The 72,089-nt window shown below is 39.0% G+C and overlaps 1 protein-coding gene and 4 long non-coding RNA genes across 7 annotated transcripts; all 5 read right to left on the bottom strand.

The window, feature by feature from the left end:
- Nucleotides 1-31,611: 31,611 nt before the first annotated feature.
- On the bottom strand, nucleotides 31,612-33,190 carry LOC120295268. Of its 2 annotated transcripts, none has more exons than XR_005552624.1 (4): nucleotides 33,108-33,190; nucleotides 32,206-32,420; nucleotides 31,809-32,114; nucleotides 31,612-31,702 (listed from the first exon to the last, which is right to left on the bottom strand). It is a non-coding gene; the product is annotated as an uncharacterized LOC120295268 (long non-coding RNA). The 2 variants fall into 2 exon arrangements; XR_005552625.1 differs by lacking the exon at nucleotides 33,108-33,190 and adding an exon at nucleotides 32,581-32,631.
- Nucleotides 33,191-33,435: 245 nt separating this feature from the next.
- LOC120295518 lies at nucleotides 33,436-34,085 on the bottom strand. 2 transcript variants are annotated; one of them, XR_005552914.1, is made up of 3 exons: nucleotides 34,041-34,085; nucleotides 33,903-33,962; nucleotides 33,436-33,471 (listed from the first exon to the last, which is right to left on the bottom strand). It is a non-coding gene; the product is annotated as an uncharacterized LOC120295518 (long non-coding RNA). The 2 variants fall into 2 exon arrangements; XR_005552913.1 differs by lacking the exon at nucleotides 33,436-33,471 and adding an exon at nucleotides 33,770-33,827.
- A 94-nt stretch (nucleotides 34,086-34,179) lies between these two features.
- On the bottom strand, nucleotides 34,180-34,865 carry LOC120295406. Its single transcript, XR_005552764.1, has 3 exons — nucleotides 34,814-34,865; nucleotides 34,438-34,701; nucleotides 34,180-34,239 (listed from the first exon to the last, which is right to left on the bottom strand). It is a non-coding gene; the product is annotated as an uncharacterized LOC120295406 (long non-coding RNA).
- A 1-nt stretch (nucleotide 34,866) lies between these two features.
- Nucleotides 34,867-35,662, bottom strand: LOC120295405. Its single transcript, XR_005552763.1, has 4 exons — nucleotides 35,610-35,662; nucleotides 35,444-35,518; nucleotides 35,303-35,368; nucleotides 34,867-34,940 (listed from the first exon to the last, which is right to left on the bottom strand). It is a non-coding gene; the product is annotated as an uncharacterized LOC120295405 (long non-coding RNA).
- A 42-nt stretch (nucleotides 35,663-35,704) lies between these two features.
- LOC104428541 (calcium-dependent protein kinase 1) lies at nucleotides 35,705-37,786 on the bottom strand. The gene is made up of 6 exons (XM_018866247.2): nucleotides 37,705-37,786; nucleotides 37,450-37,602; nucleotides 36,587-36,702; nucleotides 36,198-36,365; nucleotides 35,895-36,119; nucleotides 35,705-35,731 (listed from the first exon to the last, which is right to left on the bottom strand). Exons 1-6 carry the CDS (start codon nucleotides 37,784-37,786, stop codon nucleotides 35,705-35,707), a joined length of 771 nt encoding a protein of 256 aa, XP_018721792.2.
- Nucleotides 37,787-72,089: the final 34,303 nt, after the last annotated feature.

The raw sequence follows: 72,089 nt of genomic DNA, 5'->3' as shown, positions 1-72,089 counted from the left end.
CTAAGAGATGTGCCTCGTATTTTTGTTCAAGGGCTTTAAGGTCTTCAAGTGTGAGGATTTGATTCAGCCTTCTTGATGAGGATGCTAGTTCATGAGCCCAATGGGATGCTTCTTCTTCTACCTAGTTTGTATTGTCACTTGTAGTGTTGGCAGGAATGTTTGGCTGAGGCCAATTGGATGGGTGTGCATAAAAGGATGTGTCCATATCTTGAAATAAGGATGAAGGTCCCTGTTCGTAGGGATTCTGGGACAGAGGACCTCCAAAGCGTGCATAGGGGTCTTGGGTAGACTGGACAATGTCATCTTTGAGATAGCTAGTATAAGCACCTAAAGGGGGGGTGAATAGATGTAAAAATAATTTCTCGAGATAAGAGAGCAATACTAAGCAGACAATAGAAATGAAGTTCTCATTTGGTTAACAAAACGAATTATGATCAAAGTAAAAAGCAGTAGGAAGAGAAAATTGAACACAAGGTTTATAGTGGTTCGGCTTATTCCAAGCCTACGTCCACTCTTCATGATAACAGCCCACCGGCTGGATTTTACTATGAACAAAAGAGATGTTACAGCAAAAAGCTCTCCTTGATTCCAAAGTGTAGATATTCTACTACACTTCGTCAAGGTTTCTCACGAATATAGACTCTTTTTTGCGTACAAGATTTCGCTCAGCAAATGAATTGACTAAGAACAAGGAGCTTCAGACTTTGGAATTCTTCTATCGTGCACATACTCAAACAACTGGAACGTCTTCCTTATATACTCCTTTATACCATCATACCCGTTGGCACTTACCAAAGGAATTCCTCCAATCTACCCGTTGTACGAAATCAATTAGAAAGATCATTCAAGCTATTAAAGGAACATGTTGATAGCCCATCAATCCTGTTCGCCCATACAATCAGGATCTCGGTTTCCATAAGTAGAACCTTCCAAGTATACTTCGTCAATCATCGGATCTTTAATCAATCTTGATTCGAATAAAGGAATCCGTTATGTCATATCCAGCCAAGAGATCTTCTCCAGTCGATAAGGTCAAATCCTTAATGAAACACTTAGTTCTGGATAGCCCTTCTTCAACAGATTAGAAACTGTCAATGAGAATAGACTTTGAGTCTTGAGTTTGGCGATCCGGAGGTCTTCGGACTTTAAATAGTAGAGTCTGTAAATCTTCGACTGACGATGGAAACGTTTTGTCGGCTTCAAAATACTTCGCGAAGATTTCTCCAACAATCTCTCTTTTTGATGGTGACAAAACTTTCTGCAAATTTGGATAACTTTTGACAAAAAAAATTACTCAGCGAATATGGATATCTCATAAAGATAAATGGCTTAATGATGACACTAGAATGCAACCACAGAAAATAGGTTAGTCTTTCATGTGAGTAAAACCATTCATAAGATATCAATAGCACTTAATATAAGCAGTCAAACCTAAATCCCAAATTCAGTCTACATCCAGACACAAAAGTCAAGTCAAACAAAACAAACATCAAAATAAATCAAAAGTTCAAGTTCAAAGTTTTCAAATCTTGCATCTCTCCCTCTTTTTGTCATTATAAAAAGGTTGAGATGGAAAGAGAATGGATTCAGGAATGCTTGGGAATACGAACAAGCTGGAAATCTCCCATTGACTGGACAATGCCTTCCAGCTTTTTCAACTCTTCCTTCAATTGAGCCACATCTTTACTCTTAGCATGTGCTTGAATCTGAAGAGAAAGGGCTTGGATCTGATCATTCAAAGAAACTGAAGAAGCTTGACCTTCAGTCTGCAAATTTTGAACTTCGCATCCCATAGCATATATCTGACCCCGCATTTCCAAGAGAACATCAAGAATTATGCGAAAATCTACTGAATTATCAGTCTGTGTACTGGCTTTTGCACGATCAGATAGAGTAAAGGTAGATGATGGCAAATTAGCATAGTCGTGCAGATTGGGCAATGAAACATCATGTCCCTCATCAGGAAATTGAGAGGTATAAATGTCCTCTAGATCTCTTTGGAGAGCGGCCACTCCCTCACAGTAGCGAGGATATGAGGACATTCCTCTTTTCTCACGGTCTCCTCCTGTTTCCATGCCTCCAGGTGGAGAAGAGTGTTCCTCATGCTCTCCTTTCTCTTGATTTCCTCTTTCCTCCTCTCCGCATCTCTTTTTCAGCTTCTCTCTCTCTGCTTCTTTCTCTTCATCTTCTCTTTCTCCGAGTCCTCTGTTTTGAGTCTTTCTCTTGCCGTTACGTTGATTAAGAGCGAGCGACTCGAGGTTCTTCAATGCCATTGCGAAATGGTGATGTCTTCCTCATCATCTTCATCCTCAACGATGAGAGCTCTTCTTTTCTTGGATGGAGCAATCATGGGCTCCTTCCTTTTCTCTTTGCTGTGCGAAGATGTTTGATGAGTTTTGACGGGGTTTTCTCCTTGAATTTCTCCAACGCCTTGTTGAGTTCCTTCGGACGCATTTTAGATACCATTTTCAGTCCTACCACCATTTGATCACAAGATCGAACACAGAGAATTTGTGGAGGCTGAATATTTAGATGTTTGAATAACTTTGTCACAAGAGCTGGATAAGGAAGTTGACCCTTGTCCTTCACCACTGCTCTATACATATGGAACATAATAGTGTGAGGAAGAGTAAACTTTTTCCCAGCAATGATGGCATACATCAGCTTTGCCTCTGAGTTTGAAACATTAGTCTTTAAAGTAGATTTTGGTCTGAGGCAATTAATGACAATCTTGTGAAGCAGAATGTTAACTACACTCATCCTCAAGTAGGAAATCTTTTCCTCTGTTCTTCTACCCTTAACAAGTTCTAATGTAGCACGAGCAATAGAGATATTGATAGGTTGATATCTCCCTCTCTCAACCCCAATGACATCAGCCAACATATCTACATCCACTACATAGTCCCATCCACTACATAGTCCTGATCTCGGACACTAAAAGAGAATCTATTCGCATCCAAGAAACTGAGATTCGAATAGAAATATGCAGTGAGTTCAGCATAGGCTTCTGTAGAATCAGAACAAAACTACTCAAGTTGAAGAAGACTGAATTTTTCCCTTAAATTGACATTCACTACATCAAGGAAATCAAAATTCACACTTCTAGGGTTTATCACCCCACGCTTCAACAACTTAGAGTATAAAAGCTTTTGTTCCTCTCGATCAAACAAGTTTGTCATTTTCCCCGAATTTTTGCCGCAAAGACCCATTCTCGATTGAAACGACCGTACATCTTATCATCATCATTCCCATCTGGCTGATTCAGTCCTCCAACACGCAGATCACTTGGGATATTAGGAAGGGTTTCTTCTGCCAATCCCGCAGGTGCAATTCCCAAACACTCCATATTTCGTAAAAAGATGTACTCATTTCCATACCCTTTGTCCTTAAGAAACTCATCGATGTAGTTCAATGGAGTACTGGTTCTCTTTAAAGCACGATAAAGCTTATAAATAAAAGAGGGCTTTTGAATTCTTACAGGATTTGCGCCTTCGATGATTTCTTCATTTTCTCGATGAGCATCATCATGTGGACTAGATGGAGCAGAATGGTGCTGCTGAGAATGTTGTGGGCTTTGCTGCTGACTGGGAGACTCTTCTTCCTTGATGAGATCAAAGTGCGTAGGCCCCTCACGCATTTGCGGTCCCCTACTTGCAATCCTCGAAGACTTCCTTTGAGATGACATCTTTCACAGTCTTTGAAAGATTCCAAGCTTGACTTTTCCAAGAAAGATGACAACTTTTTCGAAGATTAAACAAGAGAAGAAAACAGGAGTGGAAGATCGATGCTTTTTAGGGTTTTTGGAGTAAAACGAAGAAGAAACAACAGTATATAAAATAGTCGAAGAGAGGCATACGAAGCGTCGTAATGGAAAGTAAAAAGATGCCTTTTAAAAATAACTGCATTTTTAAAAAGGAATAGATAACTACCATTTTAAAAATTAACTCCTTTTTGAAAAAGAAAGATTGCACTTATCACGGAAATTTGAAAGTAGCAAAAATCAATTATAGATAGATGATCGTACCTTTCCGAGATTTAATATGAGAGAGAATAACTTACAATCAAAATCTTGTTTGTCTGAGTCGAGAGTTTCTAGACTTTAACTTCTTCAAACCTCAAAATGTTGAGTCTGGAACGGATGATTTCAAATTAATTTTTCTCCAAAGGCTTTGTGAATATATCTGCCGGTTGGTTTTTTGAGTCAACAAACTGAATCGAAACTTCTCCATTTTGAACATAATCTTTAATGAAGTGATGTCGAATCTCTATATGCTTTGCTCTTGAGTGAAGAATTGGATTTTTAGTGAGATTGATTGCGTTGGTGTTGTCACAGTTAATCTCCGTGCATGAATCTTCAATTCCAAAGTCTCTTAGCTGTTGTTTTATCCACAGAATATGTGAACAACAACTTCCAAGAGCTACATACTCTACTTCTGCTGTAGAAAGAGCTATTGTATTTTGCTTCCTTGAAAACCAAGACACTGTCCTGCTTCCAAGTAGTTGATAGGTACCCAAAGTGCTCTTTCTATTAACTCTGCAACCAGCTAGATCTGCGTCTGAGTATCCAAGAAGAGTAAAGTCTCCCTTTTGAGGATACCAAAGACCAAGACTTGAAGTTGAAGTAATGTATGTGATAATACGCTTTGCAGCACTTAGATGAGATTCTTTAGGGTCTGCTTGAAATCTAGCACAAATGCAAACACTAAACAAAATGTCAGGTCTAGAAGCAATAAGATAAAGAAGTGAACCAATGATACTCCTGTATAACTTCTGGTCAACTTTCTTTCCTCCTTCATCTTTGTCTATCTTCAAAGAACTTGACATTGGCATGTCAGTCTTTTTGCAATTTTCCAGTCCAAACTTTTTGACAAGATCATTAGCATATTTTTCTTGATGAATAAAAGTCCATTCCTTTAATTTTCACTTGTAGTCCAAGAAAGAAGGTTAGTTCACCCATCATGCTCATTTCAAATTCATCCTGCATAGACTTAGAGAATTTCTTGCACAAACTTTCATTAGAGGATCCAAAAATAATATCATCTACATATATTTGAACAAGCAGAAAACTTTTGTTTTCTCTTTTAATAAATAGAGTAGTGTCTACTTTACCTTTAATAAAGCCATTTTGAATTAAAAACTTACTTAACCTATCGTACCAAGCTCGAGGTGGTTGCTTTAAACCATATAAGGCCTTTTTTTAGTCTGAATATTGAGTCTGGTTTTCTTGGGTCTTCAAACCTAGGTGGTTGTTCCATATATACTTCCTTATAGATAAATCCATTCAGGAATGCACTTTTGACGTCCATTTGGAATAACCTAAAATTCTTATAACAAGCAAAAGTAAGTAATAATCGAATTGTTTCTAACCTTGCTACTGGTGCGTAAGTCTCGTCATAGTCTATCCCTTCTTCTTGCGTATATCCCTTGGCCACGAGTTTTGCTTTGTTTCTTACGACCTTTCCTTTCTCGTCCATCTTGTTCCTAAAAACCCATTTAGCTCCAATAATAGATTTACCTTATGGTTTAGGAGTCAACTTCCAGACATCATTAATGCTGAATTGCTGAGTTCTTCTTGCATAGCTTCAATCCGGCTTTCATCGAGATAAAGCTTCTTCTATGCTTTTGGTTCTATTTCTAAATAAGAGCCACGGCACTAGACTCTTCGCGCCTTTTGGATCTTGTACGAATTCCTTCATTAATGTTGCCAATAATGAGATCTTTGGGATGATTGGACTTATGTTTCTAGTTACTGGTTGATTTGTCAGGTTGATGATCACTTTCTTCATTTGAATCTTCAATAATCACTTGTTGCTAATCTTTCAAAGTCTGAGCTGCTTCTCGAGATTTAGACTTTGTAGAGTCTGGAGCAGGCTCAGATTCTTCAAGATGAGTCTGAATAGATTCATTTTGCATAGAATCTTGGAATTTGACATTCATTGATTCCTCCATAGATTGAGTCTTCTTGTTGTAGACTCTGTAGGCTTTTTTGCTTAGGTTGAATATCCAAGAAAGATGCCTTCATCGACTTTTCTTCAAACTTGCCAACTCGATCATTTTCATTTTTCAATATAAAGCATTTGCATCCAAACACATGAAAATATGAAACAATAGGCTTCTTTTCTTTGAATAACTCATAGGAGTTTTTTCCAGAATAGACCTTAGAAAAACTCTATTAATAATATAACATGCTGTAGAAACCTTCAGCTAAAAACGTGAAAGAGATGTTACTTTCAATTAAAGAGTTCTAGCCATTTCTTGAAGCGACCTATTCTTTCTTTCCACAACTCCGTTTTGCTCAGGAGTATATGGAGAGGAGAACAAGTGCTGAAAACCAAATTCATCACAAAATTTTGTAAAATCTTGATTTTCAAATTCACCTCCATGGTCTGTTTTTATACTTGAAATAACATACACTTTTTCATTTTGAACCTTTTTAGCAAACTTTTCAAAGTAAGAAAATGTTTCGGACTTACTTGCTAGGAAATATACCCAGGTAAATCGTGAGTAGTCATCCACAATTATTAGGCAATATTTCTTATCTCCAATGCTTTGAGTTCTGGTTGGTCCAAAGAGATCTATATGCAGAAGCTGCAGTACACGATTAGTGGAAATTTGATTTATTGGTTTAAAGGAATTTCTTACCTGCTTTCCTAATATTCATGGTGTACATAGATCAGACTTTTGGTATGATAGATTGGGTAAACCACGAACAAGCTTCTTTGCTGAAATTTTGGATGTCTGCTTTATATTGATGTGCCCAAGCTTTCTGTGCCATAAGTTCAATTCGTTTTGAATTGAGATTAGACATTGCGATTCATCTAGTTTCACATCCAAGAGGTAGATATTTCCATGTCTTCGACCCATGAATGACTGAGTAGAATCTTTACTGGTTCCTGAACATATTTCCTCTTGAAAGTTGATTTTGAAACCGGTATCACACAACTGACTGATATTGAGCAGATTATAGTTGAGTCCTTCCACAAAGGAAACATTGCTTATTGTGAGGTTTCCAATCTTTACAGTTCCAAATCCCACAATTCTTCCTTTGTTGTTTCCTCCAAATGAGACTTTTCTACTATTTACTTGAACGAGCTTTATGAAGCAATTTGAATCTCCTGTCATATGCCTTGAGCATACACTATCCAAATACTATTTTACCTTTTTCTTGATAGTGACCTGCAATTAAAAAGAGACTCAAATTTTCTTTGGTACCAATATTTTCTTGGGTCCATTGGTGGTAGTATAATATGCGATTTTTGCCCATACTTTCTTAACAGGTTTCCAAACCATAGGACATTCTTTTTCAAATGATATGCACTATTGCACTTTGAACATTTGAGAGCATTGCGACCTCTGGTTTACAAAGATCTTTTAAAATGATTTTTGTAAGCATCTCTTGTGGGTCTTTGCTTAATTTTTTCCTTCACTTTAGGGAAATCAATTAAAGGAATGGTTCCCTTGATCATTCCCAAACCAGATTTATTGAAATAAGGTCTTTGAACGAAAGAATTTTTCGAGTTTCTCGGATCCTATAGAAAATCTTTTAGAAATATTTGAGATATCATTTTTTCAAGAATACATTTTCTTTTGAAAGATTGCCTTCATTTTCTTTCAAGGTAGAAACATTTTTGTCTAAAACTTTGACCTTTTCTTTTAAAACATTTTCTTGTTGTTTTAGTGCAGAATTTTCTCTTTTGAGTTCGGAAATCCTTTTAAGAGAAGTCTTAAGACTAAAACACAACTCATCAATGTATTTAGAAACTTTAATAGGGATTTTAAAGTTACTTACCTCAAATTCACTCTCTGAATCTGAATTTGTCTCAGAGTTTGAATCTGAATCCGATTGTGCCATCAAACATATATTGGCACAATCATCATCACTTTCTTCACACTCTATATCACTCCAGTTTGCTTTAAGAGCCTTTCGATACTTTTCAGCCTTTCCTTTCTTCTTCCTTAGAAGAGGACAGGTTAGATGATGTGTCCCTTTTCTTACATTCAAAGTGGACTACATCTTTGTTTGATTCATCATCCTCAACAGACTTAGTCTGTTGCTTTTGAAAACTTCTGTTTCTTTGGATTGAATCTTCTTCATTTTCTATTCAGCTTTACGAATCTTCTTATCATGAGCAAGCTCTTCATCATCCATATCGTCTTCAGAATCTGTAATATCAGAATCATCATTGGATTTTAATGCAATGGATTTCTTACTTTTAGGATCTTCATCTTCATTGATTCGTTTCACTTCATAAGACTGAAGAGTCCCAACCAACTCATCAACAGATAGTGGCATGATTATTTGTTTCTCTCTTATTGAGGTCTTTATGTGATTCAAATCCTTGGAGAGTCCACACAGAAGCTTGTTTACCTTCATGGGATCAGAAATTGGTTGACCTTGATTTTCAAGACCATTCACGATTTCTGTAAAACGACTAAACATGTTAGTTATAGATTCTCCTGATTTCAATTTGAAGGCTTCGTATTGACCGAGAAGAATGTTGATTCTAGTCTCTTTTACTCGATCAGTTCCTTCATAGGTAATATGTAGTCTATCCCAGACTTTTTTCGCTGTAACACAAGAAGATATTCTGTTATATTCAATAGGTGACAAAGCACAATATAAAGAATAAATTGCTTTTGCATCAAGAGATTATCTCTTGATTATCTCTTCCTGAGTTATTTCACTAGACTCAACAGCTTCTTTTCTTCTCTCTAAGATAGATGTAGCTTTAGGAATGATTCCTTTTTCTACAACGTCCCATTCTAGAGGATCCTTTGATCGTAGGAACGCCTTCATCTTGTTTTTCCATATGTTGTAATCATTTCCATCAAAGTAAGGTGGTCTAGTATTGCTTTGCCCTTCTACCAACCCTGGAGCTAACATACTAGTCATGGATCTTTAACTTTGAAGTAAAACACTTCAAACAAAGTGAGTACACATGCTCTGATACCAATTGAGATAGCTAGTATAAACACCTAGAGGGGGTGAATAGGTGCAAAAATAATTTCTAGAGATAAGAGAGCAATACTAAGCAGACAATAGAAAAGAAGTTCTCATTTGGTTAACAAAATGAATTATGATCAAAGTAAAATAGAATGTAGGGAAGAGAAAATTGAACATAAGGTTTATAGTGATTCGGCTTATTCCAAGCCTATGTCCACTCTTCCGCACTGATAGCCCACCGGCTGAATTTCACTATGAACAAAGGAGATGTCACAGCAAAGCTCTCCCTTGATTCCACAGTGTAGATATTCTACTACACTTCCTCAAGGTTTCTCACGAATATAGACTCTCTTTGGTGTACAAGATTTCTCTCAACAATTGAATTGACTAAAAACAAAGAGCTTCAGAATTTGGAATTCTTCTATCGCGCACACACTTGAACAACTAGAACTTCTTCCTTATATACTCCTTTATACCATCATACCCGTTGGCACTTACCAAATGAATTCCTACAATCTACCCGTTGGACGGAATCAATTAGAAAGATCATTCGAGCTATTAAAGGAACATGTCGATAGCCCATCAATCCTGCTCGCCCATACAATCAGGATCTCGGTTTCCATAAGTAGAACCTTCCAAGTATACTTCACCAATCATCGGATCCTTAATCAATCTTGATTCGAATAAAGGAATCTATTATGTCATATCCAGCCAAGAGATCTTCTCCAATCGATAAGGTCAAATCCTTAATGAAACACTAAGTTCTGGATAGCCCTTCTTCAATGGATTAGAAACTGTCAATGAGAATAGACTTTGAGTCTTGAGTCTGGTAGTCCGGAGGTCTTCAGACTTTAAATAGTAGAGTCTGCAAATCTTCAGACTAGACTAATGGAAACATTTTGTTAGCTTCAAAATACTTCGCGAAGATTTCTCCAACAATCTTCGCTTGTCATTTCATGCTCTTGGGATGATGCAGCTTGTCTGTATTGCCTGAGTGCTTCCTTTACTTCTAGTGCTAGGTCATAATGATCCAACGTAGTGGGTACATTATTCCGAATATCTTCAGGAATAGTTTTGTTTTCCTGGCACAAAATTCTCTAGAGTTCTCGGTATTCATGTTCACTAGATCTAACAGATCTTGGATAAGATTTGTGAATCCGAGCTTCTCGGCTGTCCAAGTGAGGTTTATAAGATGTGGTTCCTATTTTCTGGGGGGCATTAATGATACTTCCATTATTTCTAAAAAAATGCCATGGACGGCTGAAAAACAGGATGGTATGGACTTCATGATTTGGTGTCGTGGTTCTTAATCCTTTCTCCAAGAGTTGTTTCCAAAGTAAGAGAATACAACCAATTAAGAAAGTCTAAGAGGTTCTTGTCGCTTTCCTTTTCAACATTTCTTCCGAGTAAGAATATCCTAGTGAGGTTGGCGATGAATCTTCTGGTTGGAATTTCAATGGCTATTAAGTACTTATTTGTTAAGTACCATAATAACGTCTTGAGCTGATCAAGAAAATCATCTTCCTTCTAGATAAGAGGATGAATGAATGGATAATCTGAATTTAACCCAAAAGGATAAAGAATTGAACCTCCATTGAATCTGGACAGATCTGAGTGACTTTGCCACATGAGGTTTTCCAGGTTCTCGGCGGGACTGTCATTCTGGATTTGCTGAATAATCTCTTGAGGGCATTTCCAACTTTGCAAATCTTTGATCTTCTCAATCTTGTATTTTACTCCATGATTGAGCATATAGAAAGCATGCCTCTTTGTACATGCTGATTTCGATTGGTGCATTGGGTTTTGACAAAAAGTCAACAAGCACATTCTTCTTCCTAAGGATATGTTTGGTTTCAAAAGAGTATTTTGAGAACCATTCAGCCCATCGAAGCAGTTGGGAATTTGGAATTTGCTTCTGTTTGAACTTGGTCATCTGAGGGAAAGATGTCATGTCTAATTCTACCAGGAAGTGATGGTGATGAGATGAAACTCAAACTTTTTATTCCATTTTTTTTGCTAGGATTTCTTTGAAAGTGGAATGGTAATGCATTTTAGCTTGAGAAAACTTTCCACTTTTGTGAGCACAAAGGTGTCTCTTACCATCAATTTCTTCAAAAAGGATGGCTGCACAGTATTCATTACTGGCGTCAGTTTGAAGAATTCTTTTTCCTGTTGATGGCATTTGCAATGGTGGGAGATTCTGCATAATCTCCTTAAATTCAGTGACTGCTTTGGTCTGAGTTTTTCCCCAAGGTAGGGGATTCTTTTTTAGCATTGATTGCAAATGAATCAAGAGTTTTGCAATATTTGGGACAAAATCCCTGAGATAATTGATTACCCCAAGGAATTGCTGAACTTGTTTTGTTGTGAAGTTATCTTCGGGAAACTTCAATAATTTTTGAGCAATATGTGGCCCTGGATAATATGTACCTTTGTTAAGGTGCATGCCAAGAAATTCGATTTCTGTCTGGGCGATATTCATCTTTCTTTGAGAAAGCATGATGCCATGCTTCTTCACAATTTTTGCAAATTGCTCAAGGAGTTGACAGTGTAGGATTTCTCATTAGATCAGAGTATAATGTCGTCGATGTATACGGCTACACTTGACAATATTGGTTGGAAAGTACGACACATGGCCTTTTGGAAAAGGGATGGTGCTACCTTTAGACCAAAGGAAGAACTTTCCACTGGAAGTGCTGGTTCGGGATAAAGACTCCCGTTTTTTATCTATCTTCATGATGGATGCCCAGTTGCCAAAATCTGGCTTTGAGATCGAATTTAGAATAGATATGGGCCTTGGTTAGACCAGTAAAGAGAGAATTTCTGGATGGTAGAGGGAATTTGTCATCCTGGAGAAAAAGGTTGAGAGGTTGGTAATTGATTACCAGTCTCATTTTTCCCCTATTTTTCTCAGCTCGCTTATTGACATAAAAGGCTTTGCAAGCCCATTGAGAATTGGAGATTTCAATAAGACCTTGTTACAATAGTTCTGAGCATTCCCTTTGGGCTAAGGCCAGATGTTCTGGCTTCATTCCCATATGACTCGCCTTGGTTGGATTTATATCTTCATTCTTTTCGAAAGGAAGGCGAACAAAGAATTATGGATTTTCCCATAAATGATGGGAACACTTTTGAGCGAATTCCGAATGGGATTCTGAACAAGATTCTAACAACTTTTGCATGATTGGATCTAATAGACTCATCTGAATGGAAAAGAGTCTTTGAATGTTAACAAACTCAGAGAATTGGTCTTTATATCTAAGACCTTTTCTAGGAATGATGTGAAGTTATGAGATTTGAGTCATGATGTCCCACCTAATTATCAGGTCTTTATTTGGGAGACTTGATCCAAAGTTTTTTGTGGTTATGGAATACTGAGGAAAAAACTGGACAGTTACTGGAGTGGTCTTGACATTTGTGGAGAAAGTATCTCCAGAAGCAAAGTTGAAATATCAGATGTAGGGAGTCCAATATTCTTCAGGTAGGGCTTTCGTATCTAGAATGGAACAACTTGCTCCTGTATTGGTTTGGCAAACTTCGAGGTGATAATTTTTATAGGGAAATGAGGACAGTGAGTTTGACTCGAAAATATGTCAAGGTTTGGTTACGAAGAGGTGGGGGATATGTGAAAAATGTCTTCAGATTTTGAGTCGACTCAATCTCACTTTGGGAGTTTGGTAAAAAGGGATGACACAAAAGTTTGTTCGTAGATGGTTCTTCATCGCGAGAATAAGGATTCAATATCATCATTTTCAAGAGAAATACCTGTTTCATTCTTAATGTGATGAATTAGACGATTCTGACCTTTTCTTGCTTGAGGACAATTTTTGGCAAAATGTCCTTTCTGGTTGCAAATGTAGCAACGGTTTGATTTCTTATGGCCTGTGCGATCCTTCCTTTTGTGTAGGTATTGCCATTTCTTCTTTTTCCGGAAATGCTTGGAGCCATGTTTGGATTTCTTTATCCAGAACTTCTTATAGTGCTTCTTTTTCCGGGAAAACTTGCCACAAGTACTATCACAGTCTTGCTTGGAACATTTAATTTTTAACTTCTAGCGAGAACAAGCCGATTCAAGGCGCTTGTCATCTGTGATGTAGGTACGGACCATCTAGCGCTTTAAGCATAATTCTTCAAGGTATAAATGAACTTCTTGCTGTATTTCTCCCAAGGAAATATCTTGTATTCTCCTTTGTTTTAACCATCTGGGATAGTTCTTTAGGAATGGAAGTAAGGAAAAACGTGCTTCAGGTTTGGATCTGCTCCAATCTAATAAAAAAGCTGAAGCATCACTAGATAATGCTTATCAAGATGCTTCTTCTGGAGGGAGCAGCATTTTCTTTCGAAAAATTCTTTTCTTTTTAACTCTATGAGATCAGTAGGTTTTCCCACAAAGACATGATATAAGAGAGTGATGGCATGGCCGAAATTAGGTGACATCAGAAAATGAATCTGGTCTTGTTCTGAAATTGATTGCCACCAGAGTTTGAGGCTTCCTATAAACCTCGTAACAAAGTTGTATATGACATCATTCATAACATGGTTGGTGATGGACTGAGTATTCAACCAAGTATGAAAGTCTTCAAGTCTTTCTAGCCATTTATGTTAAGGAATATCATCGATGGTGAAGAACTGTTTTGATGCAATTGATACATGTTGTGTGGGGTTGCTTGTCTGACCATTTTCTGAATCAGAATAGTTTGATTCCATCTCATCATCTGGAGGATCAGCGATGAATACTAATGAAGTTACAGGTGCAATAGGAAGAGAATCAACTGTGGGAATGAGAAGGATGAAGAGTAAGAAAGAGATACTGAGTCATATTCAGTATTAGGAAAAGTTTGCTCAGGTAAGAATAGAATCTATTTTTTTGGAATGGCAAGATCAAGTTGTTGGCTGATAGGGTCGGGTTCTTGAGTTCCCAAATCCTTTAGAAAATATTTTAGTGGATTGGATAACATCATCTAATCTGGCCTTTCTCTTATGACAATTGAACTTGATTCTATAGGCGGCATTTTTTCTTTTCCTTTGTCCTCCTACAAGTTTTTGAGGCGGTTCCGTATTTCTGCCATATCTGGTTCTTTTCTAAGGGAATCTTTTGGAATGGCAGCAAAACTGGACCTCTCCGGTTGTGGAGGCAAATACCCGCTTTTGACGGAGGTGCCGGTGGATCGAAAGTTCTAAACCTTCCTTCTTCAAGAAGTTGAATCTGCCTCTTGAGCTTTTCTATCTCTGGTTTTGGACTTTCAAGATAATGATACCCAAGATGTTGTCCTGATTCCAAGGCGTGAAGCCTTTTCTAGAACTCAGAAAGTATCTTTTTGGTACTTTCATCATACCTTCGGAGATCTTGTTGCACATTTCTAATCTTAGAATCAATTGCCTTGAAGGATTTGTTTTGTGCTAACAGAGTCTCTGATTGCCAATTTAGAACTACTTCAGCAGCAAGAGTCTTTCTTTGTCTCCCATGTTCATCCACATCAGTGGGGGTTGGTATCTTTGGAACATGACAATATCTGTTTTGTGGATCAATGAATTCCTCGGGAGCAGGAAACGATAGTTTGGAATTTTCTCTGACAAGAGGGGAAAATCAGCTTCTTGGAACATGGCAATGGAAGAAGTGGATGATGTTTCTGCTGGAGTTTCGAGAGGATAAGAATGCTTTTTAGCCCATTTTAGGATTGGCTTATAGAAAGGAGAGAGAGCTTGTTTTTTCTGAGAAGGAGATGGTGGAGGTGATTTCGGTGGATCTGGTGGGGCTTGGGATGTAGTACTGAACTCAGGTAGAGGAGGTGGTGCATAAGAAACCATGAACTGGTATTTATCACTCTCACCAAGAGTATCAACGGAGGGATCTCCGTTCAAGTACCTTTGGTACACCTTATCCTTTGGCCTTTTTCGTCGAGGTGGAGGTCTTGTAAGAGGGTCTACCTCGTCAGGGGAGTTTGTACAGTAGGAACATTGGCAAAAAGGATCCCAGAAACAATGACCATAGTTGTCTTTATAGTAATGGATAGGATGTCCATCACCATTAAAGTGTCGAACAGGCTTTTTTGGATCTGGCTCGGAAATTGATTCAGGAACGCATGGTTCAATCATGAAGAGGGTCTGGAAGATAGAAGGACTTTCTTCTTTTTCCTTGCCAAATTTGATGGAAACAATTCCATCTTTTTTCCGTACGAACTCTGAGTTCGTAGACTGGAAAGGCTTGTTATGCTGGTGTAGCTTTTCGTAGTTGGTGATCCAAGTCTCTGGAAGGAGCTTGGCCAACATATCTTTCGGGATTTTTCTAGGAACATGGATGTAGGACGCCTGATCATTCTGCATGGAGATGAACAAGGCATCTTCATTACCATTGTTAACATTTAGATCAAGGGCATGGTTTTGCAGTCGATAAACCATCTGGTAATGTAGGGTTGTAGCTACAGAGTCAGCAGTTTGGGGAGCTCCAGTGAGCTGGACTTGGACTTTTAAGAAAGAAAGTAGCTAGGGGTCTGAAAGAGCGATGTTGAAGTTTGGATACAAAGTCACAAAGACTGTTCCAGCATTGAAAGTAGTTTGAACAGTACCAATGCAAGCATGCTGGTATTGTAAAAACCTAGTATCTAACAATGCTATTCTTGCCACAACTGGCAAACCTCTACGACCATGAAAAGTGAGAGCAAGACGAACAGCGCCATAATGAACATGGGTGTATCCCTGTTGAGCCCATTATCTGGGAAACTCTGGAGGAATCTGGAGAGTAACAAAGTACTCTTTTTCAAAGGGGCGGAATGGGGTGCTGGTCGAATTTGGAGGACCGAACGTACTCCTTTACTTGCTTTGGGGTTTGGTGAATAAGCTGGCGGATGGAGCATATGGGTGAGAATGATGAGTTAGGTTTGGCAAAAGCAAAGTAAGGATTCATAAGAGGAAGTTGGGTTTCAGAAGTCTTGGTTTCATCGCTAAGAGAGACTTCATAGAGATAATCTATCTTAGAAGCATTGGAAACACGAAATTCTGGAGGAGCTGAGGATGAAGGAGAAGGAGCAAGAGAAACGGGTGCTTCGAGGATTTCTAGTTCTGTAGACATGATGCAAAGAGATCTTCTCAGCACTGGATTAACCTACCAAGCGCATGGAATGGATAACCTTAAAAACGGAACCATGGCTCTGATACCATGAATGGACCTAGACTTAGAACCAAGGAAGGAGAGTAAATTTCCTACAGGTATGGTCGATTATTTTCGAGCCACATTGTACATCTTCGACTCATTGGCGACTGATTGTCGTGAAAATCTTGAGGTTTCAAATTGTGACACATCGAACCCTTCGCGGTCGTCACCAGCGCCGTTGTTACACTTTATTTCCTTTTCCTATCTTGTACTTAAAACAAGCGTCGTTAATCACAAAGATTTTTTTTTAAACGATTGGTCCCAACGCAACTCATAGCGGAAGCAAATTAAACATCACCATCTATCCCCCTACCAATCCATGATACAAATACACACCAGCTAAACATCAGGATTTTTATAAACAACTTCGACACTTTGCTTACATATATATATGGCAAGATGGGATTCCATTCGGGTTGATACAAAACAAGAAAGGCTAGGACTCTGCCATGTCCTACCTAAAATCTCAAAAAGAAACCTCGACCCCTAACATCATACGAGCACAAAAACCCCCCATCGAAAGTGTCGATTATCTACATCAAAAAGATATCCAGCTCTTACTCATCGCGCGCAGATCTCACACCCAACCTGGTGCATCAGGCGGTGGCGGCGGCAACATCCCTCGCATCGCTCCATCCCGACGAATGTGCACAGAAATGAACTCCTGAATGACAGGGGCCCCAGCCAGGCCTATATCGTACATCACTAGACAGCGCACTCGAATAAAAGTCAGTCCGGGAACAAAGGGACAATCTATCTCCGCACACTCGACCTCTACATCGGACGGTAGACCATAAAATGTACCACGTGTGACGGCAGGTAGCGGCATACTTGCTAATCTGAAATGTTATCCCCAAAAGGGGTGAGTACAACCACTCAGCAGATAGGGAAATCCAATAACAACTCAATGCATCATGCAATTTCACATACATTGCAGGCGTTACTTACCTTGAAGCCAAGCACACACTATCATGCATCATCATATCACATCACATATCATCATCATCATCATCATCATCATCATGCATATCATATATCATATCATGGGTGATCATCATATCACATCACATATCATCATCATCATCATCATCATCATAATGCATATCATCATGCATATCATATATCATATCATAGGTGATCATCATATCACATCACATATCATCATCATCATCATCATCATAATGCATATCATCATGCATATCATATATCATTAGGTGATCATCATGCATATCATCATGCATATCATGTATCATGGGTTCATTTTTCATCTTTTATCTTTAAGTTTGATCACCACATCACCCACTTCTCATATCATCAATTTCATCATCCCTTCGGGCAAAGACCTCCGACAGGGTTCCCAGCATTCCAGCCATCCCATGGCCACCGGGCTTTCGGCCCCCCACATTCCGGGCATCTCGCATCTCAACTAGCATCACAAGGCATTCCCTTCGGGCGAAATCTCCGACGGGGCTTCCGGCCTTTACCCTTCTAGCCAGGCATCCCGCACCCACATCCTAGCATCGCGAGGCATTCCCTTCGGGCAGAAACCTCCGACAGGGCTTCCGGCCCCCCACATTCCGGGCATCCTGAATCTCCCAGGGAACCTCTGGAATTACGCCACCAGGCCACCAGACATCATCCTCCACCACATCCTCTTACTCACATATCGTTTTCCACATTCACCATCCTTTTAAATCTTATTATTACATGGCATATGATTCACGCATGCTTCACAATTCATGATCATACATACACCAATGTCATATATCAATGCATAACAAATTCAATGAAATTCATGGCCAATAAAATAATCCCTTATTATTTTATTATTATTTTATTATTTTATTATTATTATATTATTATATTATTATATTTATTTATTTTCATAAATAAATATTAGATTTAATATCTATGATTTTCCCAAAATCATAATATTCAAACAATCATTAAACGAATCAATAAGATCACAATTTCATACAAAATTCATGGCCAAATTGAAATTTCTCACAAATTCACAATTTCCACAAAATAGCACATGATATTCGGATAATGACCAAAATTGCACAGTTTCCAAATAAATTCGATTAAAATACGCATATGGCCTTCAAAAATTACGAAATTTTTCAGGGGGATAGCCAACATATTTTCGTGCACTTTTCATGCAGAACTCCAAGCCAAATTATTTTTAGATTAATTTATACAACCCCACGAAACTTCTGGAACCACTACCGCGTCGTCCAGAACACACTTCTCCGAAATTTTTAGATATCACCCATCTATTCTCTTTCGTTTCCTCTGAAATTTGAGTATGTTATGTATCAAGGTTTCCTTTACAAGTTTCATGAAGAGATCTAGGTCAAATAACCAAAGTATGGTCACCATTTAAGTCCATGAAGTCTCGGGTGTCTCGAAATATTTCACCAGAACCATTGTTTCCAAGATCTAGCCGATTCACCAAGCTATACTTGTTCTTTTTGCTTCAAATTCGAGTATGTTGTATTTTAAGGTGTTACCTACAACTTTCATGAAGACATCGAAGTCAAATATTCAACATAAATCAACATGCAAACAAGAATATAGCAAGAGGTCAGTGAAAACTTCACAGATCTAGGGTCTCCGTATAATAGAACTTTAACCCCTCATATCTCCATAATTTTCCACGAAATTTCAGTATGTTATAATAAAAGACTTTAGCTACAACTTCCATGAAGACTTTCGAAGCCAAAATCGAACTCCAAACACCCATGCAAACTCGAACAAGCTACTGACTCCAACAAACCGAACAAGAACAGTCACACGGTTTGTAAATAACCAACTCTTACCTCGGTTTTTTGCACAAATCACACCTAAAACCGAACATGCAACCACCACAACAAACATGCAAGAGAAGTTACGGACTCCACTTGCCTCTAAGATGAACAAACCACGACGAACGGCGGTGGGACACAGCGATCGGACGGCGAACGAACGGCGGCACCCCTCGGCTCCGCCTCCTTCCCCTCTCGGTCTCTCCCTTTCTCTCGAACTCTCTCTCTCTCACACACTCTCTCGGCCGAATGAAGCAAAGAACCGGCCATCTCTCTCTCCTCATCCCTTTTATATCCCTTTAATCCCATGATTAGCAATCATTGCTTTGCCTAAAGATTAACCAATGCATGCTCTTGCCATTTGCCACTTGTCTCCTTGGGTTTTTAATTTGAATTTGATTGGGCTTGGGCTTAGGCCCATCCGGCCACTCCCCTTGGGCTGGTCGAATTCTCTCCTTGGGCTCTAATGGGCCGACTAGCTTGGCCCACCAAGCTTTAGGCCAATGGGTCCAAGGCCCATTCGAATTTTAACCCTCTTTTTCCCCTTTTTTTTTTTTTGAAATTCCTTCTATAAATATTTCTAAATTTCAATTTTTCATCTTGGCCAAAGTCTTGGGATATTTTTGCTCATTGAAATTTAATTTATAATTCTTATGGCCAAGCATAGATTATTAATCTATTAAATTTAAATTTCCACAATCACAAGCACAAATCATCAAATTTAAAAGACTAATGGCTAAAACATAAGCCATGGAAATTCTATCACCTAATTAAAGACTTTAACACACCTTATGGCTTGGCTTCGAATTTCTGGGATGCCACACAAATATGGACATAGGATACGAAAAAAAAAAGGACAGAAAAATCTGTCTAATATCATTCGACGATAATTTTGCAATTAGGTGGAATCACTCACACTTAATCAAATACTTTTGTCGAATCGACCTATCTCCGGTCTTTGATCGATTTTGACAGTGCCGTATTGACCCTTGTAGATTAGCATGGTCGAGCGCGTTTTTGGTCAAATTCTCGAGTCTATTGCGTTAAAATCCTTTAACGGCTTCACCGAGATAGACTAGTTATCTCTTGAATGATCGGCTCCGAGAAAAAGAACTATAGGCGTGTCGATGAAAAGCTCGACTTATGAAATTGGAAAAAGAATTAGAAAATTAGGATGTCACATAATTTATTCAAAAATTATCTAAACGTGCAATCTAAAAATGCAATCCTAATTTAAGAAACTAACATACTATGATTTAAGATTTTTTTTTAATATTTTCCAAACAACAAGCAATTTCCTAATAAACGTGATAACTAACCCACTCAAGATATTTATCAAATAAATGATTAAAACAATCGAAAAAATAATCCGTACTCTCACGGATTAAATTAACGATTATTTTAACTCTAAACATCACAACTTATAAGAAAGTTCAAAATAATTAAAAATTTGATCTAAAATCTTACGGATGAAATTAATAATTATAATGATTTAAGAGTTAAAATATTATCAAAATGCCCAAAAATCAATATAATTAAAAAAAAAAAGTTCCGACGTCTTACAAACAAATTAATAATTACAATAATTCTAGGAAAAACCCTACGGATAATGCCTAAAATATTCATAAGATGAGCATCAACATCCAATGTTCCAACATGAGCAATAATAATGAAACTTGATTACAAAAAAGACTACCTTGACTTTTTTTCTAAATTATACCGGCATGCAGGATTTGCGACCAACGATTTGTGCCGGGGTTGGGGACGGTGGTGCGGGTGATGGGCAATGGGAGGCACGGTGATTCGTGGACGGACCAGCAGTAATGATGGGCAAGCAAGTCGCGGGCGGAGGTGCTGCCGGTATTCGCGGTTGCTGAAGTGCTGGTGGTGGTGGTGCGACAACAGAAGCGTGATAATCAAAGGCTCGAGGGCGAAGGCTACTGGTGTAATGGCAAGGGCGAGCTGCATAGTGACGAAGACGAGTGGGTGTGGCAACTACGTAAGTGCTACTGGGCGAAGGTGACGTGGGTTGCCGTGGCGGTGGTTTGCTACAATCATCGCTAGTGGCAGTGGTTTGCTGCAATTGTCACTAGTGGCAGTGGTTTGCTGTAGTCATCATTGGTGGTGGTGGTTTGCTACAAGTGCGTGCTACTGGGTGTCGGGGACAGGCAGAGGTGTGGTTGTCAGACGCTGGGTGGAGTTGTTGTGGTGGCAGGTGAGCCGGGACGTCGAGCGTCAAGCAGAGGGAGGAGTCGGCAGCAAGCACCAGTGACGAGCACGACAGCAGGGGTGAGCGTCAGCACCGGGAGCGGCAGCAGGGGCAATGATGAATTGTCGAACGAAGATATGGACATTGGCAGCAGCAGAGGCAAGTTGCAGGTTGCTGCTGGTGCTCGCGGCTGCTGCTTGTAGAAACAACGGTGGCAGGCGGCGTCGGGCAGAGGGAGGCAGAGGCGAAGGCACGGGCGAGCGATGCAACGGCAGCGAGGGGTTGTTACGTTGGCGGTGCGGTGGTACAGCAACGACCGGCGCTCGAGCAGAGGAAAGCCGGCGACAAACAGATGGGTGAGCTCGGGCAATTGCAAAGGAACGTGTTGAAGAAGAAGTTTTTTCTTCTTTTTTTCTCTTTTCTTTCCCCCTCCCTCACGTCCACTCACTCCCTCTCTCTGTCCTTTCTCTATCCTTTCTCCAGCAAAAGTACAGTACCTTTTTGTTGACTTTGACAAGAAGAGAATTGCTTTTTTCCCTTTTTTTTTCTACGAATTCTCTGACGGTTTTTTTTTTTTAATCCTCCCCCCTTTACATGAATTCTTTCTTGCTTCAAACTTTTCTCCTATCTTTTTTTTTTTTTTTGAATTCTCCACCCCTTTTTCATCCATGTGGGTCGACCCCTTTTATTGTGGTTCCAAACGGCCGCTTTCCATGGTAATTTTCGAGCTTCCATTCTCTATATCCTTAATTCATAGACTTTGCATATCGGAGCGCGTGACTTTGCAATCAGTTCGATTTTTCCTCAAATTCTTAGATTCTTCCCTTTTTATCAAAATTCTTGCTTTTTATTCATCTGATTTCCTAGCTCTTGTTCCTCGACCAGGAATTGCTTCTGGATTTACTAAGATTTGGAATATTTTTCATATCAAAGGTGGCTACTCAGAAATTTCCAACTTCCATTCATAATCAATCGATTGATTTTCCCTTGTTTTTTTCTTTTATTTACTCGATGCAATTTTTATTTTATTTCTTTTTATTTCTTTTTTTTTTTAAGAGCTTGAAAATTAATCCATAATTTTTCTATATGACCGGGTCCCCAAAATTTAGATGCCAACAACTCGTAGAGGTTGTCTTCAAAGATAAATAGAGACCTAAAATTTGGTCATGCACATGCACCGAATGATTTTTTTTTTTTTTGGGAAAATGAATCCCATTTTGAAATGCAATTTATGATGCGTGGAAATGTTAATGCAAATGGTAAGGGAACATACCTAGAATGACCTACCTTTAATGAGGGTAGAGCAATTCAAGATAGTTGGTATTACACATCAAGACCCGTATCTTTCTACGGTCACCTAAAATAGTAATTTGTAAGAGAAGGCTACCTTTCTAAGACTTAGTTATCTAGTATGGCAGTATTTGGTTGTCTAGGACCCTAACCTTTCTTCAATCGCCTTGATAGAAAAGATTGTTTTTAAGGATCCGTACCTTTCTATGGTCGCCTGTTAAAGGAACAAACATTGTCTAGGACTCATACCATTCTACGGTCATCTAAACGGGAAATCACTTTTCTAGGACCTGTACCTTTCTACGGTCGCCTGAATGGGAGATAAATTTTCCAAGACCCGTGCCTTTCTACGGTTGCCTGTTAGAGAAACAAACATTGTTTAGGACCCATAATATTTTACGGTCGCCTAAATAGGAAATCACTTTCCAAGACCCGTACCTTTCTACGGTCACGTGAATGGGAAATAGATATTATCTAGAACCCGTACCATTCTATGGTCGCCTAAACGAGAAATCACTTTCTAAGACTCTTACCTTTCTATAGTAGCCTAAATGTGAAACATATATTATCTAGGACCCGTACCATTCTACGGTTGCCTAAACAAGAAATCACTTTCCATGACTCATACCTTTCTAAAGTCGCCTATTGGAGCACTAAGTGTAATGTCTAGGACTTGTACCTTTCTATGGTCGCTTAAACAAGAAAACACTTTCCAGGACTCGTACTTTTCTACGGTCGCCTAAATGGAAAACATATATTGTCTAAGATCCGTACCATTCTTCGGTCGCCTAAACAGGAAATCACTTTTCCAGGACTTGTACCTTTCTACGGTGGCTTGTTGGAGCACTAAGTGTAATGTCTAGGACTAGTACCTTTCTACGGTTGCCTAAACGGGAAAACACTTTCTAGGACCAGTACCTTTCTATGGTCGCCTAAATGAGAAACATATATTGTTTAGGATCCGTACCATTCTACGGTCGCCTAAACAATAAATCATTTTCTAGAACCCATACCTTTCTATAGTCGCTTGAATGAGAAACAACTTAGTTAGGACACGAACCTTTCTTCGGTTGCCTAGCATTGTAGCATAGATCATCTGATCAGGACCCAAACCTTTCTTTAGTTGCCTTAATCAAACGGAATTTGGAGAAAAATCTTTGGGGTGACAACTCAACTGAGTCGAGTGTCAGTGCAGTTAAGAAAGAATACTTGCACAATGACAAGCATTTAAGGTACGAATAGATATACTTACCTGGTGGAATCTCTTATCCTTAGGGATATGTCTCCTGGAACTCGAATATTCATAAAGATTTCTCACCTCCTGGTAAAAGAAATTTTGGGATATCTAGGACGTGCCTTAGATATTCGTGAAGGTCTCTCACCTCTTGGTAGAAAGATGTTTTGGAATATCTAAGACATACCTTAGATATCTTGTGGAGGTCTCTCACCTCCTAGTAGAAATAAGTTTTGGAACATCGAGGACACACCTTGAATGTTCGTGAAGGTTTCTCATCTTCTAAAATCATGAGGCATTATGAATGTCAAGAGCTCTTGGGTCTTCGAGAAAACATTACCTGTCAAACATAATTAGAGCAAAAATGCATTCACCAAATAAACAATTAAGGCTATTCTGGAACGCACACTTCATAATCCATTGAAGGCTTTTATCAATTCAATCAAGGTTTATGCATAATGACCTTTGCATCACCCAAATTTCTACTAGAAAGAATTATCGTTCAATACAATTTTCACTCATGACATGGATTTCCTAAGAATACTAAATGAGAGACGTTCAATTAGAAAGGACTTTCACTCACTTTCATTTAGAATGGCTATTTTTATAAGAATCACTCCATCTTACCATATCAACAAGGGTCCGAGTATTCTCGCAAGTGGTACGACTTTACCAATCTGAAAGGTCTTTAACAGGGACCATAATATGGGCTTAGTCGACGGCTTAACAAATGGGACTCTTTGAGTCAAAGCTATTGAATGAACAATTCCGCAATCTGTGGGTTTACAAGTCAAGAACCTTGCAAAATGAGAAATAATCTTTCTCGCACTTCTTTGAGCAATACTTAAGACATGTTAACCTTTACGTTAATTCAAGTGCCCTAATCAGAGGAGACTTTGTTAAGGGACATAATATAGGCTAGGTTTGAAAGATTGCTAAGTTCAAAGATGTGTATAAGGGTCAAAATTGATGATCAGCTAGGCATTGTTGCCGATTTTCTCTTTCACCAGAGATCGTCATTATAAATGCATCATTGATCTTGACTCTGAGTACTGCTCCATTGGGATACAACCTTTTGCAACTGATAGTCACCTATCTTGACTCTTTATTTCTTCATTTTCATCTATAAGCATTGGTTTTATTTCTATCAGGCACATCGCTTTTTCATGCCCTTAGTTTATATGCACTTTTTCTTCACTTTTTTTTTTCATGGACATTGACCTTACTTTTACCAAGTGCACTGCTTTTTCATGCCCACTTTCTATTTTGATTTTGATTTTTACGCACAATGCATACCCTCAAGCAATTACACTTTGAATGACACTCAAACTTTCAAGGGTCTTCATCTACCTTTTGCCCTGCCCTAATGTGGGGGATGATCATCAACTAGGATTGAAGAAACAAAATTGCAGGTTCAAGTGGGCTATGCAAAGCATATAAGTATGTAGGATAGAGAAAAAAATGCTCTTCGTCATCCTAAGGCACTTAAATTGCCACATGAATTCAATATAATAGCACAACTTGCAGATTGATGCAAGTGAAAGCAGGAAAATTTCTTTCCATTTTCCTCATCTCATGATGTTGTCTTACCTCCCAGTTGCCCCAATGTGGGGTGGTTCTTGACATGGGTAATTTGAAAAGAATCTCCATAAGTGTATGAGGCTCAAAAGGGGTTAAGCAATTGATCACTTATAGTGTTTAGGATAGAGAAATAAATTGCCCCTCATTATTTCGGTTATCGTACCTTTTGTGAGAGAACTCTTTACCTTGTGGATATGAACCTTCTTACACTGATCTCACAAGTGTATGAGTAGAAGACTGTGTATAGGATAGGGTTAGCTTTCTATCATCCCGACTTGTCTCATTTAGTAAGCTCAATCCATTCCACATCATTCATTAAATTAGTCCATTTTGATGTTCTTTAGTGGAATTGGTGGACTAAACATGTAAGAGTCACGATGCAAAATCATTTTTAAAAGAGCTCAATAGCTTTAAGTATGAAAAATTGTCAGCTTCAAAAGAAATACCACACTAAAAGAAATGGTTTTATGCATTCATGCAAGGGGTTGCTCCACAATGGGATTGCCTCAGCAATGGATGTCCTTGGATTATCCCTATCATTCAAGACTGAAAATTCACTTTTGTCCCTGCACAAGAGAACGTGTGTGAATAGGATACTATGCAGTATCAAAGTAAATTCAAATTGCACATCCATGTTGGTTCAGATCGAGATTTTGTCTCAGGTAGTGCCCCCCAATTCATCATCTCTTTCACCAAAGATGGATGGTCCTCTTTGTCTTCTTTTACTTGCCCCTCATTTATCAACTCTTAAGAAGTGTATCCTCAAACTTTTTGAGTAATAGTTGAGCCATTTGATCTATCATTGCAACGCGATGTGCCTTTTTCATATGTTTCTCACAAGCTAGAGAAGTAATGCTCTCATACATGAAATAAATGAGTCAGAAAATTAAACAGAGCTAACCTAATGTATGCTTTTGGAAATGGCTTTAAAAATGATTTTTTTTATTCTTTTTTTTGGGGGAATTTTTGGATGAGGAAGCATGAAGAAGCCTAGTCCTCAAAATTTCTCCACGGATGATATTTTCTTTTCATTATTGGATATCATCATTGTCACACCCCAATCCTTGAGTGCGTGCCCATCCCTCGGTTGTCGATTAAATTGTGACGACCTAGGACGTGTTGCCAACCCATTCATTTTAATGCGCATGCGGAAACGAAACAATTACCTCTAACAACACATAGCATAGGATAAGAGAAAGTAGGAAACCATTCCCAAGCAAAACATGCTTTTATAAACACCCCGGTTTATATACAAAAGCTAGTCTACAAAAGATCGTTCTCAAAAGGGAATTGTCCTATGACCACTAGTTGGACACATTCATTGATCCTTCTGTGTCTATAGGCTCTGGGGGTGTCAGGTCCTCCACCTTACCATCATAAGGGTAATCTGCACTCTCATCTAGAGTGGCATCAACTACCACAGTAAAAATTTCAAAACCCCTGAGGGGACCCACCCTGAATCCATTCCGTATTGAAACCACGCTCTGAATCGATGAGATACCCTATGAAATAGGTCATCTTCGACCCAGATGATGGTCACCACAAGTTCATAAACCCAGTGACTTTTGGGATCGGGGTAGCTAAAAACTCACTCAGTAACCCTTATTGGCCGACCAAAATTTCTGAAGGAATCGCTATCTACAGACTTGAAAATGTTAAGCCCACAACGGGGTGAGACAATGTCTCAGCAAGTTCACCCCCTAAACTCCGACTAGGAAGGAAATATGCCTAGAGACCTAACCGCACAATACAGAGGACTTACCTTGCCTCAGTTCTTTCCTATATGTTAGTACAATTTAAACACCCAATCAATCAATGCTCGCACAAGCATGAACTACTGACACACATCGGTCCATCCATTCAATTCAATCTAATCAGTTAATCAATCAATTAGTGCTCGCACAAACATGAACTATCAACACACATCGGTCCTCTGGCATAGCCAAGGATTATTGCTCACACAAGCTGAGATATACTATTGCTCACACAAACTTACTTCTATCAATGCTCACACAAGCTCACTTTCTCAATCCTCACACAAGCTGACTTACAATATTGCTCACACAAGCTGTTATAGTACTTAAAAACCATATACGGTGTCAACACCCAACACCCGGTATTTTCTAGTTAAATACTAAAACTTCACAATCATCACTCAATTGCACAATTTAACAATCAATTTGTACAAACTAATCACACCATAGGGAACAACATGAAATTCCAACGACTGGCCATCCCAGCATAATTTCCGGAATTATTAAATAATTAATTAAATTTCAAAAATTATATAAATAAATAGTTACTCAATAATTAAATAAATGTAAATAATTAATAAATTCCTAATTAATATTACACTAATCTAACCTCATGATTAGGCTAATTAATCAACCTACTAAACTAATTAAATCACTTAATCTAATTAACCTTTAACTAAACTAATCTAACCACCTAAACATACTTAGCCTAACCTAAACACCCCTTAAGCATAATTAACTCCCTAAGCAGAGTTTAGTGAGTAAACTAACTCGTTTAGCAATCCGGTGAGTCCACGGTGACAGCAACGCCAAGGTGGGCGACAAACCTCCTAACAACGACACTAAATAAAGCTCGGAAGGGACCAAAAACGGGCCATGAAGAACGAAAGACCTTGTTGGCTTCGGCTTCTGATCTGCTGGTCAAGGAGCAAACCGAGGACTTGATTGGTTGGAATAGCCATGGCGAAGCCAGGCGGGTGGCTACAGGCGAGCAGAGGCTGTGAAGGTGAGCTGATAACGACAGTGGAGCTCCGGCTGGCTTCAACAAGGACAGATAAAGGTAGCTTGGATGCGATAGGAGGTGAGATGGCGGACGGTGCACACGGGGCTCACGGTTGGTGCGACGGGCAAGCAACAACAATCTGGCGGCTTAGCGAGCGACGGTAGGGCTTGGCTGGTCTTCAGCTAGCTTCCTCTAGTTTCTAAGATCACAAAACTCCTCAACAATGGAGAAAGGAGTTGTTGAAGGAAGAAGAAGGTGGCTGCTAAAGAGGGGGACCCCAAATGGCTTCCAAGCTTCAACACTTGTCCAATTCTCCCTTTGCTTGCCCCCATCAGCCATTAGCCATCCACAACCACTTCTCTCTCCCAAATCTTCCTCAACAAGCTTGCCAAAGGGTCCAAAATGTTGTCTACCCTGTGGCATACAATTTTGGACATTTGCTCATCAATTTCATTCAAATCCTCTTTAAATCAATTCAATTGAAGCCTAAACAATTCAGCCAAGGTGCCCACATCACAATCCATATTTTTCATCATCAATTGAACCAACTTGAATCCCAAAAATGCGACCAAAAATAGCCTGCTGATTTTCCCGGTCCAAAATAACCTTACTTTGAATTTTCGCCGAAAATCTCAATTTGTTGAAAAACCTTTGAAGGATGAGTCAACACTCTTAAAATACCTTCGGAGGATGAGTCAACACTCTTAAAATAAAGTGTGACATGACATAACTTTCAATTTCTGAAATCGGGTTTAAATTCACGGTTAATTTCAATCTGGCGCGATTTTAGCGCGACCTAACCTACCGGGTAGCTTTTAGGAATTTTTAGTGCAATTGACCCGTTGTCGATTATTTTTTGAGCCACAATGTATATCTTCGACATATTGGCGACTCTCGGTTGTCGTGAAAATCTCGAGATTTCAAATACGGACACTGGATACAAAAATGATAGAAAAATCGGTCTAGTGCCGTTCGACATAAAATTTGCAATTACGTGGAATCGCCCACACACTAATCACATACCTCTGTTGAATCGACCTATCTCCGTCCCTGATCGATTTTGATAGTGCCGTAATGACTCTTGCAGATTAGCACGGTCGAGCAGTCGATTCCTAGTTGAATTCTCAAGTCTATTGCATTTAGATTCCTTAACGGCTTCACTTGATAGATTAGGTATCTCATGAGTGGCCAACTCAGAGAAAAGAACTATAGACGCATCGATGAAAAGCTCAACTTATTCAATTGAAAACAGAACCTGAAATTCAGGATGTCACAGTCACCAAGCTGGTTTGGCATACCCTATCATTTCCTCAAAACAAAACTTGTAATTTTGTTGATATTAATTAATCGAATTACATTTATTAAATGAAAAATGCAATGTTTAATCCCTAAAAGGAAAGTGAAAAAGAAGAAATTGAAAACATTTCTTGGAAAGCAATAAAAATTCCCACGTATGGGAATGTGTGTGACATCCCGATTTTCATTCTGATTTCAATGGGATAAATCGAGCCTTTCATCAACGTGACTATAGTGTTTTTCTCTGAGATTACCACTCAAGAAATAACTGATCTATCTAGTGAAGCCATTAAGGGATCTTAAATGCAATAGACTTAAGAGTTTGACTAGGAATTGACTGCTGGACCGTGCTAATCTACAAGGGTCATTACAGCACAATTAAAAATCGATTAGAGACCAGAGATAGGTTGATTTGACTCAAATGGCGATCGATAGGGGTGAGCGGTTCCCGATTCCTTACAGGTTCTGGTTGGAACCTAGAACCTACCCTTGGGTACAGGTTCCTCATTTTTTGGAACCTGGAACCTACCCATCAGAACCAAGAACCTGGAACCTACCCGTCAGAACCAAGAACATGGAACCTACCCTGTCACAGCTTTTTTTTCTTTTTCTTTTTTTGTTCATTTTTAGATTTGAACTATAACGGAGAAGGAAAGAGACGAACCAAAGCTTCTATGTACATAAATTGTCAAAAATAGTTCCTTGGGAGCAAAAGCATCCAAAAAAAAAAAAAAGAATAACAGAATAATCCGTGGGAAAAAGATGGGCATAGTCTTTTGAGAAGGCATGTACATGAACAAATTGATGAACATACAACTGTAGAAGAAGAAAGGTAAATGGGACAAACCATTTCCGCAGTTTCTGACTATGTGGTGTTTTCTGATTTTCAGGATGACAATAAAACAAGTAATCTTCCACAGTTTTTGATTATGTGGCTTCATAAAGTCGTCTCTGCAAATGTCAAAATTTTAGGATCAACATGTTGAACCCTGGGACCAACACCGTGCAATAACAGCCTAGGCTGAAGAATGCAACTTGTACCTGACAATTTGTCAATCTTAACCACACGATCAATTCACTCTTCTTCGACAATTTGGCAACTTCTCCATCGTCTTCATGAAATACTTCACTCTTAAGGCGTCGCAAAAAGTATGGTTGAACGCGTTCCCTCAGCTCCTGTTGCAAAAGGAATTACTCCACCATTTATTTTTTATCTTTTTTTTTTTTTTTTTGGGCACAAATTCCACAGAAGTAAAGCAAGCAAGTACCTGATATACAATATGAAACCAGAGAAGGAAAAAAGAAAAAACCCCACATGTTTAGCAGAGAAATGAAAGTTAACACTTACAAGAAAATATTGAGTGAAGCACAATAATCAACAAACATGGTCAACTTAGAGAAATCAAAATTCAACAGTACCAATACTTTCTTAAGTGGCTTCATTTTTTTCTCATGCAGGGATACTTATGCCTTTTATAGAATTAGACAACCTAACGAATTGTAAAGTCCCCGCATAATAAGATAGACCACGAAAAATTACTAAGCTTTATAGTCAACGGAAACTACGGTAGCACGAGACAATGAACATACAAAATCTCACTTTCAAGATTGCAATTTATATTTCCAATGGAGAATTTAATTTGGTAGGATTTACCATAAAACTATGCAATATGGTTCAACATTGCCTTTTCCAAGGTTATAGGGCCTCTTTGGAGAAATTGCGTGCTTTACTAATCTTTTAGCACTAGCCAAAAGAAAATCTATAAGTTGCAAGACCGTGAAGTGTGAAATATGCTCAGTATTCAGTAAGGCGCTCCTGTTTCAGAGCCATTGTCCTAATTTTCCTGCCATTAAACTTGTTCCTTGGAAAGCATATATCAGCAATCTGCAATGATTCATGTGGACAGAGAGCAGCCTCAGTCAAAACAAAGATATAATGGAGTCCACTCTATACGATGTTCTTGTAATTCATCCCATATTCCCAACTCTTGTTCTGACTCTGACTCCGTGATGCCGTTTATACTTTATACAACATTTCTAATTCATTTGACTTAGTCAAGCCCGTATTCCCAACTCTTGCTCTGACTCATCTGACTTAATGATGCCCAATTTCTAACTCTTTGGCAAGTAGATGGCAAATCATTTAATGGAGAAACCACTACATTAAAGTACAAAAGACATACTGCTAAAAAAGAATTCAATACCTTTGCAACTGCGAAACCAATGCGCTTCTCTCTATCTGAAGCTTTTTTTTTCATTTCCACGAAGTATGGGATTCTCATATTTCTCTTTAAAGCTGTAAGAATATTTCAAACTCAACCAAGGAAAGAAAAAATGAAGACATGATAATGAGGATGTTTAGAAACCAGGAGAAGTAGACTTTGTTATCACCCAGTAGTTCAGGACAGCAGAAGTTAAATAGCGCCCATAGTTCCTATTTAAGCATAAAAAAATGGCACACAATATTAGAAAAATATACTGTATTATTAAGACATAACAGATATGAAAGCACTGCATAAAATAGTAGCCCTAAGGATTACCCTTAGATTGTTCTGAATTGGAGCGCCACTAATGACAATGCGATGAGCAACTGGTATCTCAAGTAAACTTTTTGCTCTCTGTGTACTCGGATTTTTTATGAGATGTCCTTGGAGTTGTCAACATCATGTGAGATATTATTGTTAGTAGTACATACCACAAGTCCTGATAAGCACATGCTATTTGTGAGTAGGCATAGAAAGAGGTTGTCCCACAGACGTAATATTTCTGTCTGAAGCAAGCTTTATCATGATTTCTAACTTCTCCATCTTCACATAAATTGGGTCATTGTACTTGCAGAAAAACACCTGGCAATGACGAGAGGATCAATAAGCATGCCTTTCTTACTCATAATGCACCCAATATGGATCACTTAGTGGCAAGACTAAATGGACCAACCTTAATTTCATGGGCTAGAATAGTAGGCCACCTTTGGACAATGAGGTTGATATTTCTTAAGGCAACATATTGTATCTCTGGTTCTGCAGAGAGTAACGTAACAAGAGGAGCCATCTTTTTGCACAGATTCTCTATCTATCATATTCAAACTTATCTCAAATTTGGTGAACCTTTTCCCATTTATCAGCATGTCCATTCCTTACAAATCGTTGCTCCTGCATTCAGAAAAATCACGTCTTTTAGATACCTTGTAATATAATGGATGTGGATAGATTATTGACAAATCATTCAGAGACACAACACTGTTAAGTTGCAAGAAAGTAACCGTACAAAGTTTACAGAAGTGATCATTAAACAAAAGAACATAGGCATAACTGATCAACTTGTTAGCTTGTTACTCATCATAACAACATTGCCCTTAGTTTCCTAGTTTCATTCACAAACAATTAGCTTCTTTGCAGCTAATCAGTGCATTATGCTCAACAAAGTTCAAGCGTTGATTAAACAATAGGATGCTTTGTTAATATGTCTGCCTCAAAAATTGATGTCCTTGTTGTTAAACACAGACATCTTGGCTCCTCTCACATAATATATTTCTACTTATAAGCAACTTTAAGGGCACTTATTGCCTTTAAGATGGTTCCTAATGTAAACGTTCCTCAACTCGAGATTAAAAAGAAAACAAAACTTCCAGACAAGTCAGAATCGCATACAGACTCTTATGAAAAGAGAATGAGTAATTATGAAGTCATGGGGTAAAATCATCATGATAAGCAAAGCCAATCTCAGCGTCATAGAGAAATTACATGTTTGTCGCTCAATCACATTTCAACATGTTATGGGCAAAGCAAGTAAATTGTCATTTTCAGCTATCAATTTTTCAAAGACATTTTTCCACTGACCTCTTCTACTTGCTTATTCCTGTAAAAGAGGATGCTGAGGTTATAAAGCGAGGGAAACAAAATTTCAGCCACTGAGGTTGAACCCATTCACTTGCAATAACATAATCTATCAAGTGCATATTCTCCTGATAAGAAAAAGAAAACGTGTCAATCCCATTGCCACATGTATAATGCCAATATGTTGGACCAAGAAGCATCATGAATCAAAAAGAAAATGGAATGGCAGTATTACATGGGAAAGGCATAACCTGCAAGTTGAGCTTCGTCACAAAAGAGAGAGTGAAAGTAGCCACCAATATTGCTGGTACTGCTTTACTGTATTCTTCAATCTTCATATCTATCCATGTCCTTCCCATATTTGCTACTGCACAAAAAAGCCTCAACTGTCAAAGTCCCCCTTTTATGAAAGTATGATGTACTAGACTTGAAAGACAATACTAACAAAAAAAAGATGGAGATCATAAATCATCTTCATAGCCAGAACTCGTATATGGTACTACTAATTCTTTAGAAGCTTAACAATCTACCATTTTGTGACACCAGTAGTTTAGAAGAAACCAAGAAGCTAAGGCTAGAATAATCACCAAGGAATTCAACACCCATGCTTCAAATGAATAAGTACAGACGGTGAGCAATGAGCATAAATGATCATACCACAAGCCTGACAGCCGACAATATTCCCATTATGCTGTATAATTGAGAGTCTTCTGAAGCAGAACTCTAGAATATGGAAGAACAATGCCTCAGAAAAGCAGATAATCGGAAAAAAAGGGGTTGTACTAACAGGATACTGACCTCTATATAGAACGCCACGGCCACAAAAAGAAGGGTCAAAGTCATTGCGGATGAGGATACCTGCAAAGACAGATTTCGGTTCCTGATTTGAGCGTGTTCTAGAGAATCTTAACTTAGCAAGAATTTTGTCATACACACTATGAGAAGCAGCCTTCGGCCTGCTTTATCTGGGAGACAAGTCACTACCCCAGTGTGAAGAACCTACAACATGAAGGGTCCTTACACCTCAGATTAGGTTGAAAGTTTATTGCATTGTTTAATTGCTGCCACCGAGAGAATCGCCAATTTACCTGGACAGCACCGAGTCCAACAGTTGCGACATTACTTGAAGAAATCCCTGTCGAAAATCAATGCACATTAATGGAAGCCTAATCAACGAAGAGAAGCTTTATTAGGTTGCATCCGTCAGACAGATGCTATTCAGAACAATATTAGCAAGGATCAATATGCCTTTGCTCATCCTGACTAAAGAAGAATCAAAAAGAGAAATTTATTGTTTTTTTGCAGGCTTGTAGAATCTGCTAGTTTTACATACCTTTTAAAGAGAACAAAAACATCCAAGAAATGATTGCAAGCATCCTACATGGCACAGAACTGGGGAGAAGCAGAATCGACATCACTTCCAGCAATTATGTGTTTCCTTTCTAAGTTTACCAATTCAGCAAGCAGCTGACACAAAAATTTCAATGCACTTAAGTAAGACACAAAATAAGTCTCATCGCCTCTCTCCTCAGAGGATATAGAAGTGCCAGAGTCAAGAGGCATAAAGCTTCAAAATCAAACTAATAGGCATTGAAACCTTCCATTTAAAATGAATATCCATTAGCAAGGCAGGAAACTTCCGAAAGCAATGGTGAATACAATGAAGCAAGGGCAACTGCTGGACGAGAAAAGCTATGTCGAGTAGATACCTTTTCAGTAGCTATGTCATTTATATATACAGAAAATTTACAACAGAAACCGCAGTTACATCTCGACATCTATCAGCACAATAAGAAAAAGTGCCATGATATCTGCTCCAGTGTCACCTTTCTCAATCTGCAAAACGAGTATCTTGGTTAACAACCCAATCAATAAGCAGAGCTCAGTAAAAGAATATTACAAAATTGCAATGCTATATGAGATGATAGGCTACACTTTAACACTCATGTATGTAAGTATACTGCAGCACTTCAACATTTATACACTTTTGTCACGTAAAAGGGGACGTGATCAAACAATCTTAAGTAACCATACAGTATGGTCCATACTTGCCTTCATAATAAAGATATACAACACTATAAAAAGAAAATATTAACGCAACCACTTCAAGTTGGAAAGATAAATATAGCAGATACGAAAATCTTTAAATAAGAAAAAGTAAATGAGAAGACAGAAAATGAAGGGCACGTTTAACATACAATCTTTGTACATTTGGAGGAACTCCATAAGGTAGCTGTCCTCCAAGATTGTTATTGCTGAGATCTCTGTGAAAAAACAAAATGTGAAACATTTTATTGAATAACCAATTTAGGCAGAGCAAATTACGTCATCCATCTTACAGATTTGTCACTCATGTCAGGCTTTGAAGCTTGTAACCAATTGACGACCCAGAGAGGCCAAGACCCGGTAATTTACTGACAAAAGATGATGACAGAGCACATATTAGAGATCAGAAATTGTATAGAGATAGCTAAAGATGAATCAAGGTCAACATTAGAATATCACATTTCAGTGACCCGGGAGCCCGAGCAAGTGATTCCTTTCCAAGACTGTCCACAATCCACATGCAATATGTCAAACACAAATTTCTTAAATAGTCATCACACAGTAAGAGATTCCACATCTTCCTAGAAAAACCCGTTTTCGGTACACAAAACGTGTTAATTCATGAATAATGGGTGATTTACTTAAGTTCTTAACCTGGTCTACATCTTGTAATTTTTAGTTTCTATTTCATGTCTGTGCACTGTTAGGAGAGATAATATATATATATATATATATGAGGCTTACATTGTCCTGATCAACTTCTTGGATCATTTCCTCCAAGCGGACATCCTCTATGCCGAACTCCTCACAGGCTTGTTGAACCTCATCTTGAGTGATATAGCCACTTCCATCTCTATCAAAATATGAGAATGCAGCAAATAGATGGTCTTCCTTCTCCACTTTGTTCAGATGCAAAGTCGCAGCAACAAATTCCCCATAGTCAATGGTGCCGCTATTGTCGATATCGGCCTGTGGGCGCGAAATCAATCAATCCCATGCATGGACACAGAAACAAAACGCCAGTACAAAGGTTAACGTGATACTTACAGCCTTCATCAGATCTAGCATTTCAGACTCATTAAGGTTTGCGCCGAATTTTTTAAGTCCAGCTTTAAGTTCTTCAAAAGTAATAAGACCACTGTTGTCTGTGTCAATCATCTTGAACATTTCTTTCAACCCGGCAATTTCTTCTTCAGAAAGGCTCTCTGCTATAACCTGCACATAAAAGTTTACAGTTAAAAAGGAAGTAACAAAGATGACCTACAACGTTAAAGTATCAGTTTTTTTCCACATTAAAGTCGATGAGATGTTTCTATCTGTTAGTATGAATGGTGTAGATCTACCAAAAACTCTTTATATGGACCATATGAGTTTATAATGAGCATAAGGTCGACGCTCATATACTTCACCAGAATGCCAAAGCTGCATAAACTTACCCTAAGGGCCATCTTCTTAAATTTGTTCATGGCAGAGAACTGTTTCAAGCGACTCAAGACTGCAGAATCAAGAGGCTTGTCTGGAGCTACCCCATCAACTTGAATCCAAGGGTGACCTGCATAAATAGAGAAGTGGGTTTAGACTTCCAATACTATTCCAGAATTTCATGTACTTCCAAGCAAAATGAAAGTCCCACTAGCTCCTCTTTAACTTCTCGATACTGGCACCAAGCCTCCATAAATTTGAATTAGTTTTCATCTCGACTTAATTCCAGGAGAAAACACACTCCTTCAAGTTTTCTAAAAATTATTCAGACATTGTTAGTCATCCTATGAGCCAGTGAATTTTAATGGTCTTCCAAAAAAATTGCCAGCCTTGCAGTGTATTTCACAACTAAAGCTCTTCCAGATTGTTTGTACAGGTCTCTCTTGACCATATCAGAAACCTTGAACTAATATACGATACTAATTTTTAGAAAGATCCCTGTTTCAGGTAGTTCCAAGGTAGATTGCCAGCTCAACTCAACTCCCTGGCCATTTAAGAGCTTAAGGTAGCCTTTGGATCTACATCCTCTCAACTTCCAGTTCAAATTTCTCATCCTAAGAGGTTACAAATGGCCTATGCAACCCCATGATAGCCGCTATAAAAGAAGCTAAAAAAGAAAAAGAAAAAAAAAGAATAGCTCTTTTATGACAGGAGAGAAGAGGCTTTTGTATAAGCTACAGGTATAAATCTAAAATGGCTGAAAAAAGGCCCCGGGTTATCTTGTTTGATCATTTTCTACTTTTGTATGTTACAAAATGACCGTAGCATTCCTGAGTATGTAAACTGTGGATTCCGCACATTGGGTTATCGTACTTACAAAGGACTTGATGAGCAGTTATCCGCTTTTTAGGATTCCTGATAAGCATTCTTCTGACTAGATCTTTAGCACTTGCAGATATCTTAGGCCAAGGATCTGATGAAAAGTCAAGATCGCCATGCAAAACCTCTTCAAATATCTCTTCCTCAAATTCTGGATCAAATTGGAAATAAAGAACAACCGCCAAAAGGAATGCTCAGTATCGATCAGCTCTAGAAAGTCTATGCATAAAAATGCACAAGACAAACTCCTTACCACCCCAAAATGGAGGAACACCACTTAGGAGAATGTAGAGGATCACACCGGCACTCCATACATCCTGAAACAGAACACGCATGGTTAGTTTTCCTCAACAAATTGCAAAAGAGGGGAAATTTTTATCCACTTAATTGAAGTGTAAGCAGAAGGGTGCTCCTCTAGAAAGCCAACCTACGTAACAATGCTCTTCAGTTTCCATGCTTGGTCAATATTTCAGGAACTCACCAAGCTTTATCATGATTTCTAACTTCTCCATCAGCACCTTCACTTGGCCCGCATAAGACCTATTGCTCCTGAAACATTAAAAAGATAGACAATATAGTTATATTTGGTTCATACTATCTCTTGAAAGCTGAAATAAAAAGCTATACTTTACTTTTCAATGCAAGGCATCCTCCCAGTGATAAACTCTATTTACTGTCGCTAATCTCCCCATTAAGAGTCAAGACCATCCATATCTATAAAAAGAAGAAGAAAAAGCGATTAAATAAAATATTCATTTATAGATATACAAAAGAATTACAATATATAAAGATATAAACAATGTCACTTACCCAACTCAAATTTTTCTGCATTCTCGATGCACTCCTCAACATCAATCGGTACACGAACGGCTCTCAACCAATCTTGAGTGCAAATCAAAGCTTCCATTACTTTGGAAGTTAAAGAACTTCGAAAACCATCAAGAACACGACCCGATGCACTAAAAGTTGACTCGGAAGCAACGGTAGTTACGGGAATGGACAAAATATCTCGAGCCATCAAAGAAATGATCTTATATTTTGAGCCATTAGTCTTCCACCACATCAAAAGGTCAATATCAAGATTCTTTTCATTTTTCTCTTGAAGATATTGATCAAGCTCAGACTCGTTGTCATCACACCTTTGTTCATCCGAGTATAAAAATATTTTCTTCCAAGCTTGTCCATCATACTTCTTTATTCCTTCACTACCACCCGAATCGACATTAGAAGCACTATTACTTGCACCCGAACTATGGCCACCAAAATTTCGATCACTTAAAATAAGAGAAGAATAAGATTACTCATAAAATTCACACAAACGATCCAATGCATCCTTCACCTTGTAATGCATCTCTTTAACTTTCAATTCATCATCATAAATTTGTCCATACAAGAAAGTCACATAATTCAACTTAGCTCTAGGATCTAACACAACTGCAATCAAGACCATCATATTCACTTTATCCAAGCTTCCATAATATTTATCAAATTTTTCTTTCATTTTCACACCCATATCATGAAGCCTAGGATCCAAAGCATTGACCGCATCTTTCAAATATCTATACAAAAGAGCTATTCCTTCAAAATAATCATTTGAAGTAACATATGAACTCCCCGACATCCGATTGGTGGCATCATAGAATACTTTTAGAAAATCTGAAATAATAATAGCATTTTCCCAATTATCATCACTAGGAGTTTCATGATTCAGCTCACTTGCAAATGATAAATTGTCGTCTTCCATTCTTTGGAATGCTTTTCTGAACTTGATGGCGGTGTCTAACATAATAAGTGGAATTCCATCTAGTAGCAACATCAAGAACTACCGAACCTTTATAAGTGATATTTTCACTCTTAATGCAAGACTGAAATGCATTAGCTCTTGCGGGAGAACTTTTTACATACCTGACCACATTCCGGACACGTGCAATGGAGTCGCATACCGTAGTCAAGCCATCTCTCACAATCAAATTCAATATATGAGCTGTGCACCTCATGTGCAAAACACTGCCATCCAATATTAACGACTTTTCTTTGGAAAATTTATCTCTCAAAGAGTTAATTGCAACATCATTCGAGCTAGCATTATCCACAGTGATTGTGGACACCTTTTTCTCAATTCCCCACTCTTGAATGCATTTCTCCACCATTTTCCCAATCTCCCTACCCCTATGACTATCCATCACCATAAAGTTGATGATTCTTTTATGCAACTTTCAATTTTCATCAATAAAATGTGCAGTGAGACACAAATAATTCAGATTTTGAATGGAGCTCCATGTATCGGTCGTGAGTGCGATCCTAGAATTAATCTGTCGAAAATAATTCTTCAAAGAAGTTCTTTCATCTATATACAACTTCATGCAATCTTTTGCCACTGTGAAACGTGATATATGTTTGAAGAGAGGCTGTAACTCACTAATAAACTCACGAAATCCAACACGCTCAACCAAGGAAAAATGTTGCTCATCACTAATGATGAATCGAGCAAGCATTTGCCTACAACGTTCTTGATTAAACGACCATGTTGATAAGATACTACCAGTATTAGAATTACCTCCTGACTTGCCGGCCATGTCTACATTCCGTGATGCAAAGAATTTCTGTCTCTTATCTACATTACGGGGAAACCTCCTGCATGTGGTCAAGTATTTCCTCATCGCAGAAGTACCGTTAGCAACACGATACTTTAGCATTGTCCCACAATGTATGCACTTCACTTGATTTGGTTTTCCATCATTATCATTGATTCTTGTATAATAATTCTAGCATTCTGATGTATATTTCTTATCCTAAGGAAGATGAGAACCATGTACCTTACTCGTGGCACTCGTAGTAGGGGGCGTCTCTCCTTCATTTTCATGGTCAGAAAGCTCCAATTCCGGAGTCGTATCCTCATGTCCCTCCACCTCCATTGATGTGTTATCCTGATACATTAACTTTGCACTACACAACAATCACATAATATAATTAATTTAGTTGATAACAACGTTAATACAATATAATACAGCATACCAATGATGTATAGAAACATAATACAACACTTTTATACATGAACTAAGTCTAATATGTTGAAATACATCATTGGTATGCTGTATTTCAACATAATACAATACTTTTATACATGAACTAAGTCTATTATGTTGAAATACAGCATACCAATGTTGTATAGAAACATAATACAACACAAATCATGAGAAAGTAGACCAATTTCAGTCTGTTCATTTCATTACCTACCTTAACCGGAAAGAGCTTTTGTTTGAAATGTTTTATGCTACTAAAAGCTTTGAGAAAACAAAGTAACTCAAATAAAAAGTTTCTTCCAGTAAAGCAACCATGCTGATGTAACTACCACAAATAAGGATAGTATTTAACTCTTCAAATAAATATGAATGACTAGAAAACGAAAAGAATTTGATATTTGCAATTCAGGTGCATGTGCATCATATGCTTGACAGCATAATCAAGGCATTAATGATTTGTCATTTACCCTGATCTTATGGTTTCCCAAAAGCTAGCCTTGAGCAGAAGAAATTTAATCCTTCGGCTTGCTGCAAAAAGAATGTCAGATATCAATCAAATGCCAACTAAGAGACTAATAGAAAGAAAGTAGTCATGATTTAAAGGGAGAAGCTGAGAGAACAATGGAAAGATGGACAAGAGTCCTTGAGATTATTCACCCGGTCAAGGAAAAGGTTCTCCCCTTATGGAGTCTGGAAGTTGGAACAGTGCCAACTGAAGCTCCTCCTATGCCCAACAAATGTTTTACAATTAACAGTTGGTAATTGGATAAAAATGCGTGCAATTGGTTGGTACATATCATTGCATGCGGATTTGGACAAAGGTCACAGCCATGCAGAGATATGAGCAGGAATACTGAGCCCCTTGCAGCTAATTAGTATAAAGCAAGCATATGGTGTCATATTCTTTGACGCTCATTTTAGGTAGACCACAGTAACTACGCTGAATGTTACAAACTTACAACAAAGAGATCTGATTGTGAGCAAACTACACGAACGGAACAAGAATTATAAGCCTTTAACTTCAAAATACGAGTAAATGATCATAATCTTTAGTCCCCAGGCAATTCATGCCATATGTATGGATTGGTCAATCTAGCTAAAGGAAATCCAAAACTTCCCTCCAAAGGGCTTAGTAAATAGAAAGGGAGAAAAAAGCCGATGAAATTAACGACTCGACGAAACACGTATGGTAAGTATTGAATGACGCGCCGTGATTTACCTTAAGGATTAGACCATCATCAATGATCGAACTGCTCGGTTTCTTGTATAGCTCATGCAACGCTTCCACTTCATTCACGGTGACTGCAAAGTAACAAAACAAAACCATCAAATTTTTGTTTTTCAGCGTAGAGCAACTGCAAACGATCGGTACCAGATTTTCAAGAATTGGATGCGCACGGAAAGGTGAGAACTCGCACTCACAGCACAAACATTTCAAATTAAGTGAGCATTCTTGCAAACCCACACTTTTCCAAAGTTCGATTCACGGCAAGAGCAAAAGAGGAAAGACCAGTTGAATAGAAAGTCGCGATTCGCAAACATTGACCATGGAGGAAAACACTTACTTAATCAGAAGTTGGTACTAGCGAGGGATGGCCGTTCAGAACAACGCCGGCCTCTGCACAATTCGACCCAGCAAAGCAATATGGTGAGCGACGAGCCAGAGGTCAGCGGTAGTGCCGTCGAGGGAGAGTGGAGGTGGCCTCGAGCAGGGGTCAGCGAGTGGTGGCGTCGAGGGTGAGCGGCGGTGGCGTCGAGGGCAAGCGGTGAGCTAGAGGTTAGCGGCAGTGCCGTCGAGGGCAAGTGAAGGTGGCCTCGAGTCCTCGACCCTCGAGCAGAGATCAACGGCAGTGGCGTCGAGGAGACCGGCGGTGGTGTCGAGACTCGAGGTGACCGGCGGTGGCGTCGAGCGAGAGATGGAGAACGGACGGGCGAAAAGGTCAGCCGCAGTCTGTCGAGGGCGGCGAAGGTGGCCTCGACCTCGAGCGAGATCACTAATCAGCGGTAGTGGCGTCGAGCGAGACCAGCGGTGGCATTGAGACTCGAGGCGACCAGCGGTGGCGTCGAGCAGATATGGAGAATGGACGGGCAAAGAGGTCAGCCGCGGTGTTGTCGAGGGCGAGCGAAGGTGGCCTCGACCCTTGAGCAGAGATTAGCGAGCGAAGGTGGCCTCGACCCTCGAGTAGAGATCGGTGGCGGTGGTGTCGAGGGAGACCGGCAGTGGCGTCGAGACTCGAGGGCGACCGGTGGTGGCGTCGAGCAAAGATGGAGAACCGACGGGCGAAGAGAGAACTCGGTGTGTCGTGTTTGTGGATTCTGTGGAAGAAGTGAGAATTTTTATTTGGGGGAGGGTTTTTTGAGCCCCTAATCGAACCGGTTCCGGTTCCTAGAAAAGGGGAAACGGGAACCGGAACCAGAATCGGTCCCTTTAGAACCGGGAACCGAACCGGAACTCCAGTTCGGTTCCCCAGTTCCCGGTTCTACCCGGGAACCACGCTCACCCCTAGCGATCAAAGTGTGGGTGATTCCACCTGATTGCAAAATTCTCGTTGAATGGCACTAAAACCGATTTTCAATCATTTTTGGTACCCTGTGTCCATATTTGAAACCTCAAAACTTTCACAACCACCGAGAGTCACCAATGTGTCGAATGAGTTCATTGTGGTTCGAAGAAAATCGATCACGGATAAATTGCACCAAAAATTCTTAAAAGCTATCCGGTAGGCAATGTCACACCAAAAGCACATTTGATTGAAAATAACCGCGAATTTGAATTCGATTTCAGAAATTGGAAGTCCTTTCGTGTCATGAGTCAATCTAGGAACGTCGACTCACCTTTTGAGGAAATTCCGGAGAGTTTGGAATTTTTATGGAAAATCATTGCGGACGATTCAAAAACGAACGTAAATACGGATTGCTCATTTCGAAGAGACTTTTGGCATCTAGTGTAAGTAAATCGGTGAATGGAAGTTGTTTGGGATTTTTTTTTTAATTCAAATTAGACCTCAACTGAATTTGTTTGTTCAGAAAATCGGATGCCGAGAAAAATGAAATAGAATTTGGAATTGAGGGAAATTCATGAGATAGAGGGGCCGTCTCATCTTGGTCTTCAATGAGACTTCAGATTGTGCAAATTGATGTTGAAATGGGCCTTGGATGACCAATTGTTCTTGTGTAGAAGTTGAGCAAAATTTTGGTTTGGTTTTGTTTTATTTTTTTTTCTCCTTTCTTTGGACCCACACCCCCACACACGTACCCCCCTTCGGCCGACATTCCTTCCTCCTGCGGTCTTCTATTTCAATTTCTCCTTTCTTTTGTTGATAGATGGTATCCAATACCGACTCAGTGACCCTATAGGTCATTTTGTTGACAGACGGTTTCCAATACCGACTCAGTGACCCTATATGTCATTTTGTAAACAAACGGTATCCAATGTCGGCTCGGTGACCCTATAGGTCATTTTGTAGATGGACGACATGCCATAACGGCTCGGTAACCCAATGGGTTATTTTGTAGATGGACGTTATGATGAATATACTCGGTGACTTATATGTCATTTTCAAGAATGAATAGTATAAAATACTGGCTTGGTAACCTGATAGGTTATTTTGGAGAATGAACAATATTGATTGAAATGACCAAGTGATGGTCTGTTTGACATGTAAATCGACTAGGTTGGTTGATTGATGCTTTGGTTGATAGCATTTGATTGGGTGTCTATTCTAACTATGCTAATATGTAGGTGGAATCTGAGGCCAAGGTAAGTCCTCTGACCCATGCGTGCATAGGTAACCCATAGTGTATTGGTTTACTAATCGGGTCTTAGAGGATAGAACTTACTGAGACATTATCTTACTGGTTATTGAATAATCATTTTTAGGCCCCTAAATGGTGGTCACGAAGGACCAAAAGCCTTGGAGTCTGGGAAGGTGGAGATCGAAGAATCGGCAATGTGTCTGACTAGTGGGTCATAGAACCATTACCTTTTGTGGAGCAGATAGATTTTGTAAACAGCCTGCCGTTGTAAATAAACAAGTTTGTTTATAAAAGGTTTATTCGGGTTGTGAAAAATTTGGAGTCCTACTTTCCTATCCTATTTTCTTATTGTCTGGGGATTATTTATATGCTTCCACATGTGTATATTAAATGAATGAGTCGGCAATGCGTCTTGGGACGTCGTTATTAATTAACCAAGGAGAGATGGGCACGTGCTCAGAGGATTGGGGCGTGACAATGTGCGAAGGCAACAAATGAGTTACTCTCGTGAGCTAGGGCCCATTTCTTCTGGAGGTCCTTAGTCAATGGCGCCTATGAGGAGGTCATCGAACAGACTAATGATTCCTTCCAGTACATCATTAGGGTTCTCTATTTTCGGAGGTGCCCGATCATCCATGCCACCCCATCCATCTGGGACAATATCTCGAGAGTCAATGTAAAAGCTAGGAGGAGCCGAATACTTTACATAATAGTCAAATTTGCCGCTTGGCTGTCCCAAGGTGTCCATCACTTCTATTCCATCCTGCATCATTCTAGAAGGGCCAGGAAACATTTCACGAATGTTGGGAGGTAACAAGTTTTGCCTCCCTTGCCCTTGCTCAGGTGGCAAGTTTTGTCTTTCTTGTCTTTGCCCTTTAGAATTTTCTTCATCTCTTCCATGGTGCCCTAACCTAGTCGAACAAGACCTCTGAAAGGCTTCAATGGGATTTCGAAAGCCTTGACCCCTTCTTCCAAGACCATATGAGAGCATCTAAAACCTCAAGAGTGGAAATGAACTGTACGACGGTTTTCCCCATCACATATAAAAGAAGACTAATGACGAAACCTTATCATGAACCAACAAATTGCAATGATGTAAGTAAATTGCAAAGTGAGAGTTCAAACAACTTACTTTCATTCGGAGGGGATGACAATCACATAAACACATGCATGAAGCGTGAGGCTTGATTTCTATCTAGATGGCTTAACTATGTGGAGTTAAAAGGATGATTTGACCGTCGCAGTCTCGCGTTTAACGTGTCAGGTCCTTTTAACTCCGGCTCAGTCAAATGGAATGCCCTATAGTCACGCAATCTCGCAGATATGGACAAACATAGTCGACACCATGAAAAACTTTCGAGGAAGAGAAGGTCAATCTCTACATAGCAATCTCGCTTTCGAGGAAGTGTTATTCTTAACACCATCCTAAAAATCCTATCGCGGCTCAAGTCCGATGGCAAGTTGTGTGTGCAAGAGTGTAGTGTAAATGTAACGCATGCACAATAGTTTATATCAAACAACACTTCACTAGTTTGAATTCAAAACATTTATTCCCAACTCCAAACCACAAGACAAGGTTTAGAAATCACTACTCCCCTTATACCTCCCCATCAACAAGAACAATTAACACCTTAAACATTAGGGACGTACTTAGTATCCTCGTTGCCAAACAAAAACTTTTTTTTTTTAAAGGAAAAGAGAAATTGGCCTAAGTCCACTAAGAGTTTTAACCCAAATCCCCAATGGAGTCACCAAGTTGTCGTGACCTCCTTGAAGTCGGTTGGACCACCTAAGGGTTCGGCTAATGGACTACTAAGTTTAGTCTTAGCTCAAGCTTTCCCAAGCCCATATCAATTCGCAACTTAGGTTTAAGTTTTTAGCATGCAAATGAATTTTATCTAGGAGTCGCTACTAATCAGTTTATGGTAGGTTGTTAGACACCTAAGTAAAATAATGGGACAATTATTAGACACTAGTGGGCGGACTAACAGCGACGATGGACAACTAGGTCGTGGGCGGAGGTGCTGCTGGTATTCATAGTTGTTGAAGTGCTAGTGGTGGTGGTGTGACATTAGCGACACAGCAATCAGAGGCAGGGACGAAGGCTGCTGGTGTAGTGGCGAGTGACAGGTTGTGAGGTGGCGGAGACAAGTGGTTGTGGTGGCGGCTCGATGCTGCTGGGCGGAGGTGACGCAGGCTACTGTGGTGGCGGACTTGCAATAGTCGCTGGTGGCGGTGGTTTGCTGCAGTCATCGTTGGTGGTGGTGGTTTGCTACAAGGACGGGCTGTAGGGTGTCAGGGACAGGCAGAGGTGCAGTCGTCGGATGTTGGGTGGAGCTGCATGGTGGCAGGCGAGCGGGGGCGTCGAGCACCGGGTAGAGGGAGGCTTCGATAGCAAGTGCCGATGACGGGCGGAGGCGCAGCAGAAGAGGCAAGCGTCGACGACGGGCGTGGTAGCAAGGGCAATGGTGGGTCGTTAGGCGGAGATGTGGATGTCGATGGTAGTGGAGGCGAGTTGCAGGTCGCTACTAATGCTCGTAGCTATTGCTTACAGAAGCAACAGTGGCGGGCGGCATCGGGCAAAGGGAGGCGGAGGCAAAGGCACGGGTGAGCGACGCAATGGCAGCAAGGGGTTGTTGCATCAGCGGCATGGTGGCGCAGCGGCGCGAGTCGCAAGGGGTTATTGCATCGGTAGGTGAGCTCGGGCAACTACAAAGGAAGGTGCTGAAAAAGAAGATGTTTTTTCTTCTTCTTCTTTTTTCTCTTTCTTTCCCCCATTCACGTCCACTCACTCCCTCTCTCTCTGTCTTTTCTCTATCCTTTCTTCAACAAAAGGACAATACCTTTTTGTTGACTTTGACAAGAAGAGAATTGCTTTTTCCCATTTTTTTCTATGAATTCTCTTGCAGCATTTTTTTTTTTTGAATCCTCCCCCTTTGCACAAATTCTTTCTTGCACCAACTTTTTCTCCTGTCCTTTTTTTTTTTTTGAATTCTCCACCCCTTTTCATCCGTGCGGGTCAACCCCTTTTATAGTGGTTCCAAACAGCCGTTTTCCATGGCAATTTTCGAGCTTCCATTCTCTGTTGCCTTAATTCGTGGACTGCATATTAAAGCGTGATTTCGCAATCAGCTCGATTTTTCCTCAAATGCTTCGATTCCTTCCCTTTTATCAAAATTCTTGCTTTTTATTCATCTGATTTCCTAGCTCTTGATCCTCGATGGGAATTGCTTCCGCATTTACTAAGATTTGGAATCTTTTTCAAAGCAAAGGTGGCTAATCAGAATTTCCAACTTCCATTCATGATCAATCAGATTGATTTTCCCTTGTTTTTCCTTTTATTTGCTCTAATGCAATTTTTATTTTATTTCTTTTTATTTCTTTTCTTTTTAAGAGCTTAAAAATTAATCCCAAATTTTTCTATATGACTAGGTTGCCAAAATGTAGGTGTCAATAAGTATCAAACACCAACATTTGATATTGCAGAAAGTAAGGCTTGCCGTGCCAGTTTCTTTTTAGCATGTCTCACCGTGCTCAGCTAAGTCTAGATTCCTCAAAATAGGGACATCGAATGGAAGTATACTGGCTATTTGGCTCCTTTTCCTTCTTACCAGTAACAGTAAATCTCTTTGTTTGTTAGGGAGAGAGGCTGCAAAATCCAAGTCAGAGGGGAGCTTAGTGAAAAATATCAACAAGGATTGCAGAATAAACATTTGCAATATCCCCATATCAATAAGCTCGATATGCTTTGCAATCAGATTACCACAATCCATTCAATAACCAGTATCTATATCAAAATTTGGCTTCTAAACAGCACGTACTCAAAGCCCCAAATTTGACATTCCCTGAGCTACTGAATCTTACATGCGACAGAAAGCATAGATTAAAATATTTGGAGGCCCTTTTACTAAATCTACCCACCAATGCTGCTCCATAAAAGAAAATGGCAAGTGCATGATCGAACGTTGGTTGAACGTGAGATGGAACCTGGGAAAGAAGAGACAATAGACTGAAGCTCGCGAAGCCTTGAGGATCAAGCGAGGAGTGGGTGAGGAGTGGACGAGAACAATTTAACTGTACAACTTCAGGTTAAAGACCAGCAGACCAGCATAAACAGTCACAATCGGTAGAAGTTGTTGCTAAAAGCAGGGTCCTTCTGTCGCTGAAAGAGACTTCTATTTGGTCTGTTATTCCTAAAAGTAACTCACCTGTAGAAGCTGCTAAAAGTTAGGTCCATTCTTAAGCGACATAATTGACAAGTGATTGCAATGGACAAGACACTTCATTTGTGGCGTGATCATGGCACCCTCATGGCATTTCTAGAGGGCGTTTATTCTCAGAGAGTGATTCATGATACTGCTCTAGATATATCAACTCTTTGGTAGCCATTATTACTAGTCGGAGATGAGTAATCTTGCCTCCAACAAGATCAGATCTATTAATGCAAATACAATACAGCATTATACGGGACGCTTTAGCGCTGTCATATTGCTAACGATCAGAGTGATGATCACTGGAAATGCATCTGGTTTTTTTACTTGGATTGAGGCTTGGAACCCGGTTAGAGAAAGAAGGCCAAAGGTTGTATGTCAAAAACTGATTTGGGTTAATCCGAACACTCCTAGGTTCTGTTTCGGCCCTTGATTAGCAATATTGAATAGGTTGCAGACCTTTGGGAAAATGAAAAAATGGGGCTTCTGCAATTGATCGATGTGGCTTGTGCTCAGCTGCTCTTGAATCTAGACAAAATTTGTTTTTTGAGTGTGCTTACCTAAAGACAATCAGGTGCTCCTTTCTAGAACTGATGGGTATGAGGAGGCCTGTTGGAGCTTGGGACAAGGAATTCGCTTGTTGTTGCAAAATCTGATAGTGTGATTCGCATGGCAATGTTTTGCCGCGAAAGTTTGTATCCTAGCTATGTAAAACGAGAGGAATACTTATTTGTCTACCGTAGATAAATAATTGCGTGGGAAATGGCATATCATGATGTGAGCTCGCAAGCTGCTTTTCAAGTTGCTTTTCATTTAAAAGCAGCCCTGTTATTACTGATATATTCAACTAATACTCACAAACTTCCTCTTACAAAGAGAAGGAATGAGAAGAAACATTGAACTTCATTCATTACGTAAAAAAAAAAATGGTCAAGTACAAGCTAAATAAGAACCTATTTTGAAACCGCACACAAACGTGCAAAATAGAACTGCACACAAACGTGTAAAACAGAACCCCACACAAACGTGCAACACAAACTTGTTCCACTTCCTAGAAAATAGCTAACAAACCAACTGCCTAACAAATAAACTTGACTGAATAATAAATAAATAAATAAATAAAAGACAGAACATCAACAGCAGCACTAAGACACAACTCCAACAAACTCCTCCTTGGATCATTTGCTGTTGCAAACTCCTATTTTCTCTCTTAACAGCTCAAATCTTCCAACCTGAAGTGGCTTTGTGAACATGTTTGCAAGTTGATCTTCAAATCTACAATAGACTAACTTAACTTCACCATTTTGTTGTACTTCACGTAGAAAGAAGAATTTGGCTTTAAAATGCTTGGTTTTGCCATGGAAAACTAGATTATGTGATATTGCTAATGCAGCTTGATTGTCCACATTAACTTCAATGCAATCACCAGAATCCAACCATAGATCCTTCATTATCTTCTTCAACCACAAAACTTGATTTGCAGTTGTAGTTGTTGCTATAAACTCAACCTTTGCAGTGGACTGAGCTACAATCTCCTTATTTTTGGAACACTAGGAGAAACAAGCAAAACCAAGAGTGAAGCAGTACCCAAATGTACTTTTCATGTCATCCACTGAGCCAGCCCAGTCACTATCAAAGCCTTGCAACTTAAACTTCTAACATTTCCTAAACTTCACACCAAAGAATAATGTTCCTTTGAGGTATTTTAAGACCCTTTTTGTAGTAACCAAATATAATTGACTAGGACTACTCATGAACCTGGATAGAACACTCATAACAAATAGAATATCTGGTCTGGTTGCTGTAAGATACATGAGACATCCAATCAAGCTTCTATACATAGAAGCATCTACATCCGTTCCATCATTCTTCTGCAGCTTCTCCTTAGTAGCCATAAGAGTGCTTACACTTCTACAATCTTCCATCTAAAACGTCTTCAGAATTCCCTTCATTTATTTTTTCTAGCAAATGAAGATCTCATGTGAAGCTTATTTGACTTCCAGACCCAGGAAATGAGCCATCTTTCCCAAGTCTAACATCTCAAAACCTGCAAACAAACCTTGCTTCACCCTCTCTATCCATTCCACATCATTCCCCGTCACCAATAAATTATCTACATAAAGAGTGAACTCACTCAAGCTTCTTACAAAGCCAAAATCTTGCAAATATTGATCTATCTTCCCATACCAAGCTCTTGGAGCCTGCTTCAGTCCATATAGAGCTTTCCTCAATTTTTATACCTTCTCTTCTTGCCCTTTCATACTAAAGCCTTCAGGTTGTTCAACAAAAATCTCCTCCTCAAGCTCTTCATTCAGAAATGCAGACTTGACATCTAACTGAAATATATGCCACCCATTCTCTCCTGCAACAACTAATAGTAGCCCAATTGTATCAAGCCTTGCAACAGGAGCAAATGTTTTAGAGTAGTCTATTCCCCATATTTGAGCATAGTCTTTTACAACTAGTCTGGCTTTGTGTTTATTGACAGAACCATAAAAATTAAGCTTTGTTCTAAACACCCACTTAACCCTAATCACATTCTTATCAGATGGTCTATCAACAAGCTTCCATGTGTGGTTTTTCCGAATCATTGCAAACTCCTCCTGCATTGGTACAATCCACCTCTGATCCTCCTTATCTTCCACAAAGTTAGATGGTTCAAGCACTACCACATTGCTTCTTTCATAGAATTCAGCAAGTGACCCTATGCCTCTTACTGGTAGATCATCCATACTATCTTCCAATCCATTCACAACTTCAACAACCTTTACAATTGTTGTAGGTTGTTTTGCAAATTGCTGATGTCCTGCATTCTTTTCTTCCATCCAATTCCACTCATCTTCCTCTAGAAAAACATCTCTACCCATAGTCACCTTCCCTGTCATAGGGTGAAAAATCCTGTAAGCCTTTGATTGGATATTGTACCAAATGAAGATTCCAAGCTCAGCTCTTTGATCCAGCTTGTCCCTCTTGACCTGAGGAACATGAGTATAACACAAACACCCAAAAACCTTCAAATTCTTCATAGAAGGTCTAACACCATACCAAACTTCATAAGGTGTTGACCTTTCTAAGGCCTTTGTGGGCATTCTATCCAACAAGAACACTGTAGTATTAACTGCCTCGGCCTAGGACTTCTTAGGTAACATCTTCTCCTGCATCATACATCTAGCCACCTCCATAATGCTTCTGTTTTTCCTCTCACTAACCCCATTTTGTTAAGGTGAATAGGGAGCAGTGAATTGCTGCACAATGATTGTTTGCTTACAGTTCAATTAAAATTGTGAGCAGTATACTCAAAACTATTGAAGAAATCTTTCCAGAATATTTTGAAACTGACAAAACGTTTCTATCAGTCTAGTCTGGATAATTGCAAGCCTTCTGTTTAGAGTCTGAAGACCTTCAGATCACCAGACTCAAGACTCAAGACTCAAGACTCAAGACTATTCTCATTGACAGTTTTTTTTTTCTAATCCAGTGACGAAGGCAATCCAGAGCCAAAGTATTTGGTTAACGATTTAGTCCTATCCTCTGGAGAAGATCTCTTGGCTGGATAAATATAACGGATTCTTTTAATATCGTTTGAAGATCCGATGGTCGACGAAATATTCTTGGAAGGTTCTATTCTTGGAAACCAAGATCCTTATTGTATGGGCGAACAGGATTGATGGGCTATCATCAGGTTCCTTTAATAGCTCGAATGATCTTCTTGATTGATTCCGTCCAACGGGTAGATTGGAGGAATTCCTTTGGTAAGCGCCAACGGGTATGATGGCATAAAGGAGTATAAAAGGAAGACATTCTAGTTGCTTTAGTGCGTGATCGATAGAGAAATTCCAGAGTCTGAAGCTCCTTGATTATTAGTCGATACATTTTGAGCGAGATTGTATACACAAAGAGTGTCTATACTTAGTGATACCTTGAGCGAGTGTGGTAGATCACCTACACCGAGAAATCAAGGAAGAACAACGTTGTAACATCTCTTTGTTCATAGTGGAATCCAGCCAATAGGTTGTTAGTGCAGAAGAGTGGACGTAGGCTTGAAATAAGCCGAACCACTATAAACCGCGTGTTCAATTCTCTCCTTCCTTCTCTCAATCTTACTTTGATTATTGTTTGTCGCAAATCTATCAACTGTCTAGTATTGTGCAATTATTGAGAAAAATCTTTAAATACCTATTCACCCCCCTCTAGGTACTTATACTAGCTATATCAATTGGTATCAGAGCTCGTGTTCTTACTTTATTTGAAGTGTTTTACTTCAGAGTAAAAGATCCATGGCTAGTATGCTGGCACCAGGGCTGGTTGAAGGGCAAAGCAATACCAAACCACCCTACTTTGATGGAAAGAATTACAACATCTGGAAAAACAAGATGAAAGCTTTCCTACTATCAAAGGATCCTCTGGAATGGGACGTTATAGAAAGAGGAATTACTCTTCCAGCTGCATCAGTCTCTGAGAGAGGGAAAGAAACTGTTGAGACCAGCGGAATGACTCAGGAAGAGATAATCAAGAGACAAGCACTCGATGCAAAAGCAATTTACTCTTTATATTGTGCTTTGTCACCAACTGAATATAACAGAATATCTTCTTGTGTTACAGCAAAAGAAGTTTGGGACAGATTACATATCACCTATGAAGGAACAGATCGCGTGAAGGAGACCAGAATTAACATTCTCCTCGGTCAATATGAAGTCTTCAAAATGAAACCGGAGAATCTATAACTGACATGTTTAGCCGTTTACGAGATATTGTCAATGGTCTTGAGAATCAAGGACAAAAAATTTCTGATCCCATGAAGGTAAACAAGCTACTGCGTGGACTCTCCAAAGATTGGAATCACATAAAGACTTCAATAAGAGAGACGCAAAGAATTATGCCACTATCTGTCGACGAGCTTATTGGAACTCTTCAGTCTTATGAAGTGGAACGAGTTAATGAAGACGAAGATCCAAAAGGTAAGAAATCCATTGCATTAAAATCAAATGTTGATTATGATGACACAAATTATGAAGATGATCTGGACGATGAGGAGCTTGCTCTTATGATAAGAAGATTCAGAAAACTTAATAGAAAAGGAAGAAGGTTCAACTCAAAGAATCAAAGTTTTCAGAGACAGCAGACCAAGTCTGTTGATGATGAGGAACCAAACAAAGATGTAGTTTACTTCGAATGTAAGAAAAAGGGACACATCAGACCCAACTGTCCTCTTTTGAAGAAGAAGAGAGGAAAAGCTGAAAAGTTTCGAAAAGCTCTCAAAGCCGAAACCTGGAGTGATACAAAGTGTAAAGAAAGTGATGATGAATATGCCAACCTGTGTCTGATGGCACAATCAGACTCAGACTCAGATTCTGGATCAGACTCAGACAGTGAATTTGAGAAAGCTTGAGATTCTCTTTTAAATGCAGGTCTCCGTCAAGAAAAAGGTAAAATGGTATCTTGACAGCGGATGCTCAAGACACATGACAGGAGACTCAAATTGCTTCATAAAGCTTATTCAAGTAAATGGTGGAAAAGTTTCATTTAAAGGAAACAACAAATGAAGTATTGTGGGATTTGGAACTATGAAAATTGGAAATCTCACAATAAGCAATGTTTCTCTAGTGGAAGGACTCAATTACAATCTTCTCAGCATTAGTCAATTGTGTGATACTGGTTTCAAGATCTTCTTTTAAGAAGGAACATGTTCTGGAATCACTAAATACTCTACTCAGTCTTTCATGGGTTGAAGACATGGAAATATCTACCTCTTAAACGTGAAACCAAATGAATCGCAATGCCTAATCTCAATTCAAGATGAAGCAAGCTTATGGCACAGAAAGCTTGGTCATGTCAACATGAAGCAATTAGCCAAAATCTCATCAAAGCAGCTTGTTCGAGGTCTACCTAAATTCCCATACCAAAAGACCGATCCATGCACTCCATGTATTCTGGGAAAGCAGGTAAGAAATTCATTTAAGCCAACAAATCATGTTTCTACTAATCATGTACTACAATTACTGCACATGGATCTCTTCGGACCAACCAAAACCCAGAGCATTGGAGGTAAGAAATATTGCCTAGTAATTGTGGACGATTACTCCCGCTTTACTTGGGTATATTTTCTTGCAAGTAAGTTCGAAACCTTCTCGTATTTTGAAAAATTTGCTAAAAAGATTCAAAATGAAAAAGGGTGTGTTATCTCAAGTATAAGAACAGATCATAGAAGTGAATTTGAAAATCAAGATTTTACAAAATTTTGTGATAAATCTGGTTTTAATCATGTGTTCTCTTCTCCATATACTCCAGAGCAAAATGGAGTTGTGGAAAGAAAGAATAGATCTCTTCAAGAAATGGCTAGAACTCTTCTAATTGAAAGTAAGATTTCTTCACGATTTTGGGCTGAAGCTATTTCAACAGCGTGCTATATCATTAATAGAGTCTTCTTAAGACCTATTCTAGAGAAAACCCCTTATGAGTTATTCAAAGGTAAGAAGCCTATTGTTTCATACTTTCATGTGTTAGGTTGCAAATGCTTTATTTTGAAAAATGCAAAAGATCAAGTTGGTAAGTTTGAAGAAAGATCAGATGAAGGCATTTTCCTTAGATACTCTACATCAAGCAAAGCCTACAGAGTCTACAATAAAAAGAGCCAGTTTGTGGAGGAGTCAATGAATGTCAAATTTCAAGACTCTATGCAAGATGAATCCAGTCTGACTCATCATGAAGAGTCTGAACCTGCCCCAAACCCTCCAAAGCTTACAACTCAAGAAGCATCTCAGACTCTAGAAGACCAGCATCAAGCTGTTCGTGAAGATTCAAATAAAGAAAGAGATCATCAAACAGACAAATCAACTAGTAACTGGAAGCATAAGTCCAGTCATCCCAAAGATCTCATTATCGGCGAAATCAATGAAGGAATTCGCACCAGATCTAAAAGGCGTGAAGAGTCTAGTGCTGTGGCTCTCATCTCTGAAATTGAACCAAAGAGCATAGAAGAAGCATTATCTGATGAGAGCTGGATTGAAGCTATGCAAGAAGAGCTCAGACAATTCAACATTAATGATGTCTGGGAATTGACATCTAAACCAAAAGGCAAAACTGTTATTGGAGCTAAATGGGTGTTCAGGAACAAGATGAATGAAAAAGGAAAAGTCGTACGAAACAAAGCAAGACTCGTGGCCAAGGGATATACGCAAGAAGAAGGAATAGACTATGATGAGACTTACACACCAGTAGCAAGGTTAGAAGCTATTCTTCTATTACTTGCGTTTGCCTATTATAAAAATTTCAGGTTATTCCAAATGGACGTCAAAAGTGCCTTCCTAAATGGATTTATCCATGAGGAAGTTTACGTGGAACAACCACTAGGGTTTGAAGACCCAAAGAAGCCGAGACTCGCCTTGGTGAAAAAGGCCCCGTATGGTTTAAAGCAAGCACCTCGAGCTTGGTACGACGTACTAAGTAAGTTCCTAATACAAAATGATTTTGTCAAAGGTAAAGTAGATACTACTTTGTTTATCAAAAAGGAAAACAAAAGCTTTTTACTGGTTCAAATATATGTGGATGATATTATTTTTGGATCCCCTAATGAAAGTCTGTGCAAGAAATTTTCAAAGTCTATGCAGGATGAGTTTGAAATGAGTATGATGGGAGAGTTAACATTCTTTCTCGGGCTCCAAGTGAAACAACTGGAGGAAGGAACTTTCATTCATCAAGAAAAGTATGCAAATGATCTTGTCAAAAGGTTTGGACTGGAAAAGTGCAAAAAGACCGACATACCGATGTCATGTTCCTTGAAGATAGACAAAGATGAAGAAGGGAAGAGAGTTGATCAAAAGCTGTATAGGAGCATCATTGGTTCACTTCTTTATCTTACTGCCTCTAGACCTGACATTTTGTTGAGAGTTTGCATCTGTGCTAGGTTTCAATCAGATCCGAGAGAATCCCATCTCAGTGCTGCAAAACGTATTATCAAATACGTTGCTTCATCTTCAAGAATCGATCTTTGGTATCCTAAGAAGGGAGACTTTAATCTTCTGGGATACTCAGACGCAGATCAGGTCGGTTGCAAAGTCGATAGAAAGAGCACTTCGGGAACTTGCCAATTGCTTGGAAGCAGGACAGTGTCTTGGTTTTCAAGGAAACAAATCACTGTGGCTCTCTCAACAACAAAAGCTGAGTATGTAGCTCTTGGAAGTTGCTATTCGCAAATTCTATGGATAAAACAACAGCTACAAGACTTTGGAATTGAAGACTCATGCACACAGATTAGATGTGACAATACGAGCGCAATCAATCTCACTAAAAATCCAATCCTTCACTCAAGAGCAAAGCATATAGAGATTCGACATCATTTCATTAGAGATCATGTTCAAAATGGAGAAATCTCAATTCAATTTGTTGATTCAAAAAAATCAACTAGCGGATATATTCACAAAACCTTTGGAGAAAAATCAATTCGATCATATCCGTTCCAGACTCAACATTTTGAAGCTTGAAGAAGTTAAAGTCTAGAGACTCACCAACCCTCAGACTCAGACATTCATGGCTATAGACTGTAAGTTGTTATTATATTCAAACTCGAAAAGGTATGATCTTTAGTTCAGTTAATTTATAATTTCCGTGAAAAAAGGAATCTTGTCTTTTCAAAAAGGATTAACCTCTATTTGGCAGTTATTGATTTTAAAACGAGGTGTCTGTTCACTTTCCTTTATGCCGATTGATCTTTCCTTTTAAAACTGAGTTATATATATACAGTTTTCTTTTTCGCTTAAAACTTCAAAACCCTAAAAGGCATTCTCCTCCCAATCCTGTTTCTACTTCTTGTTCATCTTCGAGAAAGTTGTCATCTTTTCTTGGGAAAGCGAGTAAAGGAATCTTTCAACGACAAGGAAGGATGTCTTCTTCGAGGAAGTCTTCAAGAATCGCGAACAGGGGACCACGGAGAATGAGGGAGGGTCCTACCCATTTTGATCTCACCGAGGAAGAAGATTTATCAAGTCAGCAACAGAACCCGATTCACTCTCCACCGAGTCACTCAACACCATCTACCCCACAAGGTGCGGGTCAACAACCGGAGGAAGAAATAATCGAGGAAGCAGACCCTGTAAGAGTCTAAAAACCCTCTTATATTTACAAGCTCTATCATGCATTGAAAAGCACTAATACTCCGCTGAACTATATAGATGATTTCCTTAAAGATAAAAATTATGGGAATGAGTATATCTTTCTGCGAAAAATGGAGGATTTGGGAATTGCTCTCAAAGGAAAGGCTGAGGAAGCACTTGCGAACATTCCAAGTGACCCTCATGTAGGAGGATTGAATCCCACCGACGGGAATGATGATGATAAAATGTTCTGTGAATTTCAACCTAGGATGGGCGTCACTGCAAAGGTGAAGGGAAAAAGGATGGATTTGTTTAAATCGAAGGAACAGGATAATCTGTTCTTCAGACTGTTGAAACAAGGGGTGATAAACCCTAGAAGTGTCAATTTCGATTTCTTGGATGCCATTAATGTGAACTTAAGGGAGAAGTTCAATCTGCTTCAACTTGAGCAATTTTGCTCCGATACCACAGATGGTTATGCGCAATTGATAGCATACTTCTATTCGAATCTTAGCTTTTTAGATGCGAATAGAATATCATTCAGTGTTCGAGACCAAGTCCATGTGGTAGATGTGGACATGTTAGCTGACATAATTGGAGTTGAACGAGGACGCTATCAACCGATCAAAGTTTTGATTGCTCGTGCCACACTGGAACTTGTCAAAGACAGGGATACAGAGGGAAGAATTACCTACTCAAGAATGCGTGCCATCAATATCTTGCTTCACAAAATTGTGATCAACTCGTATCGTCGCCAAAGTCTACATCCAAGACTGACGTGTCAAACTCCGAGGCGAAATTGATGTATGCGATCAACTCAGGGAAGAAGTTCTCTCTCCCTCACACCATTCTCTTTCACATGTACAGAGCAATGGCGAAGGACAAGGGCCAATTGCCTTACCCAAGTCTTGTGACCAAGATCTTCAGACACTTGAACATTGAACCTCCACATACTTTTTGTGTTCGACCATGCGACAAAATGGTGGTAGGTCTGAAAATGCTGACAAAAATGCGTCTGAAAGAACTTGATAAGGCAATGGAGAAGTTCAAAGTGAAGACTCCAGCATCTTCTGCATCAAAGAGAAAAGGGAAGGAGTTCATTGGTGCTCCACCCAAGAAGAAAAGAACTCTCATCTTGGAGGATGAAGATGAAGAGGAAGATCCCACTATCTGTGCATTGATAAGAACTAGACGTTCTGTACCTGAATCAACAGAACATCAGAAGAAAGGGAAAGAAGCAGAGCAACAAGAACAGAGAGATGAAGAAGAGCAAGCAAAGGACAGAGAAGCAGAAGAGCAGCAAGAGAAAGAGATAGAGAAAGAAGCTGAAGAAGAAGGAGAAGCAGAAAAAGAAAAGTTTGCAAATGCTGAAGAGCCTGACCATCACTCTTCCCCATTTGAGGTCCTAGAGACAGGAGGAGATGGCGAGCAAGGAAGGACTTCACCATATGCATCACTTGAAAAGAAGGTGTAAGTCGCTCACCAAAGCAAATCCAGAAGATTTTCAGGCTTCTCAAATGCCCGAGGAAGGACATGATACGTCAACACCAAATCTACAAGATTACACAGAAGTTCCATCGTCTGCCTTCACTCCATCCGAGAGAGCAAATGCGAGCACACAGACGGACAATACTGCAGATTTTCGTCGTATTCTTGATGTTCTTCTGGAAATGAAGGGTCAAATCTATGCTCTGGACTGTGAACTTCAAGTCATGAAGAATGCTGGACAAGCATCTTCTGCTACCCTGGCGGATCAAATGAAAGACCTCGCTCTTCAAATTCAAGCTAATGCCAAAGGAGAAGAGGTGGCTCAACTACGGGAAGACTTGTAGAGGCTGGAAGGGATCGTACAATCGATGGGCGATTTCCAGATTGTGCGCGTTCCTAAGAAGACTTGACTCTTTTCTCACCTTTTTAATGATGACAAAAAGGGGGAGAATTGCAATTTGAACTTTAAACTTTGACTTTAAATTTCTTTTTGTGGTTGAATATGTTTGTTTTGAGTATGACTTGAGTGTGGATTTTGATTGATGCTTGACCGTTTGCATTTATATCGAGTAGTGTTGTATGGTATTACTTATGAAGGACTAACCGATTTTCTGTGGATGCAGAGTCTGGTTGTTTTATTCATCTTTATGAGATAGCCATATTGCTTAAGAAATGTTTTGCAGGTCAAAGTTGTTAAAATCTACAGGAAAGTTTTGTCACCATCAAAAAGGGGGAGATTGTTGGAGAAATCTTTCCAGAATATTTTGAAGCTGACAAAACGTTTCTATCAGTCTAGTCTGGATAATTGCAAGCCTTCTGTTTAGAGTCTGAAGACTTTCAAATCACCAGACTCAAGACTCAAGACTCAAGACTCAAGACTCAAGACTATTCTCATTGACATTTTTTTTTCTAATCCAGTGACGAAGGCAATCCAGAGCCAAAGTATTTGGTTAACGATTTAGTCCTATCCTCTGGAGAAGATCTCTTGGCTGGATAAATATAACGGATTCTTTTAAGATCATTTGAAGATCCGATGGTCGACGAAATATTCTTGGAAGGTTCTATTCTTGGAAACCAAGATCCCGATTGTATGGGCGAACAGGATTGATGGGCTATCGTCGTTCCTTTAATAGCTCGAATGATCTTCTTAATTGATTCCGTCCAACGGGTAGATTGGAGGAATTCCTTTGGTAAGTGCCAACGGGTATGATGGCATAAAGGAGTATAAAAGGAAGACGTTCTTGTTGCTTTAGTGCATGATCGATAGAGAAATTCCAGAGTCTGAAGCTCCTTGATTATTAGTCGATACATTTTGAGCGAGATTGTATACGCAAAGAGTGTCTATACTTAAGTGATACCTTGAGCGAAGTGTGGTAGAGCACCTACATCGAGAAATCAAGGAAGAACAACGCTGTAACATCTCTTTGTTCATAGTGGAATCCAGCCAATAGGCTGTCAGTGCAGAAGAGTGGACGTAGGCTTGAAATAAGCCGAACCACTATAAACCGCGTGTTCAATTCTCTCCTTCCTTCTCTCAATCTTACTTTGATTATTGTTTGTCGCAAATCTATCAACCGTCTAGTATTGTGCAATTATTGAGAAAAATCTTTAAATACCTATTCACCCCCTCTAGGTACTTATACTAGCTATATCAAGAACCATTATCAGACCTGAGCATTTTAATTTTCTTCCCACTCTGATTTTCAACTAAGGCTTTAAACTTCACAAACACATCAACAACTTCAGACTTGGCTTACAGAAAATAAATCCAGCTCATTCTAGTCATGTCATCAATGACAGTAATGAAATACCTGCTACCACTAAGAGATGGCTCAGACATAGATCCACATATGTCTGTGTGGACTAATTACAGCTTCTCACATGCTCTCCAGCCTCCTCTTTTGAAAGGAAATCTGGCTTGGTTGCCAAGAAGACAAGTTCCGCACCGTGGAAATTCCTCCTCCAAACTTGGCAAGTCATCTGCCAAGCTATTCCTTTACATAAGCAACATGTTCTTCTTGTGAACATGCCCAAGCCTTTTATGCCATAGCTTTGCATTTTCTTCTTTGCACTTTAAAGCCATTTGTTGCATCTCTTGTGGCTTGAACATGAAGCTCTTGTCCCTCATTGGCATTCTCAACAATTCTTTGCTATCTGCATTATCAATAAGGAATTCATTCCCTTCAAACTTCACCTTATAGCCCTTCTGGTCAATTTTTGGCACAAAGAGAACATCACTAATCAACTTTACCTCATAATTTCCTTCAATAGCCACTGTATCCTTCCCTTACACTTTGATATACTGTTCATTGCCAATTCTGACTCCAGACCTGACTGACCTGTCTAGACTCTTAAACAGCTTCAAATTGCTAGTCATATGATTGGTACAGCCACTATCCACCAACCATGCAGCATTCTCAATAGAATAACCAGAATTGAAAGCTACAAACAAGTGTTCTTCCTCAGTCTCATTCACTGCTATCTGTGCTTCTCCTACTTGCTGGTGATTGTTCTCTTTGCAAATCGCTTCCATGTGACCAAACTTGTGACATCTTCTACACTTAGCATCAGGCTTCCTCTAGCATCTAAAGGACTGATGATTAGTTCCACCATAGTGTTGACAAGGCTTTTGGTTCTTCTTCCATTTGCCAAACCTACTAGAATTTCCTTCTTTTGCTGTAAACTTGGAGTCACTGGCATTTCCTTTGGACTGATTCAATTTCTTTCCTTTGCCTCCATCATTAGACTTTACTTTAGCTTGCAGTGCACCCTTTATACGCTCTTCTCTTCTCATTAGTCTTCTATGCTCTTGTTCCTGTAAAGCATTTGTGACATCCTAAATTTCAGGTTTTGTTTTCAATCAAATAAGTTGGGCTTTTCATCGACGCGCCTATAGTTCTTTTCTCTAAGTTGGCAACTCACGAGATAACTAGCCTATTAGGTGAAGCCGTTAAGGAATCTAAACACACTAGACTTGAGAATCCGATTAGGAATTGACTGCTTGACCATGTTAATCTTCAAGGGTCATTACAGCACTATCAAAATTGATCAAAAATCGGAGATAGGTTGATTCGACAAAGGTATGTGATTAGTGTGTGGGTGATTCCACCTAATTGCAAAATTTCTATCGAACGGCACTAGACTAATTTCTCTGTCATTTTCGTACCCTGTGTCCGTATTTGAAATCTCGAGATTTTCACTACAACCGAGAGTCGCCAATGTGTCGAAGATGCACAATGTGGCTCGAAAATAATTGACCATGGGTCAAATGTGCTAAAAATTCCTAAAAGCTACCCGGTAGGTTAGGTCATGCTAAAATTGCGTTTAACTGAAATTAACCACGAAATTGAATTCGGTTTCAGGAATCGGACGTTCGAGCATGTCACAATTCATTTATAGGACGTCATCTTGTCTTACGAAAAAATCTTGTCGAGTCCGGGATTTTTTGAAAGAAATGGATTTCGGATAAATCGGAAAAGGAATGAAATTCGGATGGGTGAGGGAAAAGGCCATTTTTGCTATCCAAATTTGATTATTTGGAGGATTTATCTTGCTAGAAAGTATTTAGGGACTAAGGGATATGCATGAGACTAGGGGGACCAAGCATTAATGAATTTTGGATATTTTTGTTGACTTTCTTTCTCCCCCTCCTCAACTTCTCGAGCAAGCTAGCTTCGCCGACTCCCCTCCGCAGCTTCTCTTTCATTTTTCCCTTATGTTCTACCTTCCTTTCATTTTCCTTCTTCGCTACTCCACCACCACTTGCCTCCTTCGACCGAACCAGCGGCCGAATACTCCACTCATGCCAGCGTTCTCTTCACTTCGTCTTACGCTGCCACAAGTCTGTTACGAACTCCCCCACCAATCAACTTTGCAATTCCCTTAGCCGGTTAGTTGACCGTTAATCTCCACCACCCCACACATCTACGACATCCCCCACCATCAACCGATTCCTTCTCTCTCTTGCTGCAGCTTCAATCCATGTCTTTAAGCCCCAACACCAGCAAATCTTCAACGCCAAAGAACACCACTCAACCAACACGTCTCCCCTCCACCAATTCAATCTAGCAAAGCACTCTTCACCGCCAGCCTTCAACGCCATCAACGGCCCAACTCCTGTGTCCACCGCCTGCAGCCCACGCAATTTTCCAACCTAGCAACCAGTGCATCTCAACCCTATCAATCGAGCCTAGAAGTTCACTTCGGGCTTGTAAGGCTTCTCAGCCCGGTCCAAGCTCCCCCCGGCGTCGTCGTAGGCTCGAGTTTTGGCCACCGTCGCGCCGCCATTGCGGTTAACTAGTTTTCATGCTAAACCGATGAGTTTATGCACTAAACTTTTATTATGGTGTTAATGATGTTTAAGTGGTGTTTAGATTAAATTAAGATTAGATTAGTGTAGTTATTAGTTTGTTTAATTAATTTAGGTTAGTTAGATTAGTGATTTAGGTGGTTAGAATTTGTAATTAGTTAGTTCATTAGGTAGCCTTGTAGTTAGAATGGTTAGTATAATTTAATTAGTCCAATAGGTGGTTAGATTAGCAATTTTTAGCCTAAGTATGCATTTATTGATTTAATTTGCATTATTTAATTAATTTTGGTATTTATTTAATTATTCAATATTTTCCGGAAATTAGACCAAGATAGCCAAGTGATCGGAATTTCGTATTGATTGCAATGATGTTTTCAGTTTATACAATTGGGTGTTATTTTGTGCAAATTGAGCGGTTGGAATTTTGGTCATTTATCCCAAAATTTGTAAATTTCAATATTTATTTAGAGAATTTCGGGTGTTGGATTTTAACACCAAAAAATGATTTTATCTACTATATAAATTTGTGGGATTTTAAATTGGAGGATATCGCTTTTTCTAGGTTGAGTTGATCGTGTACCTACACACGATTATTTTTATAGCTCTGATGTGGAAGCATGTGTGCGCGCATGTGTATGATATAGTTCGAGTGCAATGCACAGTGTCCTTGGCCGTAATTGAGTGATTGTGTGTTGGTTAAGAGAACCCATCTCGAGTTGTTAAACTAGACGTTACCCCTAATGGGATGCCCTTGGATAACGGAAGTCGGTTGCAGTAAATTCTAGACCTATGCTCCTTCGGGAAAGCCTTCTAGAAAAGACGTAGCTGTGCTCAATGGGGTAAGACGACGCCTGGCTATGCCAGAAGACCACTAAATGGCGAGTAGGCTGTGCTATAAGCCGAGATCAAAACTAGGAACACATGATTAATTGAGTTAAATGTGTTGGGTTATGGGACAAAATTGTGTGACACGGTATGGGACGTGTCATAACGATTTGGCCTTATAACCAGGACCCCCATGCTAGGTTGAAATTGAGTGTGGCGTTTCAATTGATGAACTTAATTGTTGCTCATGTTTTTGTGGCTGTCTATGATATGAATTGTGCTGACCTGCAGGGAGGATCTGAGACGAGGTAAGTCTCTATGGTTGTGTGATCGTGTGGTTAGGATGCCCTAGGCACATTACCCTCCTAATCGGGGTTTAGAACGTGAACTCGCTGAGATTTATATCTCACCCTGTCGTGGGCTCAATTGTTCAACTAATGAAACTATTTCCCCATATCCCATGATCTATATCCTTCAATTATCTTAACTTGTCCCTTGTCCATCCACTACAAACTATATCATACACATGCGCACACACATGCTTCCACATCAAAGCTAGATTCGCCAAGGTTCGTAACTGAGTCAGGCATAAGGGACCATGAAGCTAGAGCTAGGCATATGCGGATCGAGTTTTGGGCATTTGTCCTCACAATCCTCAACTAAAAAGGCCAGAGCCCAAGCGAGAGCCAAGAGAGCTAGAGCTAGAGCCAATGAGAGCCAGAGCCAGAGCCAGAGCCCAAGCTAACAATTACAACTAAGAGCATTTTGATGCCTCGAGACATATGGGACATCGTTGAAGAAAAGACATGCACACAATCCAACATGAGCACAATTTCCTTTTTTGCATACGCAGTCATGGCAAATACCTAGATTTTGTAATTGCTTGCACCTTCTTTGCTTTAGCATACGTAATGGAAAACTGACGTTCAAGTATTTACCTTATTTTACAGAGTCCAAACATTAGAATCCCAACTCAGATTCATCTTATTGAGGGCATGATCAATCAAGTTGAGGGGACATCATCCGTTTCATGGGTGCAACCAAGAGTTTTGGGAATTCCACTGTTCAAATTACTGTGTGGCCGACTGGACAATTGGCTGGACAAAGTACATGCGGCTTAATTTTCTATTGAAGTAGAAACACCAGATCTTATCGTTTCTTAATTACTTTCATGATCCTGTTCTCCGTTTTGCATCGATCTTCTGATTTGAACTAAAAGAAGAGAGAAAAGTGAGCCAATTTGTAGCAAGGTGCACTTGGTCAGGTAGTTGTAAATCTCAATTTACTCCCTTGGCGCTTCAGTTTTGTGCCTAATTCTCATTTGGAATCAACAATTCCTTCCTACTTTCTCACATCTTAGATGAGTCCAGAGGAATGTCTTAAAACCTGTTGCGACTTGGTTTTATCCTTTGGACGTGGTCCCTAGAACATTTACTACTTTCGTCTGCTCAATTGTGTTCATTTTGATCCACTATCAAGTGGATCGATGAATGCTGTGGAAGAATTTTTTAAGCTTTTATGGCTTCCATAATGAATATATTTAAATGAATGCACGCCCTCTTCGAAGCTGATTTGTGGGGTTTGCTTCTGTTGGAGAAAACTTCCTTGAGTGTTTTGAAGTTGACAAAACGTTTCCATCAATCTATTCCAAAGACTTGCAAACTCTTCCATCAAAGTCTAAAGACCACTAGACTGCTAGACTCAAGACTCAAAGTCTATCATTATTGATAGTTTCTGGACCATCGAAGAAGGCTTATCCAGAACTAAGTATTTCGTTAAGGATTTAATTCTATTGACTGAAGAAGATCTCTTGGCTGGATATAGCATATCAGAATCCATTGTTCAAATTGAAATTGATTCAGGTATTTTGGATCCATTGATTGGCAAAGTATACTTGAAAGGTTCTACTTATGGAAACCTAGATCCCGATTGTATGGGCGAGCTGGATTGGTGGGCTATCGATATATTCCTTAAATAACTCAAAATCTCCCTAATAGATTCTGTCCAACGGGTAGATTTGAAGAACTCCTTTGGTAAATGCCAACGGGTGTGATGGCATGAAGGAGTATATAAGGAAGACGGTTCAGTTATTTGAGTGTGTGCACGATAAAAGAATTCCAAAGTTTGAAGCTCCTTGTTCTTAGTCAATTCAATTGTTGAGTGAAATCTTGTACTCAAAAGAGAGTTTATATCTTTGTGAGACCTTGAGGAAGTGTAATAAAGTCTCTACATTATGGAATCAAGGAAGAGCTATACTGTAACAACTTTTTTGATTCATAGTGAAATCCAGCCGGTGGGCTGTCAGTGCGGAAGAATGGGCATAGGCTTGGATTAAGCTGAACCACTATAAACCCTGTGTTCTTATTCTCTTCCCTAGGCTCTTTTACTTTGATCGTAATTCAATTTGATTACAAGAGTCTAATTTCATTTTCATAATCTATTGCTGATCACAGTTGCTCACTTCACTTTGAAAAATTGTTTCTGCACCTATTAACCCCCTCTAGGTGCTCGTAGCTTTCAGAATTGGTATTAGAGCTTGTGTACTCACTTAAGTTGAAGTGTTTTTCTTCAGAGTTAAAGATCTATGGCTAGTATGTTGGCTCCAGGTATGATTTAAGGGCAAAGCAATACTAGAATGCCTTATTTTGATGGAAAGGAATACAATATATGAAAAAACAAGATGAAGGCATTCCTAAGATCAAAGGATCATCTGAAATGGGACGTGATAGACAAAGGAATCATTCCAAAGATGCAATAGTCTCAGAAAGAGGAAAATAAGCTATTGAGTCCAGTGAAATGACCCAAGAAGAGATAATCAAGAGACAAGCTCTTGATGCAAAAGCAATTTATTCTCTATATTGTGCATTATCCCCCACTGAATATAACAGAATATCTTCTTGTGAAACAGCTAAAGAAGTCTGGGATAGATTACACATCACCTATAAAGGAACTGATCGATTGAAAGAAACCAGAATCAACATTCTACTCGGTCAATATGAAGCATTCAAGATGAAACCAGGAGAATCTATCACCGATATATTTAGTCGTTTTACAGAAATTGTGAATGGTCTTCAATATCAAGGTTAACTAATTTTTGGACCCATGAAGGTAATCAAGTTACTGCGTGGATTGTCCAAGGATTGGAATTACATAAAGACCTCAATAAGGGAGACACAAAGAATCATGCCACTCTCTGTTGACGAATTGATTGGGACTCTTCAGTCTTATGAAGTGGATCAAATCAACGAAGATGAAGATCCTAAAGGTAAGAAATCCATTGCATTAAAATCTAATAATGATTCTGATGTCACAGATTCTGAAAACGATATGGACGATGAAAAGTTTGCTCTTATGATAAGAAGATTCATAAAACTGAACAGAAAGGGAAGAATATTCAATCCAAAGAAACAAAGTTTTCAAAAGTTACAGAATAAATCAATTGAGGATGATGAATCCAATAAAAATGTAGTCTGCTTTGAATGCAAGAAAAAGGGACACATCAGACCCAACTGTCCCCTTCTGAAGAGAAAGAAAGAAAAAACTGAGAAATATCGAAAGACACTTAAAGCAGAAACTTGGAGTGATACCGAATGTGAGGAAAGTGATGATGATTATGTCAATATCTGTCTCATGGCACAATTAGACTCAGATTCAGACTCTGAGACAGACTCAGACTCAGATAGTGAAATCGAGGTAAGTAGTTTAAAAATTCCTACTAAAGTCTCTAGATACATTAATGAATTGTGTCTTAGCCTTAAAACCTCTCTCAAAAGGATTTCCGGACTTAAAAGGGAAAATTCTGCACTGAAACAACAAGAAAATGTTTGGAAAGAGAAGATCAAAAGTTTAAACAATAGTGTTACTACTTTGAAAGAAAATGTAGACAATCTTTCAAAAGAAAATGCATTATTGAAAAGTTATATCTCAAGTATTTCTAAAAGATTTTCTATAGAATCTAAGAAACTTGAAAAAATTCTTTCAGCATAAAGACCTTACTTCAACAAATCAGGTTTAGGAATGACTGCTAAAACCATTCCTCTAATTGATTTTACTAAAGTAAAGGAAAGAATTAAGCAAAGACCTACAAAGGATTCTTACCAAAATCATTTCCAAAAAGTTTTTGTAAAACCTGTAGGCCGTAGTGCTCTTAAATGTTCTAAGTGCAATAGCTCAGATCATTTTGAGAAAGAATGTCTTATGATTTGAAAACCTGTTAAGAATGTATGGGCAAATACTGTATATTACACTAACACCAATTGACTCAAGAAAATATGGGTACCAAAGAAAGCTTAAGTTTTTTTTTTTTTTTTTTTTTTTAAAATACAGGCCATTATCAAGAAAAAAGATTAAATGGTACTTGGATAGTGGATGCTCAAGACATATGACATGAGACTCAAATTGTTTCATAAAACTTGTACAAGTTAATGGTGGAAAAGTTTCTTTTAGAGGAAATAACAAAGGAAGAATTGTGGGATACGGAACTGTAATGATTGGAAGCCTTGCGATCAGTAATGTTTCCTTAGTACAAGGACTCAAATACAACTTGCTGAGTATTAGTCAACTGTGCGACACCGGTTTCAAAATCAACTTTCAAGAAGGAATATGTTTAGGAACCAGTAAAAACTCCTTTCAGTCTTTCACGCGCGAAGACATGGGAATATCTACCTTTTGGATATCAAATCAGATGAAACCCATTGTCTAATCTCAATTCAAGAGGAAGCAAACTTGTGGCACATAAAACTTGAGTACATTAACATGAAGCAAATAGCCAAAATCTCAGCAAAGAAGCTTGTTCGTGGACTACCCAAACTGACATACCAAAAGTCTGATCATGCACATCATGCGTGTTGGGAAAACAGGTAAGAAACTCATTCAAACCAATAAATCAAGTATCCACTAATCGTGTACTACAGCTCTTGCATATGGATCTCTTTAGACCAACCAGAACTCAAAGCATTGGAGGTAAGAAATCTTGCCTAGTAATTGTGGATGATTATTCACGATTCACTTGGGTGTATTTCCTAACAAGTAAGTTTGAAACCTTTTCTTATTTTATAAAGTTTGCTAAAAATGTCCAAAATGAGAAAGGGTATGTTATTTCAAGTATACGAACAAACCATGGAGGTAAATTTGAAAATCAAGACTTTACAAAATTCTATGATGAATCTAGCTTTCAGCATGTGTTCTCTTCACCATATACTCCAGAGCAAAATGGAGTCGTGGAAAGAAAGAATAGATCGCTACAAGAAATGGCTAGAACTCTTTTAATAGAAAGTAACATCTCTTCTCGTTTTTGGGCTGAAGCAATTTCTACAGCGTGCTATATTATTAATAGAGTCTTCTTAAGGCCTATTCTGGATAAAACCCCCTCTGAGTTATTCAAAGGAAAAAAGCCAATTGTTTCATATTTTCATGTGTTTGAATGTAAATGTTTTATATTGAAAAATGCAAATGATCGAGTTGGTAAGTTTAAGGGAAAATCAAATGAAGATATTTTCCTTGGATATTTTATCACAAGTAAAGATTACAGAGTATACAGCAAAAAGACTCAATCTGTGGAGGAATCGATGAATGTCAAATTTCAAGACTTTATGCAAAATCAATCGATTCAGACTCAACTTGAAGAATCTGAACTTGCTCCAGACTCTACAATGTCTAAATGTCCAAAAACATCTCAGACTTCAGAAGACCAGCAACAAATGATCATCGAAGACTCAAATGAGGGAAATGATCAACAGTCTGACAAATCAACCGACAACTGGAAGCATAAGTCCAGTCATCCCAAAGATCTCATTATTAGTGATATTAATGAAGGAATTCGCACAAGATCTAAAAGGTATGAAGATTATAGTGTTGTGGCTCTTATTCTGAAATAGAACCCAAAAGCATAGAAGAAGCCTTAACTGATGAAAGCTAGATTGAAGTTATGCAAGAAGAACTCAGGCAATTCAGTATCAATGATGTATGGGAATTGACTCCTAAACCGAAAGGTAATTCTATCATTAGAGCTAAATGGGTTTTCAGGAACAAGATGAACGAGAAAGGAAAAATTGTAAGAAAAAAAGCAAGGCTCATGGCCAAAGGATATACGCAAGAAGAAGGAATAAACTATGATGAGACTTATGCACCAGTAGCAAGGTTAGAAGCAATTAGATTATTACTTGCTTTTGGTTGTTATAAGAATTTCAGGTTATTCCAAATGGACGTCAAAAGTGCTTTCCTAAATGGATTTATCTAAGAGGAAGTCTATGTAGAACAACTACCCGGTTTTGAAGACCCAGGGAAACCAGACTCTATATTCAGATTGAAAAAGACTCTATATGGTTTAAAGCAAGCACCTCGAGCTTGGTACGACAGACTAAGTTTTTAATTCAAAATGGCTTCGTCAAAGGTAAAGTAGATACTATACTGTTTATCAAAAGAGAAAGCAAAAGCTTTTTACTTGTTCAAATTTATGTTGATGATATTATTTTTGGATTTTCTAATGAAAATCCGTGCAAGAAATTCTCTAAGTCTATGCAAAATGAATTTGAAATGAGCATGATGGGTGAACTAACCTTCTTCTCGGGCTTCAAGTGAAACAATTGAAGGAGGGAACCTTTATTCATCAAGAAAAATATGCTAAAGAACTTGTCAAAGGGTTTGGACTGAAGAATTGCAAAAAGACTGATATACCAATGTCAATTTCCTTGAACCTAGACAAAGATGAAGGAGTAAAGAAAGTTGACCAGAAGCTAGACATGAGTATCATTGGTTCACTTCTTTATCTTACTGCTTCTAAACCTGACATTCTGTTTAATGTTTGTATTTGTGCCAAATTTCAATCAGACCCCAAAGAATCTCATTTAAGTGTTGCAAAACGTATTATCAAATACATTTACTCAACTTCAAATTTAGGCCTCTAGTATCCTAAAGAAGGAGACTTCACTCTTCTTGGATACTCAGACGCAGACCTAGCCGGATGCAGAGTTGATAGAAAAAGCACCTCGGCACTTGTCAATTACTTGGTAACAGAACAGTGTCTTGGCTTTCAAGGAAGCAAAGTACCGTATCTGTTTTTATGGCAGAAGTAGAGTATGTAGCTCTTGGAAGTTGTTCACGAATTCTATAGATAAAACAATAGCTAAGAGACTTGGGAATTGAAGATTCATGCACTAAGATCAAATGTGACAACATCGAGCGCAATCAATCTTACCAAGAATCCAATTCTTCACTCAAGAGTAAAACATATAGAGATTTGACATCATTTCATTAGAGATCATATTCAAAATTGAGAAGTTTCGATTCAGTTTATTGATCCAAAGAATCAACTGGCGGACATATTTACAAAGTCTTTGATCAATTTGAAGTTATTCGTTCCAGACTCAATATTTTAAAGTCTGAGGAAGTTCAGACTTAGGGCTAAAAGTCTAAAGACACTCGAGACTCAAACAATCAAGATTCATGACTGTAAGTTATTTTTATTTTAGAAACTTATCTCTTGGATCAAATGTCAAAATGGTACGATCATCTATCTGTAATTGATTGATGTTACTTCCCCAATTTTCATGATTATTGCAGTCTTTCCTTTTCGAAAAAGAAGTTATTTTTGAAATGAAGGTTATCTATTTTTTGAAAATGCAGTTATTTTTAAAATGCAGTTATTTTTGAGATCGCGAACAGGGGACCACAGCAAATGCGTGAGGGACCTACACATTTTGATCTCACCGAGGAAGAAGAATCTCCTAGACAAAGAAAGCGAGCCCACAATATTCTTAGCAGCGTCCATCTCCTCCATCTAGACCTCAGAATATTGAACATTGAGAAGAGGAAGAAATCAATGAAGATGCAAAACCCATAAGAACTCAAAAGCCCGCTTTTACTTTTAAGCTTTACTATGCTCTGAAGAAGGGTGGTACTCCTTTGAACAATATTAATGACTTTTTGAAATACAAAGG

This window comes from Eucalyptus grandis, chromosome 7, assembly GCF_016545825.1.
Source record: "Eucalyptus grandis isolate ANBG69807.140 chromosome 7, ASM1654582v1, whole genome shotgun sequence".
In the NCBI taxonomy this organism is placed as follows: Eukaryota; Viridiplantae; Streptophyta; class Magnoliopsida; order Myrtales; family Myrtaceae; genus Eucalyptus; species Eucalyptus grandis.
The sequence above is the reverse complement of the archived record's forward strand: the minus strand, read 5'-3'. Positions and strand labels throughout refer to the sequence as shown.

Excerpts from the sequence above, each read along its gene's own strand:
- LOC104428541 (XM_018866247.2), bottom strand. The coding sequence starts at position 37,786 with ATGCGTGTTCTGTTTCAGGATGTATGGAGTGCCGGTGTGATCCTCTAC. Across the intron at positions 36,366-36,586 it reads TTAAGAAGATGGCCCTTAGG|GTTATAGCAGAGAGCCTTTC; the intron begins GTAAGTTTATGC and ends TTTTATGTGCAG. Across the intron at positions 36,120-36,197 it reads TGCTAGATCTGATGAAGGCT|GCCGATATCGACAATAGCGG; the intron begins GTAAGTATCACG and ends TCGCGCCCACAG.